Source organism: Battus philenor, unplaced genomic scaffold (genome assembly GCF_028537555.1).
Source record: "Battus philenor isolate CCGP_79_NKW_IND1 unplaced genomic scaffold, ilBatPhil1.0.hap1 SCAF_29, whole genome shotgun sequence".
Classification (NCBI taxonomy): domain Eukaryota; kingdom Metazoa; phylum Arthropoda; class Insecta; order Lepidoptera; family Papilionidae; genus Battus; species Battus philenor.
In genome coordinates, this window is record NW_027181692.1 from 1,381,983 (window position 1) to 1,452,469 (window position 70,487).

Genomic DNA, 70,487 nt, shown 5'->3' on the forward strand with positions numbered 1-70,487 from the left:
CCTAAGCAGAAGTACATAAAAACCGTATCTACAAAACCGTAATACGACCAATATTGATGTATGGCTGTGAAGCTTGGACGCTAACTTTGAAAGAAGAATAAAAACTGCTAGTGACGGAACGCAAAATCATGCGGAAGATCTTGGGACCAGCGAGAAATCAAGACGGATCTTGGAGGCTCCGAAAGAATTCCGAAATTGAGACTTTAGTAGCACAGCCAAATATCATTGGCGAATATAAAGCTCAACGAATCCGCTGGCTTGGTCACTTGGAGCGAACGGGATCGGATCGGAGCGTGAAGGTAGCGTACCTGGAAAAACCGAGGAGTCGAAGACCAGTGGGTAGACCCAGGTATCGCTGGATCGATCGCGTTGAGGCAGACTTGCGCGAATTTAATGTCAACCAATGGCAGACGATGGCGCAAGATAGAGGAAAGTGGAAGTCTCTCGCTTCGGAGGCCAAGATCCACTTTGGGTCACTGAGCCAGCGGAGTAAGTAAGTAAGTAAGTATCTACTACTTATATAATAAACAGTATTATTACGATATATTAAAAAAAATTATTAATTATCTGTACACGAACGAAACATAAAATAAACACCATATAAAAAGAAAAGAAAGCGTGTCATTTAAAAATAAACAAGGCTGTTGTAGTAAAAGCAAAAATAATATACACACATATCCTTTGTGAGATTAAACGCACTCGAGCGAAAGACTGATCAAAGTGAACTCAAGTTTGTCTATGCTCGATTGGCGGTGTAACCCTATTAGTCTATGGTCACATCCCTGACCAATGATCACACGCGCCCGCCGCGTTCCTTATTTAAAATTATAACGTTAAAACGGTCAGTTGAACGGTGCCCTTCGCCCGTGTAGCACGCCTTTTGATCATACACGTGGAATATTTCGCTCTAAAAAATATACAGAGGGATGTTTATGTAAAAATATACACCTTGTTGAGTAATGAGGGTTGAATTCCGATCTATTTGTCATCGGGACAGCTGTATCATGATAAATATGAAACGGCCTATTTAAATTTATACAGACGAATAAACTTCAAGTTTTTTATATACAAGATGATTTGTTATAGATTTATAAAAGATGCTGTGAAATGATATAGAAATGTAATTGTTTCATATGTTTGCCTATCTATATAAACCTGCTATTGCCTTTAAATTTCCTTGTGACTTAAAATAAATTCAAATTCATCAGTTTATATAGGGCGATTTAAAACACGTATAAAATATTTCAAGATTATTGCTCATAAATCAGTATTATTCCTTCAAGCCATTACACATAAGCAATCACCCTGTATGCTTAGCATATCTACTAATATTATGAGGAAAAATATTTTTTACATTTAATATGTAATTTTTATTACTGTATATGTTAGCTTATTTATTTGTTTAAACACTTCTTATACAATATATGTATAAGGGCGAATTTAGTAGGCTTCCCCCAAAGATATCTAGGGGATATAGCATAATCGCCACGCCACGGACTGGCGATTGTGTGGTATTATGGTACGCAGAGGATGCTGCTGCCCATCACCTGGTAAATTGTTTGTGAACAAAGGCAATTCTGTATAATGAATGCACAAAGTGTTAATTATAAAAAATATATCCCAGGACAACGATCCAACAACATCGAACTAGTGATCTATTTAAATATACATCAATAGAATCCCAACACTATATATATATATATATATATATAGATATATATATATATATATACGTTTAAACCTAAAATTATAATAAAAACATTTAAAAACTTTAAGGTTAAACGGTTTTTTGACACCCATATTGAGGAGGTTAAGGAAAAATATGTAATCCGCCATTTTGTATCGGCGGCCATCTTAGATTTATAATGTTATTGATTTTATTACATTGTATTTTCATCTAAATTAAATGTGTGTACCAAATTTCAGATTAATCTGACAACGGGAAGGTGCTTAAATTTCAATTTCTAATTTTGATCCAAATAAATTCCGTACGGGTCGAACTAAATAAAACCGTTTAAAAAATAATTTGATTATAACATTCAAGAAATTTTACTATATCGTAATGTGTTAAAATTGGTTTGTTGAGACATTTGCTTCATTGATATTATAATGTACACATATGTATAGAAAATGTTAAACTTTATTTCAACACTTTTGCTGACGTCAACGTTTTCAAAGAAAGGTTTTGTTGTTCCAAGAAGAATTCCTGATAAATGAATTTTTCTGTACTGCGTATGATACTTAAAAAGTCCCTTATATTACTTTATTATCATCATCCACCATCAAACACATTTCGATATCATACACAAGAAAATTTAAACATGGCTTCTGTTCTAGTGTGAAATGATTTTGTTCGTCGCATTAAACAAAAATCGAGAGGTCTTTCAGACCTCCTAACGCAATGAACGTGTTAAAGGATCTATTGTTGAGTTTCTAGCCGGAACTTCTCAACAGATCACGCTACCTAATCGGTGCAAAAAAACTTCTGTTGTGATATTAGATGATTTCAATGCGCATATCTATTTGAATAAATATATTTCGAATTTTAATTTTAATCTGATTAAACTTTCCATATTAATTTAATTTAATACCACTAACGGTCTTCTGGTATTGCATAAAATTTGGTGTTTTTATTATTTGTATATACAATGCCCGCCGATAAATATTACACATTGATCTTTAGAAAGAGACAATCGGCTAATTTCGGCTTCGTAGAGCATTATCTCTATCGCACGAAATACGACTGACAAAACGTCACATTTATCATCGGAAGTTGCGTTCAACGCAATCCGCTGTGCTGGCTTCAATCTCCTTGACCACCCACCATATTCTCCGGACTTAGCCCCAAGTGATTTTCACTTATTTCCAAAATTAAAAGAGGAAATTCGTGGAACAAAATTTCACGATAATGACGCGGTTATAGCTGCCGTAGAGGACTTTTTCGAGAGTCAAGAAAATAATTTTTTTTCACAAGGAATAAGGAGAGAAGAGAGGAATAAGAAACGCGTTATTCTAAATGCATTGCATTGGAGAGATATTATGTAGAAAAATAAAATATTATTATTTAAATCTTTGCATTTTTTAATATTGATTCCAAGAATTTTTTGGTTCACCCTCGTATGTGATAATAAAACATAATAAAGTCTTGTTAATATTTATTTTAAGCTGTTTTAAGAAATTTATTTTGAAGTTCGAATAAATATGTTTTTAAAAATTAATCCGGAGTTCCGCAAAAAAAGTGACAAATAAAAAGAATTCCACTTATTGCTCTCAGTCTCGTGGAACTTTATTATGTATGCTTACACTCAGACTAATAAAGAATTTGTTGACTTTTTAAGACAAAATTTAAACGTTTCGTGTTTTTAATATTTTTATTAAACGGTTTTATGTAGTTCGACACATACGGAATTTATTTGGGTCAAAATAAGAAATTGAAATTTAAGCACCTTCCCGTTGTCAGATTGATCTGTAATTTGGTACAGACATTTAATTAAATGACAATACAATATAATAAAATCAATAACATTATAAATCTAAGATGGCCGCCGATACAAAATGGCGGATAACATATTTTTTCTTAACCCCCTCAATATCGGTATCAAATGAAAGGGCTACACTAGTAAATCACGATAATTATGTCAAAATTCAAAATTCAAGATGAACGCCGTTTCAATATGGCGGACTAGGTACATATTTTTCCACAACCACCACAATATGGGTATCAAAAAACCGTTTAGCTTAAAAGTTTTTTAAATGTATTTTATTATTACCTTGTATATAAATTATCTATAATGCATTAAGTTCCTACACTTTACGTTCTAAAATCAAATAACGTAATTTTTTTTTGAACAAATAATTTTTTTTCTGTAACAATTAATGTTTTTTTTTTTTCAATATAACTGTAATTGTTTATTATTCAATAATTAATAATGTCTCTTCTCGTCCAAAATAATGCGTTGTTTGAAGACAACGCTGTTTGACTAATGTGTGTTATCGGTGATGACATACGGATCCGAGACGTAATCACTCACGACTCAAAAGAAGGATCACGGTCACTCAGAGAGCAATGGAGAACGAATAAGATTCTTAGAAGAACCAAGATCACGTTGCTAGAAGAAAAGAAAGCTTGAAGTAGCAGTTGGCGGGTCCCATCACTAGTGCAACTGATGGCAGTTGAAGGTTCTTGATCACGATTCGGTAGATTCAGAGTGGTTGGCCACTAAAACCAACAACATAGTTGAGATCGCGTGAAATCACAAAGCGGGCAGCACAGAACTGGTCATAGTGGCGATATTTGGAAAAGGCCTACACCTTGCATAGAACGTCAATCAATTGAAAACAGGAAGAGGATTGTACTATTATATGCATTGATTATCATGATTATATAAATATATCGCTTAATATTCAAGAAGTTTATAAAGAAATGAGGAGATATACAGAAGAATCAAGATCACGTAGCTAGAAGTAATGAAAGTCTAAAGTGGCAGTTGGTGTGGCATATCGCTGGTGCAATTGATGGCTGTTGAGGCTGAAAGGTTCTTGACTTCGAGCTGGTGGAGTCATCGTGGGTATGCTCCTTCAAGATGGACCCATGACATAATGAAGGTTGCGGAAGTCACCGGAAGCCTGCAGCACAGGACCGTTCATCATAGCAGTTCTTTGGAGTAGGTTTATACCTTGCAATGAGCGTTCACCATTTATATAAACTATATCTATATAACTATACACAAACGACAAATGCCGCGTAAGACGTCGGAAAACAAGGTGAACAGATCTAGTTCAGAGTTCCCCAAAATTTTCTGTGTCGTAGACCCCTTGCCATGTTTTTCCGTGTTGGGTAGATCCCCTACTTACCTGATATTGATTTCCTGTAAATTTACGAACGAAAGGAATAAACGTATTTGTCCCACATTCGTATTTATAGAGTGACGAATTGAACAAGTCAGTGCAAGGTAGCGAAGCTCTGAGACTGCGACTCTCAGGTTTTTAAAAGTTCAAAATGTATTGCGAACACAAAGCGAATACCAACATGCTACAACTTACACAATTTTATAAACATATATAATACATTTTTTACTTCATAGGTACTTTTATAAAAAACGTAAATGTTTTGATATTATAAGATAGTATGATGTAAGTAAATAGGTACTATCAGTGTATGTGTTGAGATCCACTATCGCGGACCCCCATTTTCATTTCACGGACCACCAAATTTTTTTTCGCTGACGTAGACCCCTTGCGGGTTGTCATAGACCCCAAGGGGTCGATATAGACCACTTTGGGAATCACTGATCTAGTTAAAGTATCATGTTTATCGACTTGTCTTAACAGATCAGGTTTTGGAGCTGGTGGTAGCTTACTACTTATAATGTTATAATCGAAGATTCAAAAGTGCTTATAAAAGTCTACTTAAATAAAGATATTTTGAATTTGAATTCAGAATTTGATCCTCGGAATACGCTGAATGCTGTACACTTCCAATAGGTCTTAACGACATTTTCTTTTATTCATATATCATGTTTTTACCTATATAATTGTATATAGTAATTATAATCAAGTTATATTGAAGGATAGAAATAAGTAGTGTAATTTGAAATACATCGAACGTAATGTTAATAAGGATATGCCTTCGTGATTTGAAAATTTTATTTTTTATTTCGTAATCTAGAAGATAAGCCGTTGGGGTAGAAAAATTCTCGAGTGGTGACCTTCAGCTGGTAGACGCGTTGTGGTACGTCCCCCCCCCCCCCAGATTGACTGAAGATATTTAAAGGTAGCGGAAAATAGCGATCTTTGGAGACGCCCTTATCTTACAGTGAGTATCTTTCACCTGATATTATGAGGTTTCTTAAACTTTAAATAACTCAGAAAACTCTACAAACACCTCCCGTGCTACGGTAACCATCAGTAGTCTCAACTACAGACCCATAAAGCCTTTGAAGTTGCCCCAGATGACGGCAATTAATGTTCCATCTAAGCCTCATGAGATGGCTCAATGTCACCCAGAGAGTGATGGGCTATGGCCGGAGTTTCACTGCGAGATCGAATCAGATATGAGGAGATCAGAAAAAGAACCAAGATTGCCGAGATAGCTTGAAGAATTTCTCGTCTTAAGTGGCAGTATGATGATGACAGTTGAAGGTTCTTCACCACGATCCGGTAAACTCAGAGTGGTTGGCCTACCTCTGGAACCGACAACATAGTTTAGATCGCGATTTGCGGTGAAAGAAGGTATAGCGTAATTGACAAGACGCACATGACATGTTAGAGAACAGACGGCTTGACGTTTGACTAACCTCTATATTGCTTGAGGTATCTGAGCGGTGAGATGAAGCGGTTGACTAGACGCACACGAGATATTTGAGACAAAAAACGACACCGTCGCATCGATGTCATACCTCGGGAGATGATCAAATCATTAATCGCACGGTTTAGTAACTGCCATAAACGAATAACAAGACGCACACGAGATATTTTAAGACAGACGGCTTGACGTTTATCTTTCTTTCACATTCCGTCGTTCACATACCTCTGTAGATCACTGACAATTTAGCGCATATAGTCACTGCTTGAGGTATGTGTGTGCTGACACTAAGGGGAGCGCTAATGACTAGACGCACATGAGATATTTAAGAAAAAACGACACCGTAGCGTCAATAGCATAACACGGGAGATGATCAAATCATTAATGGCACGGCTTAGTCAATGCCATTAACGATAACAAGACGCACACGAGATATTTGATAACAGACGGCCTCTCGTACCCCTATCTTTGAGGACAGGGTCGTTTATTTCCTTTATTGATTTTTCATGCTATTTTTTATTCTCTTTTTTCATTCATCAAATAATCTATCTGTCTACTTCTTTCATTCCACAATTTTCTCATTCTTTCTCTTTCGTTCTATTCGCCATGCATACATTCAACCACTACATTCTAGGTATCTTTATTAATAATCTTATTTCATCTCAGTTTTATGCAGCTTCACATTCTATTATTTACATAATTATTACTAGGTTTCAATCTGTAAGCTTCAGTTTTATATCACGGTCTTGCTAAATTCATAAATGATTCTTGCTAAAATTACACTAAATAATAAATTTAAAATGTCATATCTATACTATGATTTCAAAGCGTCATTACGATCACAAATATCACTGATCATAAAATTATGACATTACCTTTTTGTGAATTGAACATAAAACAGATATAATTATATTAATTCGACTCACATCAAAACAACCTGAATAATTTCAAGTCAATCATTTCAAACATTTTTCCTATATCATATTGTATACAACGACATCAATTTCTAATTATAATCTGTGGTCTTTCTACAACAATATAGCCCTGATAAATATGAAATGTTAAGGAGATAATACACCTTTCTTACGTCAATGTGACATCTTCCATTAGCCGTGTAATTTGAACCATAACCTCAAAAGCACAAGATTTTACTTTTTTATTACGCCATAATAGACCTAGGTATGTATCTATGACGTCTAAACATGGATACATATATATATATCTATATATATATATATATATATATATATATATATATATATATATATATATATATATATGTTATATAGTATGCAAAGGAAACTGCTGCCAATCCTCTTGAAATTTATTTGTGAGCAGTAGCATTCCTGTATAATCAATACACAAAGTATGAATTATATAAGATTGTATGTATGTATATACATACAATCTTATATATTTACATACATATACGTATATATATATATATTTATATATATATATATATACTTGTACTGTTTCAATACTATGACGGTGTTGAGTAATTGCCTCGTGTAATAAGACCGCCCATTGTACTTTTTCTACTTATACACATATTTGTACTTTTTACTATTATGCAACAATTCGTTTGTATATATATATATGTTAATATATATATATATATATAAAATAATTTACCTCCTAATGCGACATGTATAATAAATAAATGAATATCAATGTTTCTTTTCAATATAGCATCGTTTAGACGGAGGTCAAACTACAATCGATAATAAAATATTAAGGGTGGGGGTAAAATGAACAAAGCCTTGAATATTCTTACTGTCAATGATAGACAAGATGTCAATACACTTTATTATACTACACAATAGTACTTTCTAATAACATATCAATACGTAACATTATATATACAACATAATGTTATATGTCAGACATAAAAAATTTTAACTATGTATTACATATTTCATAAACATTGTAAATTACAATGAAGTCTTGGCGTAAATCAATTTAAAAAACGAAACATATATCACGAAATATTTTCAACAGAAATAAGTGAAACATTGATGAATTTTGGTGTGAAAATGTCACGTTATATTAAGTGATATGTATGCAAATCAATTCGTATAGAATAACATATATATACGCATTATTATTATGTGAATAATCTTCAACATATATATTATGATAATTCACATTTATTATATTTTTAATGGACCATATATTGTGACTAAACATATATAGTTTAAGACAACCGTTTCATATGAAAGTACGCGTTCAACTGGTCACTGTTACACGGTTTTACAATTTCGAATGTTTTGATTGGTCACAGAGATAGTTCAGTACATTCAAAACTCTTGCAGTAACACGATTATTCATAAAAATATTTTTATATATCGTTATTCGTACCGCTAAAAAAATAACCTTCGTATTGTGACAATATGCGTACTTTGTTATGATTGGTTCAAATAGCTTCGTCATTTTAAAATTCGAACGTATTTGAAATTCTTTTTTTTTCAGCTATCATAGACTGTAATAAAATTGTGAAATCTGTCGATAACTTCGTCAATAGCATTCGATTAAACTTAAAAAAAAGAATTAGCACAAATAAAATTTAAAAATAAAAATTCGCACAATATATAACTACTAAAACATCGTTTAATTCTTAACGCAAATGAACTACGCATAGTTCAAGTAATTTCTATCTCTGCCTACACACTCTCCGCATAGGGCGTCCATATATGAATGTGGTACCAGGATAAGGGTCTCCGTATACCGTACGTAGACAGTCACACCCGTCACTAAAGACGACACTTTCAATCCTCCACCTATCGTCCTTACTCTGAAACATAACATGTTCTATTTAATTCACAGGATACCAAAGGATATTTAAAATTCAAAAATTTTTGATCTTTCCTTAAATTAGTTCTACAAACTTTTCATTCCATGGATCAAATTTAAATTCAAATGCTAAATTAAAATGCTAATTTATATTCAAATACCAATTCAATTTCGAATGCTGATTCAAATGCTAATTCGTATTCAAATTCAAATATTAATTCAAAATCAAATGTTAATTCAAATTCAAATGCTTATTCATATTCGAATGCTTATTCAAATTTAAATGCTAACTCTAATTCTAATTCTATTCAAATGGAATCAGACGTTACCTTGCGGAAGTCCATCCTAAGTAAGAAAAGGACCAATATTCAGCCACTTCCGCACATGCAGTGGTAGTCGTGCAACAAAGTGCACCGCCCGTCAGCTCGCTGATAAATGCGTATGCAGTAAACAATGCGATTGTGCACCGAGTTAAGACTCTGTGTTTGGCACTAATCGGTGTAACATAACTCCTAAAGATGCCCAGTGAAGGAGTGAAACACATGTTGAGTGATTTAACGGTGGCAGTTGTGTAATTCGCATTTATCAGCAGGCCGGCGGGCGGTGCACTTTGTTGCCACTGCATGTGCGAAAGTGGAAATATTGGTACATTTCTTACTTATTTTACAATTCTTTTAAATCTTTTACACATGTAACTAATCATCCTGAATAAAATATAATTACAATAATAAATTTAAAATAACCCCACACTAAATAGACAGGCGACATAGTTCATCTACTGAAAAGAAGAAAAATAAATTTTAATTACCTGAAATAAGGCTCGATGGATGTGACGTTTTCCCCACGCCCAACGTCGATGCTTTTGTCACCAGCATAGAACCTGATGCCTCCATTTTGACGACGTAGAACGGCGAAGCTAAAATAAAAGAAAAATGTGGGTATGTCTAAAATTTATACAGCGCTTTATTTAACTTCGAACAAAATAGCTTACTGTTAGAGTACTTTAATATAAGTAGAAAACAAATAACACACCAAGCCTTTTAAAGTCTTCTACATACAGGATGATTTGTTATAGTTGTAAAAACTTTGAAGTAGTCAATGTATAGAAATGGTATACCCTATATAAAATAATACTGGTTTTAAAATAATAAACGACATAATGTATGATTTTCACGCATACAAATTGAGAAATGTTTTCATGTGTTGTGAAAAACTAGTTTTTTACTGAAAAATTACCTGTACTTTCACCTCTTTAAAGTGTTTATGCTAAAATTAATCACCCTGTATCTGTATCCTTATTAGTAGACATTATAATTACCATAATTTTAACCCGACGACGTTGGCTTCCCCCAAAAGATTTCACGAAAGAATCAAGAATCAATATTCAAGAATCGCGACTATTGTAGTAGCATTGAACAAACCTTACGTACGTACGTATAATATAAGATGATAATTACAAAGAAAATAAGTGTTAAATATTTGAACAATAAATATAATGTTGCAAAATAAAATAGTAAGGAAACCTAGAATGTAGTGGTTGAGGATGGATGTATGGCTAATGGAATGAAAGGGAAAGACTGGGAAAATTGTAGAATGAAAGAAACGGTACGACAGATAAGATGATATATGAAAGAGAAGAATGATCATAATAAAAAATATGAATAAATTAATAGAATTAAAAAATCCCTGTCCCACACGAGATAGGGGAACGAGAGGTCCCCAACAGCGGGGACCATTAAAAAAAAAACAAACCTTACGGAGATAAAATCTTACCTGGATAATTCAGAGCAGTCAGCTAAGGCTATTGCGTCAGAATGCTGAAGAGGCATCAGAGGTTCTGTGGTGCCAAATAGTGTCTCCACAGTCGCCTCCTGGAGACGACATTCTCCTGAAATGATTCATTAATATTAAAAACCAGGATTTTAACCAGGACATATGAATATTTTTACTTCTAGAAATATAAAATATGGTCAATAACAAAGGACCTCATAAAAAGGCTCTAAGTCACCCAGAAAGCAATAGACAAGGCTGTGGTCGGACTTTCCCAGAAGAATCAAGATCACCGACATAGCTCGAGGACTTGCTCATCTGCAGCTTCCTAGAAGCCATCGCTGATCGCTGAAGACGGTCAGCACAGGACCCGTTATCATGGGTATCTTTATTTGGAAGCTTATATCTTGCAGTGGGCATCCATGGACTGAAAAGAAGAATAAGAAGAAGATTGACTCACTGTAAAGTCCATATTTGGTCATAACTTGCATAGTTGTAAAGCTATCCATGATCCAGCCGTAATTGTCTGACTTGAACTTCACTTCACTGCCATTCTTCGTCTTCACATGTATCATACCATTCTTCTCCTGAAATAGAGAGTTTTATTTAACAAGAGAAACAAGAGATAGATCATCTTCCGTTTTAAAACTGATCTATTTAAGCACAGAGTAATTATGCAAATGAAATATTTGGTTATTCTGCTTTCGTATTCAAATCTGAGCAGCATAGATGTCTGTAGTGGAGTTCTATATGCTATACCATAATTGAAAGGCTTTCATATTTCTCCAGAAGATGAGGTTGTAAACTATAGCAGATATACTTCTAGTACGCTATTACGGTTCAACTTTTAACAAGTAAGATCTAACCCCTTCATAAACAGACGCTTTTAAATTGATCTTCGTGTACTTGCATATTGTGAAGTGCCGTGTCGATTCGGCCTTGTAAATAAACGTGTTTCTAACTCGACTCAGTCACTTGTGAAAAAAGCAAATTTAAAATTTATAGATTTCTCTAAGAGATCTGACTAGGAATACAATATAGTCCGATAGACTGAAAAGTTAAAGTTCCAGTGGGCAGACTAAATTGCCGCTGAGATCTTAATGTTCTGGTGCAGACCACAGACGGACCAGCATGTCAGAAGAAGCTGAGTACTCCTGGTGGAAAGATAGAAGACCTATGTCCAGGAGTTATATTAATAATGAAACTAGCAGAGATTATTACCAGATCTAAAAGACCTGGTGGCAGCAGATACTGATGGTCATTTTACATTAAATAAAATTAAAAAATGAGTATTATTACATAGGCCAGTGATATACCAGGCTAATCATTTACCTTCATTTCGGCGGAAGCAGTGACGGAATGATTGCTGTATCTTCCACTGAACAAATCCTTTGCAGTTTCCAATAGTCGCTTCGGTAACACGTGACGTACTAAATCTATGCCTTGTTTCTGGAAAAAAAAATGTATATTTTACAATTACTTTTATTATTTATTTTATTTTATTGAGCTATAACAGGGCTTCTTAAACTTTTGTCATTCACGACCCCATTTATGATTGCGAGTTTCTTAACGATCCCATACAAATATAAAAAAAAAATATTTTTTGATGATTTATTTACTAGATAACAATATGCATGTACATATGAAAATATATTGTTTTAGAATTCGTTTTGAAACATAAAAAATTCTAAAATTTAAAATTGCACAAAAAATTATAAAATTGTATTTATATTATGTTTTGCAAACGGTAACTGTTTAGTATCTAAGTTAAAAAATTAGGAAATTCGAGGAAGAACCAATGTCACCGAAGTAGATCTAGGAATTGCTCATCTGAAGTGACTCGTGCAACTGGTGGACGGTCGAAAGGTTCTCTAGTGGCCACCACGGGCCGGTAGACGGCATGAATAGGCTCCTAGTAGATGTATTGACGACATACTAGCTCGCTAAAAGTCGCTGTATACAGGCATGAAATGATTAGGGGAACATAAACTCGAGAAGCCTGGAAATTTGGTATCATAAATACACACTTCTATTATCTATCTAATATATAAAATTCTCGTGTCACGGTGTTCGAACTTGAACTCCTCCTAAAGGGCTTGACCGACTTTTACCAAATTTTATATGCGTATTCAGTAGGTCTGAGAATCGGCTACTATCTATTTTCCATACCCCTAAGTGATAAGGGTTGTTCACCTTAAAATTTATTTTTTATTTTTTTGACGAAATATTTTGTTTTTATTTTTTCATGATACAACATATAAAAATACATACAAACCTAAATTTTCACCCCTCTACGATCAACCCTTATCTTACATTTGTTAATTAAAAACTTTAATTTTTTTGGCAAAACAACGTTTGCGGGATCAGCTAGTTATATAACATATAAGAGTCTTTTGAGGGTTTTAAAACGAACAGGACCACGAGGTACCAGAGCGAGAGGCAGACCTAATGCCAGATGGGCAGACGAGATCGTGGCTACAGCAGATCACGGGTAGTTCCAAGTTGCCAAAGACAGAGTAAAATAGAAAGTTATGGAGGAGGCTTTTACCGTGAGGTGCTCCATACAAAATTTGTATGGAATAAAATAAATCTTATTGTTTATTATTATTGTTATTTATATATAATAATCCCTCCATACTTAACCGATCGTCAAATAATTTAAAATTGAATCATACACAGGGTTCTGTTAAATCTTCGTCTCGTTGTTTTATTTATTTAATTGAAACGTGAGAAACAACATTTTAAATATATTTATATACCCGGGTTGCAATTCTGCAAATTTGTAGTTTTGGAAACTGTACTTTTTAAACTATATATCAGGGGTGACCAAACTCATTGATAGTGACAGTCATATTTCGAATTTTTTAATCTTTTTATGAACCGCAATTTTTATGCGTTTAAAACGCACAAAACTATGTTTAACAAAAGTTATATTTATAGAAATTATTAAAAAAAAGTACAAGATATGTATATTGAAGTTAAATATATGCACACGTATATGACAGCACTCCTAACAATACTTAAGACGCCGGTTAGTTAATTACGATCGGTGTTTGTATTCGCTAATGCTGTGATGCAATAATAATAATTGTTCACGCCAGTAATTTGTTTCAATTTCCCAGCAGCTGACGTGGGATATATGAATTTAAATATTGAAATAATTCGACAATCGTGCCGTAGTTTGGCTACCCCTGCTTTATCAGATATATCGCATTATTATGTAAAATATTTCAGGAGTTTGAAATCCACGAACCTTTTACTGGATTATAAAGATAACTACATCATTATACAAACACAAGAAGTGTTTTTTTATCTTATTACTTTAGAATAATTGCTATTTCTACCCATTAAAAAGACAGGTTAGAACGCAATAGGCATACTTGGAACACAACAATGAGAGAATAGCATAGGTGAAACCAAACAATGAGAGAACAGCATAGGTGAAACAAAACAATAAGAGAATAGCATAGATGAAACACAACAATGCGAGAATAGCATAGGTGAAACAAAACAATGAGAGAATAGCATAAGTGAAACACAACAATGAGGGAATAGCATAGGTGGAACACAACAATGTGAGAATAGCATAGGTGAAACAAAACAATAAAAGAATAGCATAGGTAAAGCAAAACAATGAGAAAATAGCACAGGTGAAACACAACAATGAGAGAATAGCATAAGTGAAACAAAGAAAAAAATGATACAACAAATAATAATCGTTTACGTAACGGGTAAGTCAAAAAAGTCAATGCCTATTTCAACTTTTTGATAAAGCTTCCTTCATTTTGTGTGCGTTTTGAGTATCTAAGCATGCTCCTTTGGTGTCTTTGTGAATGTACGTTAAGGGGGGACCTTATTAATCAACTTACCCCTTCTATTTGAAACTCTACATATCTGTCAACGACATTCTTCGGTGTTCCTTTGTATTGAATCTTCAGCGTGTTATCAGCTCTGTCGTAACAGGTGCGGTATTCTTTAGAGAAATCGAGAAGGAGGATAATTTGACCCTGGTAGGATGTTGGGTATGTGTAAAGGTCGTGGTCCTCGGTCGTCCGTGTCGTCACTTCCTGAAGATAGCAGAGCTGGAACATATACAAAATTATGTCAACTATTATATGAAGAGGAACGCACAATGAAATGGCCATTGGACCCTTGAGTGACGACCACGAGCCAGTAGACGCGGCGTGGGTAGCTCCCCCCTCCCCTAAGTGACCCGGCAACATGGTCAGGTCACGGGAAATCGTTGGACACAGGCATCATGGCTTGCAGTAGACGTATATCGTCAGAAATGGTGAATGAGCCAAACACGTGTCTTGTTTCACTTACAAATAACGGACCTTATAATAATCTAATTCGCAGTGGCCAGCAGGAAAGAGAAGAGAAAGAACGGAGTCCTGGTTAAACCAGAAAAAGAGACACGTGAAGGAAGTTGGAAAAAGCCTTCACTCAAAGAAGTAAGGTATTATTATATTACTAACATTTAAATTATCAAATAAGGTCATGGAAAGAGAGAAAGTGATTTAAATAGGAGAGTGTTTGATTTTTGAAAAACAAATATGAAAATGTTTATTTTATTCTTCTTTCTTGCACTGTTGTCACTTTCTGGAAATTTCCCTCTATGTTACGAAGTTTAAAATGTGGTGCTGAAGGAAAATGCTAGAAATTTTGTACACTACTCGCAGAACCAACGCTTCAATGCTGATGTTACTTAGATAATTTACTTGCCTGTCATATAGGCAGAGAAAGTGACAACAACTACGAAGTCCCATGTTTAGATCCAAATCCTACTCGATGCCACAGTTGTTTAAATAATACTCATTGCCAAAGAGCGGCACAAATGATGTTTCATTATATTATATATTTCTATCAGGTATAAGGATTCGTAGGTGGGCGAAAGTAAAAGGTTCTAAAGAGAAGACCACGGACGTAGAGACCAACACCTGTCTTTAGGGAGCAGCCACCCACTCCCTAACCGGGATCAGCGTGGGCGAATCGAAGTTGGATCCGGATCCCTACTTGGCTCGCCTGTGGTCCACGCTGCCGTCGCAAGCCACACAACAAAAAGAGTACAAAACTCTACTCATAGAACTGGTAAACGCTCGTCCAGCTTTGTTCTTTTTTAAGTTCACCAACCCTTCCTCTCCGTGAACTCAGCTCTGATGAAGCTGTAACAGCCCTGTAGCTGACAGCATCTACTTCAATTGAGACTAAGTAAGGACGTAAAGAAGAATGAAAAGATAGAAAGACTTGCTATCAAAGTTAGAGTAAATTCCTCAACATCTAGAGGGAGAGAAAGATAAGACCTTTAAGAAATCAAACTTGAATCTGCATGCGAAGTGGACCTATGATGGGGAAATAGTCTGTGAGCGAGGTCCAACCATCCTACTCTTTTGAAACAGACAAAGAAAGAAGTTTATCTGTATAAAAACATGTACTTACTCTAACATATCTATTGCTTATGTTGTGGAAGGTGTCTGGCAGTTTGCCCCTCACCGCCAGTTCTGCGGTCAGATTACCATCATGGCTGTTCACGCTCGCCTCTGAATAGATCTTGATCACGGGATCCTCGCGGTTTCGATTCAATCTGGAAATTTATTTTATTTCTTTAGTAAAGTAAAGTTCTGACTCAAGGGTGCCTGAGACAACCGAACCTTAACTTAGCAAGTTATTGCCTGGCTAAGTTTACTACCACTTAATTGAAAGAGAGTCGTGAAAAAAGTTTCCGAAGAGTCTGGTTTTATTATTACTTCGAATCGATTTGCACAAAGCTTGCCCTGATGTCCTTGTATAGACTGACTATTCCTACATACGGTTCGGAATGAATGATATTGAATGAAAGAGAAAGGCAGAAGAAGTGAATGAAAGATGAAGTACGTAAGATTATAAGACGAAAATAACTATTAAATGATTTAGAAAGATCCTGTTCTTCCCAAAAACAGGGATACAAGAGGCGCCCAATAGTGGAAGCCATTAAAAAAAACATACAGCTCGGATTAATAATGGCACGGTGTTTGAAAGTACCAGTTGCATTTGTTTTGTAGATAGATATAACGGCACCAACAGTTTAAAAATTTGTACTAAATTATTTGTTTTTTGACTTCACAGCCCAAGTGTCATTTGCTGATAGAGCAATATTATAGCATACAATGGCGGAGTACCATACAACTAGCGCCATCTAGTATGAAATACGGGAACTATATATACTGCGGTACCATGTTTTGTAAGAAAAGGACCAATATTTAGCCACTTCCGCACATGCAGTGGTAGTCGTGCAACATAGTGCACCGCCCGCCAGCCCGCTGATAAATGCGCATGCGGCAAACATATGGTATAACACAACTGCCACCGTTAAATCACTTTCACTTTTAATTCACAAGCAGCGTATGATAAATACATAGTTCAGTTATATCACTTGCTACACCAACAACAACATAGGTTAAAATTAGCTCAACAGGGTGGTGGATATGGCGGTAGAACCGGTGGCAGAAATGGTGGTGTAAATGGAAAAGTAGGGCGGGGATGTAACGGTGGTAGCGCCGGTGATGGTGACGGGCAGTTTGATCATGTTTTCTACCAACGGGTAAAAAATGGTTCGATGCACTTTGTTGCACGACTACCACTGCATGTGCGAAAGTGGCTAAATATTGATCCTTTTCTTACTTAGGATGGACTTTCGCAAAGTAACGCCTGATACCATTAAATATTAAAATTTTTTGTTACATCTAATATGTAGTATATATGAATCTTACATGTAAAAACTGATGGCAAATGTAAAATCCACGTCAATCTTATCTTCTTCTTTCAAGAAGTTCCACCTGTTCACTTCGAGCTCTAACTTGACTTTTCCTTCTCCATAGTTCTTGAGGCTGGAGACGAAGATCGTTGCGCCGCAAGTACCAGACGGTGGGAAATTGAGCAGAAGAATGCTGTCCAGAGCTATCTGGGAAGACTTCAGTGGAGAGAGCAATCTGTAAACACAATATTACATAAAGGTAAGAATGCGTTCACATGGATCTGGCTAGTAGGGACATTCGCTCTGATTTTTTTAACATTATTCCGATACAATATGATGCATATCTACTTAAACTGTTACATGAAATAAGAAAAGGACCAATATATAGCTAATAATAATAAGTAGCTATATATTAGTCCTGTTCTTACTTAGGATGGACTTCCGCAAAATAACGCCTGAATCCATTAGATGTTATATGAAATGTTTTTGTATTGTTTACAGTTTGATCTGTGTCTTAGTGACATGGACAGCGATTGCAAATACAGGGTGATTATTTATAAGTGTAAAATTATAAAGGGTTGTATGTATAGGTCATATAAAGTAATCGCTCTGACATATGTTACTATTACCATAACTTCTGGCAGTACAACTTCTGTAGGGACAATTGGCGATAATTAATTTTGATATACAGTATTCTGAATTTTGCAGATGATTTTTCGTATTATAATATAAGGGTGTATATATAATTATAAGGGTGTACCTTAAATTATTTATTTACGCTTTTTATACACCATAGATAATAAATAGAGGAAAAAAAGAAACAATTCATATGGTACAAGAGGCGGTCTTATCGCTCGAAGCGATGTCTACCAGACAACCTTTGGATGGAGATGAGAGACATGAAGGAGAGGGCAGTTTAGGATGTACATGCATATAAATACATACATTACTATGCACACATATCCAAAAATAATTATTTATTTAAATATATATATATATATATATATATATATATATATATATATATATATATATATATATATATATATATATATACATAATCGCTTTGTATAATCGCAAGTGTTTTACAATATATTTTTTTCGCTTTTACTAAACGCAGACAGTTGGGAGAGGGTTGCCGCTATTTGATACGGATTTTTCTTCTCCCAGCTACGACTCACGATAGCGTTTTATCATTACTTACAATTATTTATCATTATGGGAAAATACAGGTAAAATGTATACATACAAACAATACAATTAAGAAGTTTTACTCATTTATACATTAGGCGGTACATTATTTTATTTCAAGTCGCTGCCCAAGCGCTACAGACCGTTAAATGCCTTGAGGTTTAGGACAACGTGCCGGGCCAACTCATCAAAACATTCTGCTGTAGATTTTTTCTTAAGAAGGTTCGGTAAGTTGAACGGAGGTATATTAAGGTTTTCGCATAAGGTCACGTGGTTACGTCTTTTGGATTCGAATCGGGAGCAGTTTCCGAGTAATTAGTGAAAAGTCTGTACTGTGGAGATATCACTAAGTCTAAATACTTACTCGAATACGTGGTTCATTAATTTATCGGTGGTTTCAGCTCCTGATAGCGGACTTTCGTCGCTAAGAGTTACCGCTTCGTCGCTCTGGAATAAAATATATTTATTCACAATTATATATGTACACTAGCTGATCCCGCAAACGTTATTTTGCAAAAAAAAATTGATATTTTAATTTACAAATAAAAAATAAGGGTTGATCGTAGAGGGGTGAAAATTTATGGCTGTATGTATTCTTGTATGCTGTATCATAAAAAAATAAAAACAAAAAATTTCGTTAAAAAAATTAAAAATTTTTTTTTAAGTGCCTAACCTTTATCACTTAGGGGTATAGAAAATAGATAGTAGCTGATTCTCAGACCTACTGAATACGCATATTAAATTTGTTAAAAATCAGTCAAGCCGTTTCAGAGGAGTTCAAGTTCGAACACCGTGACACGAGAATTTTATATGTTAGATATTGTACCGATCATATCTTCTAGCTTAAGGTGTGGAAAGTAAAAAGAAAACAGCAAACTCGACAACAGAAGAAAAATATATTTCTATATAAAGGTTATTGGGTAGAAGGCCTGGTCTGATTTTACACCGCATGTCGGTACTCCCTTGATGGTGATGGTAAACAGCTGCACGATCTACCAGAACTGGTCAAGCGGCAGCAGGTCGAAACAAGGAGCGCCGGTGGTAGAAAGGATGTGTTCGTGCCGGTGCGAGGTGCGAATAGATCAACCTCAATGACCGAAGGTTATTTTAATCATAAAATTCCCACCCCGTTAGAATGCAAGGCGATATATTGTGGCGTGAATTCAAAGATTCTCAGAGAATAAATTTGAAGAACCAAGACGAGAACTTATGGCGTAAATTCGAATTAGCTCTGGCACGTGATACGTCACGTAGTTGAACGCGACTGAGGCCAGGGCAATGGGTGTAAACTGCTGTGGCTGGTGCGCGGGCGCATTGGGATATTTGTTATAAAAACAAAGGTCCTATTATCTGTTGCAGTGATTCCCAAAGTGGTCTATATCGACGCCTAGGAGTCTATGACAACCTGCAAGGGGTCTACATCAGCGAAAAAAAAATTGGGGGGTCCATGAAATGAAAATGGGGGTCCACGATAGTAGATCTCAACACATACACTGATAGTACCTATTCACTTACATCATACTATCTTATAATATCAAAACATTTACATTATTTATAAAAGTACCTATGAAGTAAAAAAATATTAATATGTTACGTATATTTTACATAACAGATACAAAATTTTATTGTGAGTAGTTTTAATTTAAATTCAATAAATAAATGTATAAATTAACATGTGTTTTTACTTTAATTTTTTAACACTAAACTTCACTACAGTTAGAAATTTACAGGAAATCAATATCAGGTAAGTGGGGGTCTACCCGACACGGAAAAACATGGCACGGGGTTTACGACATAAAAAAGTTTGGGGAACTCTAGTCTATTGTCTCATGTGAAGTTTTTGCTGTTAGCCTTGCGGCTTTTACAGCTTCATCGGAAACGTGTTCACGGAACGGATGGGTTCGTGAACTATATAAAAACAAAGGTCCGCTGAACCTATAGCTTCCACGTTTCCATGCCACTTGAGATGTAACGTGCACCGCCAAGTGTTCAACAATTTTATAATGTATTGCAATTTATGTGACATTTCTCGTGTTTATATTTTTTAGTTAAAATTTTAAATAAACGCATGCAAAGTTACAATATATAGTGACCACGTCTCATAGCGTTTACAATACTTCTGTCCTAAATCTTCCTTTCGCGTTTCAATTCAAATTCGAACACCATCAGTGATATTTACGTTGCCATTTCGGTTGTATTGCTGTACATCACGTTTGGATATCATCTTAAGAAACGAATTCGTGCTCAGGTTGTTCCGCTAGCTAAACGCGTAAATCTCTGTCATCACCTATATCGCTTTTTTCATGGCCCCCGTTTTCTAGGACCTCTCGCAGTAAATAATATTTCATTCTTCTTCCTTCACTCATCTTTGCTTTTATATCACAGTATTCGCTCATTTTTGTTTACTTATTTACATTAATTTCTATTTGTACAATATTTACTGCTTTGATAATTTTTATTTTCATAAGGATCTTGCCCAACCCTTGTACCTATCTGCAAAAACCTTAGAACGATGGGCGCAGTGGTCGACGCCCATTTATTTTATTAATTCTAATTTATATCGCTAGTTTCTTTAGAACATTTTTTTCGCTTTTACTAAACGCAGACAATTGGGAGAGGGTTGCTGTTATTTGATACGAATCTTTCTTCTCCCAGCTGCGAGGCACGATAGCGTTTTATAATTATTTACAATTATCTCTTATTGGTAAATACAGCTAAAATTTATACATATTAACAATACAATTTGGAAGTTTTACTCAATTATATATTAGTTAGTACATTATTTTATTTGAAGTCGCTGCCCAAGCGCTGTAGACCGTTAAATGCCTTAAGGTTAAGGGCAATGTGCCGGGAAAACTCATCAAAAGATTCAGCCGTAGATATTTTCTTGAGGAGGTCCGTATGGAAAGCGATGTTATCTTTTACTAATTTTTCTCCCATCTCTGAGTAATAGAGCATAGCCTTCCAAACACAGAACAAACGGATATAAGATGCAAATAAATACAGATCAAAAATAACTAACCCAATATCATGTTTTGGCTCTCACAGCTGGAGCGAACCAAGGAGTATTTATGCAAACCAATGACCTTAAAATGGCGTCTATTAACATTCTTATATAAATTGATATAAAAAGCCTTTATACCTCGCATGTGTCTTTCCCCGTGATCACAATATTCTCGAAACTACCTTCGATGGTGACCATGTTCACCAGCACACGAGAATGTAGCGCCAAACCGGCGCGTTTTGTAAACGGAAACAGAAGGGTTAATCTGAAAAAAATATCTAAATATATCTTGATACTTGTAATTACAATTCTCTATTAATCTTAAGAAAGCAAATAGTGAAGTCAGATGGCTTCCAGATATCTATGGGAGGAATATACTATATAATCAATGTAAACAGTGTGAATTATATAAGATTGTATCCCGGAAATCTATTCCACTATCTACGGTGGCAAATCTCAGTTCGTCATTCCTCTTGGCTAGCAATGTTCAAGATGTAACGGCGGTGGTATATTCTGATTGAGTTCGTACATGAGTACGTGTGTCATTGGGTGTGTGAATACGTTAATGTGTGAGTAAGTATATTATTGTGGGCGTGAGTGCATGAATGTGTGGGTACGTGTGTGATTATGGGGATGAATTCGTAAATATGTGGGTACATGTGTGATTGTGGATGTGAATGTGTGAATGTGTGAGTACGTGTGCGATTATGGTCGTGAATGCGTGAATGTGTGAATGTGTGAGTACGTGTGTGATTGTGGGCTTGAATGTATGAATGTGTGAGTACGTTTGTGATTGTGAGTGTGAATACGTTAATGTGTGAGTACTAGTATGAGTGAGTGCTTGAATATTTGAATGAATGAACAACTGGAGAATGCGTATGACTACTTATTCTTTACACTTGTTGACCGTCTTTAAAGATATATTGCTATTACGATAGTAAAGTGTTCGAAGTTTAAATTAAATTTTTTATCAAGAAAAAAAAAGAACTTCGCCAACGAAATATGAACTTACTCGATCTTTTTCTCTGAGAATGGGTAGGAGACGTTGAACTTCATAGGAAGGAGAGCCACGATGGATTGCTGTATCCTCGTCGTGTGCTCCGACAGCAGGATGGGGCCGTCTGTGCACAGTGACGTCACAGCTGTTCCTTGATACCTGTAAGGTTTATTTCTCATCAGGTCCCTGAACATTAGTATTGCGTGAAGCTTCGTCAACCTTCTCACTGTAAGATGGACTTCCTAAATGCCACTTCAACCAGCCAATCCGCTGACCTATGTCGATAAATTTAGTTCTCCTATGGATCTCTAAATTCTGGGCTTGTTATTTAGTCGCCATACATCTCTACCTTAAAATGGTAGACATCTTTTACTGAACTCATTTACAGTTTTTTGTTCTCCATTAATTTCCTATTTACCATATCAAATTACTTTAATTCTCTCTCTTGTGTTTGTTTAATGTGTATTACATTACCCGGAGATAAATATTACACATCGACTTTTAGAAAGTGACAATCGGGTATTTTTCGGCTTCGTAGAGCGTTATCTCTGTCGCACGAAATACAACGACTGACAAAACGTCAAATAGGTAGTATGAGACAGATATAGTGCTCTACGAACCCGAAATTAGCCGATTGTCTCTTTCCAAAGGTCGATGTGCAATATTTATCGCCGTGTACACTGTAAATGTCTATTCGAATAAAGATATTCTGAATTTGAAATCTTTACTTCTATTTACAATACATTTTCGTGTGATATGTATGTTATATTGATTTTTTTTTCATTGCAATATTACATAAATATGTAAATAAAAAAATAATTACATTTAGTTCGACGACATACAACAAAATACATACGACACATTACACGATTACATAACCCGGAGATATATAGCACATCGAACTTTAGAAAGAGATAATCGGCTAACCTCGGCTTCGTAGAGCGTTATCTCTGTCGCACGAAATACAACGACTGACAAAAAGTCACATAGATAGTGTGGGACAGAGATAGTAGATGCGACTATGACTATAATAATAATAAATAAAAATATATTTACGTCATTTGCAAATCATTCTCCAAGGTCAAACGTTCGGACTCTGGGTGTGCAGTAAGATTTCCCCTGACCGATGAGAAACCAACTATCGTTCTTTGGAGACGAACCGGAGTACCTGTAAACAAATTTTAATATATTATTACTTTATTATTATTTAATAAATTCTACATACATAACTGATGATGAAGGTCTTTTACTAATATGTGTTGCCGGTGATGACAATCGGATCCGAGACGTGATCACTTAGGATAATAAGCATCAAGGTCCAAGGTCACTGAGAGAGCTCAGCTCAGGGTTTTTTTTTTCGGTTATTGGGGGCCCCTCGTAACCTTAACTTTTTAGGATTAGGGACTTCATTGTTCAATAATTTTTTTTTCAGTCTTTTCTTTATTTATCACTCCCTTTCACGCATCACAATATCTTTCATTCTTCGCTTTTGTCCTTCACAACATTTTGCTTTTTTATACCTACTTTCTTTCCTCGCGTTTCTTCCATCATCTTCTTACTCTAAGGTGGCTAGGAACATTTTATTTATTTTTATTCTTTAATTTTATCTTACATTTTTTTTACTTTCTTAATTCTTTATTACACTTTTTTTTTCTATTTCTTATTATTAGTTAACAATTTATTTTGTGCAGAGTTTATTAAGTACCTTATTCGATTAGCTCAGGGTTTAAAAATGAGGTGATACGCAGAAAAAACAAAATCATCATCATAGTTTGAAGAATTGCTCGTGTGAAATGCCAATGGGTTGTATATCGCTAATGTAACATATGGTCGTTTGCTGACAAGTTGATCATAGTGATCGCCCACTGCAAGGCATAGTCTTCCCCCAAAGGTTGCTACAATGACCAGTTCTACACTGCCCGTATCCAACGACTTCTTGTGACCTAAGTCCACCGTGTGGGGATGACTTCCCACGCCTCGTCTACCGGCTCTTGATGGTCAAAACCTTTCGGCCCCATATTGTTTACACTGGCCAGTTCAGACGAACTTGGAGCTACGTCGGTGATCCTAGTTCTTCTGCGGATTTACAGCAGTTACAATAATATTAACTTATATATATATATATATACTCAACGTACGAAAAGGACCAATATTTAGCCACTTCCGCACATGCAGTAGTAGTCATGCACAGAGTCCTGTGTTTGGCACTGATCGGTGTAACATAACTCCTGAAGATGCCCCGTAGAGGGGTGAAACACGTGTTGAGTAATTTTGAGGTGGCGGTTGTGTGATTCGCATCGTTTGCCGCATACGCATTTATCAGCGGGCTGGCGGGCGATGCACTTTGTTGCACGACTACCACTGCATGTGCGGAAGTGGCTAAATATTGGTCCTTTTCTTACGTCGGGTATATTGTCGCAATAATTGCGGGCTATGAGTTTAGCACCTCTGATGTAGATCTATCGCTCTCTTACAACAAGAAAGATTAAAAAATGAATGTATACAATAATAATAAATTATGATATAATATAAATAAACATTGTCAACTTCGAAGACTTTCTACTTGGTTTTCAATATTATTAATTTTTTTTTATTCGAATAAAAAAAATCTTACCCAATTCACTAGCGATGTTCCAGTCCATTTGGAATGGATAATAGACCAACTGCTGATTGATATGACTTCCGAATTTCAAGAAGTCATCTATCAATTTGAAAACTGAAAACAGAAATATAATATTTATTTTTTTGGTTACCGAAAATTTTCCTGTTAAGCTGAAAAAATTAATTTATTTTCCTGAAAAAATTTACTATCATCTTTTCCTTATTGGAAATTTCTAGTAAAGGCCTACATTCAGTAGTATACATGACCTAAATGTTAATTATGGTACACCAATACCTCACTGCGTCGTGGTTACGTTCCAAAAAAACACGACACAAATTGAAACGCCACAAAGTGAATTAAGATTTTCTATAGCAAACCATGTAAAGATCGAAGATAGGTTCCAGGGTTACGAAAATACAACTTTTTAAAAAGAAAATTGAACAAAGTAAACAGTTAAAAAACAAAAATAATATAACTTTGCCAATAAATAAATTGGAATAATATTTACTCTGTATTATATTAAAAATTAATGTAACTTTGTTATTCTCTTTAAAAAAAAGCACAACACACTACATTACAACACACTACGTAATTGAAACTGAACTCTAAAATTAGCAAAACAAAGTGAGAATAAAACTGTATTCAAATTGCGTTGATTTTTAGTTAGAAAAGGAATCCCCGAGTTTTGATGGCATGGCGCAATTAGAAACAAAAGTGTTGCCATCCTTTAGAAAAAAAAGATAATTTCAAAAAAAACAAGAGAGAAGTCATGTCCCACCAATTCTTTTGGAAATCTTTTTGGAAGCTCTATATCAAGAATGAAAGCCCTGTAAAACAATTTATGTTTTAAAAGTTATACATACATTCAACATAGTTCTCCGTCAGCTCCGACTGGTTTATATGAACAGCGAACACGGTCTTGTCTCCTATCTTCATCACTATATCTATATGGAGCTGTGGAAATAAAGATATATACAATTAAGATATAGTTAAAAGTTTATTCGTTGGAACTTTTAAAAGAACTCTGTTGATCATACACATTATTTTTAAAAAAAAGTTTTTGACTCTACTTCTTTATTTGTTATAGTTGTGGAGAAGAAGCAGGAAGAAACTCCACAACACATCTTTTAATAAAGTTTAACACAGATGTATACATGTACACTTTATCAGATATGACTGACTTGAAACCAAAACAACCAAGCGACATCGCTGTCAAGAATTCTAGCCATTTAAATATTCGTTTATTGAATAATAAGCCCTTTTCCTCAATTTATTTTATGTGCGTCTTGAATTTTATTAATAGTAGTCTAATAATGTTTTGCGGATTTTTATTAAAAAATGTTATTGTTAAAAAAAAGTTTAAAATCTAATTTGGATACTTTTTCAGTCCATACTTTGGTAAAGCAAGTTTTTCCCGGTGCCTTGTACTACACTATAGTATATATATATATATATATATATATATATATATATACATATATATATAAATATAAATATATATTTATACATAAGTACATAAATATATGTATATATACGTGTGTGTATATATATAAATAAAAGTATATTAGTGGGACCAGAAAATAATGTCTTTTCTGTCGACATATTTTACAAAAAAAATCTATTGATTTTTCACCGCTCCGGCATTAATTTTGTATACTAGACCGCAAAAGGCTGTTGATAACGAAGGTGAATATATTGTTGATTAGAAATAAAAACTTGTTAAAAATGCAGTCCTGTGAATTAAACTTAAGTAAGCGACATTACTTTCCGGTCTCCCTAATATATTCTTTGGAACAGGATTTGGTAATTACTTCCTTCTAGTCAATACATTGGTACAATGTAAATATAAATATATATTGATACATAGATTTATTTGTTCAAATTCTCTTCAAGTGTAACACGGTTCGAAATGTTGTTTTTTCATTTGACATTTTTAACAAAACACACGCATGTTTTTCTATATTATATACAATACTATAATAACTTACTTTACTTGATATAAACCTTAAATATAAAATAGCTTAAAGTGTTTAAATGTTAAAACTTAATATCTTGTCCCACAAAAAAATAAAATTTCAAATAAATATTTACACAAGCAATATTGTTATAAACAGATATATAAATATAATTATCCACCTATCAAACCGTAAATAAAGCAAAACATACATTTTCAATATATACAAAGTCAACATATAAATATTTCATGGTCCCTTGATACGAGAAAATAAAACAGTCTGCGTAAAAATATTCGATTGGGTTGATATAAAGGATGACTAAAATATAACCACATGTTTTTTTTAATGACATATAATGGGACATATATTGGGGGCCTCTCGTACCCCTATTTATGGTGGGACAGGGACTTTATTTGCAATTTATTTTTTCACATAGTTTTTTATTTTCTTTCTCTTCTTTCGTACTTTATTGTCTCTTTCGGTCTATTATCTATCTTTCATGCTACAGTTCTTCTTTCTCTTTTGCTCTGTTCAATCTTTCATTCTTTCCTCTTTTGTTATTACATTTTTTTTATTGTACATTTTTATTTTACATTATTATTACTTATCCTATAATTATTCACTATCACAGTTTTATGTATCACTTTGGTTATCTTATCTTGTTATGTTATCTTTTTTTTATCTATTTTCTATTTATTTATTGTGTTTGCGTTTTGTTCCTTTCAATGGCACATTTTGCAATTGTTATGCAGAGGGCTATGAATGAGTTTTTATCTATTCCGCTTATCAGGGAGGCTATTGACTCCTCCCTGATTTTTACGCCAGACCGGCACTCGAATTCGAGCCGGAGTCCTAACCACATGTTTAATATCATGTAGGTTCTGTTGATATTGATAAAACATTGATATATTGAAGGAGAATGTAAGGAACTGTAAGTCCACTGTTGGACATAAGGCTTTTTTCTTCTTTTCAGCTGATTGACGCCTTCTGCAAGGTCACGTGCTGCCAGAATCCATTGACCTCCAGCTACCTTAAGTATGACCTTTGTCCACAGCGGAGGGGCCTATGAGAACCATTTGGCGCCAACAGCCTTCCGTTCCACTAGCGATAATCTCCGCCTACTGCCACTTGACACGAGAAATTCTCTGAACGATCTCCTCGTTTCTCGTTCGACCTCGCAGCGAAATGAGTACAGCCCTCTCCATTCCTCTCTGAGTGACCTTGATTTCTTATGAGGCCCACTGTCTGTCCACGTTTCAGATCCATCTTTTCAGATCATCTCTTAGATATCCTATATAACTGGCTGAAATCTATCTCCATCTAGCGTTTTTGGATGGATAATCTATGCTAATATATTATATCTATTTACTCAAGCCGATATTTACTACTTTATTCATCATCAAAGTCAAAGTAAAAGTTAAAATCAACGTTACTTTTTTATAAAAGATCATTACGATAATCTTTAATCGTCAGCTTAAAATTAAGCAACGCTGTTTGAAAGAAGCTTTCATTCAAAGGCTTTTAAATGACCTTAACAAGATTGGTTTGTCGGTCCGTTGATACGTTTTTTACAATGGAACAATATTGCTAGTGGTATATATGCGGCAATGGTGAAGTAGGAGTAGTAGTGGTGATGAATACTGATGGTAATGATAGTTCAAGATGTAGTGGTGGTAATGTAAGGAGACGCAGTGAAGATAGTGATAGTAATTACGTTGAAGAACTGCCTTTCGAGGTGATTGCAGCTTCCTTTAGGACAATATTGATGTTTTAAGTTGACTGACGATACGAAAGTGTTTGTAACGACCTATTTGAATAAAGAATGTTTTGATTTTTGATTTTGTATTTCGAATTGTAATTGTAAGTGTCAGTGGACGCATTGGTGGTAAAAGTCGCCTGATAAACGGTGGTGGTTGTGACTAAATTGGTAATTATATTGATCATCGCCTCTGTGTTTCCGGTGGAGGGTATGGTTATGTTTGTGATTGTGCTGATGTTAACGGCGGTGGTGATGATTATACGTATTGAGTTTCTATACACATTTTTCTCGAATGATTCAACAGTCCGAACCTGCTAGTAGTATCCTCTGTGTTTGGCACTAATCGATGTAACACAACTCCTGAAGATGACCCGTGGAGGGGTGAAACACGTTTTGAGTAATTTGGCTGTGGCGGTTGTGTGATTCGCATTGTTTGCCGCATGCGCATTTATCAGCGGGCTGGCGGGCGTTGCATTTTATTGCACGACTACCACTGCATGTGCGAAAGTGGCTAAATATTGGTCCTTTTCTTACTTAGTAGTATCCTATTTGAAATAATACATATTTCGAGTCTTTATGTGTTACAATTTATGGTGGGTACTTTTAAAAAATCTCAGGTTAAAATCCGATCATCAGTAACACTTCACGTATTAGTGAACGTAAATCATCAGATTAAACTTACCGCTTCAGGAGTTCTCAGTTTCCAGGCTGTTAGCTTCTCCAGCATTGCGGTGAGGACGCCTTCACTGACATTCCTGGACTGCAGCAGCTTCTTCAGCATAACCCACGACAGCCCTTCACCGACGAAATATACCTGAAAATGAGGCAATCATTATAATCCTTTTAGTCCTTCTACAAATGTAGAGTGAAACTCCACGAGAATTCTTGGTGCACCTGTAACCCTGCAGAAGACCAGGCCGTGGTGAACCTAACCACTGGCCGTCCAGTATTTGTTGCGTAAAAAACAGAATAACAGTTTCGGTTGAATGAAAGAATAGAAGAAAACATCGTTACATTAAAGAACCAGAGTAAAGCCTTCAAACCTTCCTAACGTACTGCCAGAATGTCATAGAAAAATTTATAAAAAGTAACTAAATAAAATAGTCGAGTAATAAATCAAGGAAGAATCAATCCGTGACAAAATAGATAGAAATGGAAGAAAATGTGATAGATATAATAATAGATATAGATTTAATTATAAAAGTTTAAAACAACGATAATACAAAATTCGTTTATTCAACATTGTAACTTTTAACAGAACTCTTATTGATCATCAACTATTATTTATTTATTTTATTAATCTATTTTATTTATGAATCTACTCTGCTTCGAAAGGTTTTATAGTTGTGGAGAAGAAGCAGGACAACAACACATGTTTTATTAAGTTTAACACAGATGTATACATATACACTTTATACATAGCTTAAATGAAATCAAAACAACCAGGCGATATCGCTGCCAAGGAGTCTTGTCATTTAAATATTTGTACATTGAATAATAAGGTTTATCCTTCATTTTTTATATGGGTTCAATAAAGTTATGTGGTATTTTATTAAAAAAAATCTGATTCCGTTTAGTACAAATGAATGACTTTTTGCAGTCGAATCTTTACTACAGACATTCTTTCAGTGCCTTTCAATACACTATGGTCGTCTATTATTTTTTTGAATTTATTGTAATTTATGTAAATGTACAAAATATTATCACAAACATATATTTTTTTCTTTTTATGACTATATTTAGGGGACCTTTCATTCCCCTATCTTATTTATGGGTCAGTGAAGTTTTTACTTTTCAATAATTTTTCCACTTTTTCTTTTTTCATTTTCATACTCATCAGAAATTCGATACATTTCGCTTCTATTTCGCTGTCCATAAAACTTAAAACACAAGACGAAACTTGAACTATCGCGGTTCGCCGCTTAGTTTCGCAACAGAGATGTGCTACACGCATAGAAACAATGAGTGTTATTCTGCCGTCATAAGAAGAAAGGCCGTAACTAATACCATACTGTAAGCTATACCTACTTATAAAATAGCTTGTTGGAATATGAAAAAACTTTTTTTTACGACGGCAAAGTTAATAGATATAGCCGGGGGGGAGGGGTCAGGTCTAGGGGGCGCCAGGGTTTCATTGCACACGGGCGCTACACGAGCTGGAGCCGCCCCTGCTCTTCTATCATTCTTCACATTATCTTTCTTCTACTTATATTCTAGAATTTATATCTTTCTTTTCCTATTATAAATATATTGTAAGGCCGCTGTAAGAATTTTCTCCTTTTTAAAGCGATTTCTCAAAGAGATTCGCGGCCCTAAGCCGTAGATAGGTGGAATGTCTCTCTTTTGCAAAACAAATATATCTTTAATATCCGCTACTCTATTTAAGTAACAATCAACAGGATATAATTCTGTGAAAATAACTACCAGACTAAGAAAAACCATATAGTCTACATAGTTCAAAACTTGACCATTCATTTTTAAATTATTCGGTGTTTGATTTAACATTCAGCAAGATATATATGAAGAAAATATTACTGTTAACAAATCAAAAAAAAGTGTCTCTAAAAATATTGGGACATTAAAAAATTAAGCTAAAATTATTATGTGAATAAATTATTTGAAAAATATTGTCTCAGGAACATAATAATTAATGAAATATATAATACCATATTTATTATAATTACATATGCTATCTACATATATGTATGGTAATACACACTTTTACTGTTTATACTATGGTGGTCTGGGAGTAATTGCCTCCTGTAATAAGACCTTTCTTTACTTTACTACATATATATATATAAGTAAACACATAAATGGGGCAAAAAAAAACCTTTTCGCGTATCTTAAAAGATGAAATTTTATTCAGTTTCTACGCATCTAAAAAAATAGTAACAATAAATTCTTGGATGCCTATATATATATAAATATATATATATATATCACTCACCGAAGGTTGGTAAGGACGCCTGCCTCCCGTGGACAGCTTGATGCCTCCCATCACAGGCATCGGACCATAAGGCTCTCCCACACTGAAGAACTGAACTGATGCAGTGTCTTCATCATCTCCGACGGTGAACACCAGGTTATTGGTCGCCCAGTAGTTCGTTCCAGGGTTTGTCACCTGACTCGTTATGAACGGAACATAAAGTGACCTGGAATTGGAACATATATTTTACTTACATTAAAAAATATTGCAAATAGACGTTGGTTGTCGGTCTACCTCGAGGAGAGCATGTCTACCACCGCATCTACTATCTCGTGGTCATAAACTAATTTACTATGATAATAATATATTACCCGCTTAACAAAATACGTTCAGGATTTCTTCACATTATTAATGTCTCATGGTATTCTTCTTTAGATTCTTCTCTTCTTCTTTCTTCCCTTTTCCCTTTATTTGGGGTCGGGTCTCCTTATCAATTTGCGCCAGGCCACTCTATCCTGGGTTGTCTCTGCATCAAGTTGAAGGGTTTCCAGTTCCTTTTGCGATATTAGACCACTACGTAACTTTTGAACGCCCTCCCCCTCTTAGGAATTCTGGTAGGCTTAAGGCAGTTTTTACCACGTGGTCATCTGGTTTTCGATGAATGTGGCCATACTATCGCAATTTATTTTCCTGTAATTTGCTGGGGATCGGAGCTACCTTAAACAAACCTCTGATATATTCGTTCCGTATTCTGTCCATTCTAGTGACGCCACCCGACCATATAAGCATCTTCATCTCATTGACATGAAGTGTTTGCTCGTGTCTCTGACTTACAGTCCAGCATTCCGAGCCGTAGAGCATATCTGGTCTGACAACGGCTTTGTAGACTTTACCCTTGATCTTAATGGGTAAACGGTTATTACATAAAACGCCTGACACCTCCACTTCATGAATGCAGTTTGTACCCTGTTCTTGACATCAGCGGTTGAGTCTGCATCGATACTTAAGGTCGACCCTAGGTACCTGAACTCAGTGACGGATGGTATTGAAATGCCACTGATGTTCAGATTGCTATGGCCTTGGTATTCTTCTTTAGATAAGTTGAAATGATTCATAGTAAGTGAAAACATTATTGAATAGAGATAAATTATAAATTTTATTAATAAGAGAGGAAGAGGTGCTGGTAGGTTCAGCTGAAAGTGACTGGAAATAGAAAACATGGATACGAAGCCTATGTCCGGAGAGTATTACACCTGGAATGATGAATATAAAGACTAAAGTACTTACGCAGCTTTATATCCATGGAAGAACTTATTCTTCTCCAAGGTCTTGACGGTGGAGTACCAGAACCTCTTCAGTTGGTCACTGCTGCATTCCTGGATGTAATTGTGGATGAACATGAAGTCGCTGGCACTGAGATCGGAGCTGAGTAGAGAGTGGAGTGCGGCAACCCGAAGCTGAATGTGCTCCTTCTCATTCGTGAGGATCGGAAGGGCAGTTTCTAGAACCTGGAATAATATACAGTCTTAATATTACTTCTGTATCCAGTTTTAAAAGCAAGAATCACAAGAATTTGTATATAAAGTCAAAAAATTTTCATATTTTTTTAAATAAAAGAATAAAATCGTCATAGTGTTAGCTTTATTATTTATGCGGATTTAATAATTTTAATGTTATACTGTATAAAAATAATTTACATTGGTCATGCAAGCGTATTTAAAAACTAATGATTCGTCAACAATCACGCGTGGACAGTTTTTTCCTAAGTACAATATTCGACGGTTACGTGATTATTCAAACGTAAATTTGATACGTTCGTCTATCGTATCGCTGGCAACCAAGAGAAGAGATCCTTGAGTTGAGTAAGAAAAGGACCAATATTTAGCCACTTTCGCACATGCAGTGGTAGTCGTGCAACAAAGTGCACTGCCCGCCAGCCCGCTGATAAATGCGTATGCGGCAAACACTGCGAATCACACAACCGCCATCGCCAAATTACTCAACACGTGTTTCACCCCTCCACAGTGCATCTTCAGGAGTTATGTTACACCGATTAGAGCCAAACACAGAGTGTGACTCTATGTTACTACTACTATACTACCACTGCATGAGCAGAAGTGACTAAATATTGGTCCTTTTCTTACTTAGGATGGACTTTCGCAAGGTAACGCCTGATACCATTAAATCTTTGAGTTGGTCAGTAGCTATTGCCTGTTAGATAGCGGTAGTCAGCTTTCAGAAGTATAGCACTGGAGGTTTCAGAAGTTAAGTTCAAAAATGTATAAAAAAGGACAGATAACTAACCATATACCCTTTTCCGGATTCCGGACCGCAAGCCATGGCGGCCCAGAGCCTTTCGTGTCTGTTCCTGGTGACATCAGCGTGGATTGTCCTTATGTAAGAGTCAGCGGTGTATCCAAGAGTGCATAACCCCTGGAGCCATACCATACGATCCCAATACTGGGGACAATCTGGAGAATATCTCAATATTTATTGTATATATCTATAGCAGTGATTCCCAAAGTAGTCTATATCGACCCCTAGGGGTCTGTCTATGACAACTTGCAAGGGGTCTACGTCAGCGAACAAAAATTTGGGGATCCATGAAATGAAAATGGAGGTCCATGACAGTGGATCTCAACACAAACACTAATAGTACCTATTTACCTTCATCATACTCTCTTATAATATCAAAACATTTACATTATTTATAATAGTACCTATGAAGTAAAAAAATTGTTTATTTAATGTTACGTATATTTTACATAACAGATACAAAATTTTATTTTGAGTAGTTTTAATTTATATTCAATTAATAAATGTATAAATTAACATGTGTTTTTACTTTAAGTTTTTAACACTAAACTTAACTACAGTTAGAAATTTACAGGAAATCAATATCAGGTAAGTAGGGGGTCTACCCAACACGGAAAAACATGGCAAGGGGTCTACGATGCAAAAAAAGTTTGGGGAACTCTGATCTATAGCGTAGAATGAAAGAAAAATAATGTACACAACGCAACGTAAACATATACAAGATATTAAAATATATATTTATATTACTATGTAAAAGACGTTCCAGAAAAGTCCAGTTTGATAGAAACTAGAATCAAATAGATCTCCGCAATGATGGCATTTTTTTTAAATATACTAGAGTTCGACGCGCTGTGATCTAAGAAGAGTCATACATACTCAGACGGGTTTTTTTTAAGATATTTGTCTACTTTTTGAGCTGATGGACGATCACTTCAAGGTATAGGCTTCCTCATAAGATCACCACAATTCTTGGTCCTGTGCTGCCCGTAACCAGCGATTTCTCGCGATCTTACTCAAGTCCTCGGTTCATCTAATGGGAGCCTGCCCATGTCGCCACAACCGGCTCCTGGTGGCCACTTGAGAATTTTTCGACCCAACAGCTATCAGCTACACGAGCAATATATCCACTGCCACTTCAGACGGAAATTTTTTATGGTCACTTTTACAATATTCTTAATAAACAATATGGAAATTAAACTGTAATAATTCGTTGCCAGCTGATTGAAGTTTTAAATTAGCATAACTAAGCATAGATCCGTAAATCATTTCGTCATTTTATAATAATCGCCTGCTACAAAGGATAATAACAATAAGTTAATCTATTCCACACTAGATGGCGCTATTTATATTTTAAATCGCGATCGTAAGTGGCTCGTTACAGAGCGACTTTAAAAATATCGATTTACCTCTCGAGGATCTCTTAAAACTAATCACTCCATGGAGCGTCAACCGAAACGATTTAATAATGCCTTCCAATTTTGTAAAATATTTGTAATATGATAGCAATTGATCTATTCATTCACCACTTTAAAGATTTTACCACTTATTTCTAATCATCCTGTATTATTTGACGCTTTTATTTGTTCATTGTTTAGTCAAATATTTATTAACTGTATGAAGCTTCCTCGGACATGTCGAGACGTACTATGTATATTGCGATCAGCGCCATCTCTTGGTGCCAACATATCAACTGATCGTTCAGCACTTCGGTTTATCTAAGCGCCATCTTGTATCAAGTATAAGAAACTATGCGATTTTTATACTTTTACTGCTACACGCGGTCATATTGACCTACGCATACCTTGCTTCGTGTGCGTAAAAAAAAATTAACGTTCTCTTCCTCACTGCGGCAACAATATCCGATTGATTACTTTGAACTAGAAAGAGATGACTAGTCCATTTATTTATGTTTATGTATTAAACATAATGATATTTCTATGAGTTATTGGCAAAAATGACCTCACATCGCGGTGAAAAAACTTTAAATGGATAAATGTTTATCGATACACTTGCTGTCAAAAAATGCATGGTATACTCTATATACTTCTTCAAGACACACACACAACAATCCACATTCAGTACACGAACTGCAATACTGACTCGACCAGGAAAGCCTCGCCTCTACTGCCTTATTCTCCATCCGAGGTTTTAATTTAGGTTCGGAAACTCGAATGCTTTAGTTTAGTATAGTTCCCTTCCGCTCCGTGAACCAATTTCTGAGTAAGCCATAAAAGCTTCAGTGCTAACAGCAAAAACTTTACAGATGCAATACAAAATACTTTCGGTACAAGGTATACGCTTCGATGATAAAATCCCTGAAGTTTAAAAAACATTATATAGGAGACAAATACTCCTGGGGTCACTTTATTTATGATTTCACTTGACAAATATACTATTTATAACATGGAGAATAAAATTTGCGAAAATAAAGTGTAACTATCCGAGTTTATTTTCAGGCTCTGTTCGGTAGAATCAACATAGCGAACTTGACCGTATACGAAGAAAATCGTTACCTGTAATACCATTACTTTAAATGATATATATATATATATATATATATATATATATATATATATATATATATATATATATATATATATATATATATATATATATATATATATATATATAATTACTCGAATTAGTTACTCATAAATTAAAATTGATTTTAACATTAATGCCCATTGAATGGCATATGCCTCCTCCAAGATATTCACGATGCCCCGACATGCAGTGCACACATCCAGCGACTCACCATATGTCCTCATAGAGGGGAGCTACCCAAAAGTGACCCCATAAAACACATCTGGGTTTATAGGCTCATGTCAAATAGAAGATGCTAAGTAAGAAACGGACTAATATATAGCTACTTCCGCTATGTTAGATAGTAGTAATCGTAATCGTAAGGACTAACTAAGAAGGTAAGTTCAGTCATATAAGTTACGTAGGTTAACATTAGCTCAACAATGTGGTAGTGGTGGTGGTAGTGCTGGAACCGGTGGCAGAAATGGTGGTGTACATGGAGAAGTAGGGCGGGGATGTAACGGTGGTAGCGCCGGTGATGGTGACGGGCAGTCTGATCATGTTTTCTACCCACGGGTAAAAAACATGACTAGTATACAATTAACTTGCATGCGCTGAAGTGGCTAAATATTGGTCCTTTTCTTACTTAGGATGGAATTCCGCAAACTAACGCCTGAATCTATTAGATAAAATAGAAGATGGTTTTATTACAGAGGAATTAAATCTAGATTTTCCTTCTTCTTTTCAACGGAAGACGCCCACTGCAATGTATATTCCTTCCACAACGATAGCTCCGATTACTGGTAATGCACTGCCATTCGATCCACCTACTAGAGGACCTGCCCATGCCTTGTATACCAGCATGTGGTCACCACACGAGCAAACTTTGATCTCAATAGCCATCAGTTGCACTAGAGATGTGCCCACTGCCACTTTAGACTGGCAATCTTTCGAAGTGACACTAATGCTACCTGGTCCGTAAAAGTTCGTAAAAGACCAGGTCTCGAGTCCGTAAGTCTTTACCTGATGATGCTCATCACAGCCTTTTCGATATAATATATATTCGTTTCATTTTGCCATTGTTAAGGAATGTCTTAAAGTGTATTTTAGCCAATAAATCACTGATCGAATAGTTACTCATTTTTAAAAACTTAACTAAACTAAAGTTAAAAACATTAGTTTAATATAACTTACCACTATACATGCGGAAATATTTAACAACAATATTGTCGAAGTAGTCGTGTTTCACCAAAGATGCATCCATGGTCTTCGAAGCCAGGGTCGCGAAGGCTAGGATGCCAGCGTGTCTGATCGAAGGTGGAAAATCAGGTCCGAGTCTGGTAAACACCTCCAGCTCTTCCAAAAGATTCTGGCTGTAGTCGGCTACGTTGTAAGGAAGTTTCCTTAGGAGTGATAGTATTGAGGTATCTTCGATCTTATCCTGAAAATCAACATGCGTCCATGATTTTCATGATTTTCATCATTTTATAAGAAGGAAGTTCACAGCTGGACATAAACCTCACCCACACTCCAATAGAACCGATTTTAACAAGACCGTATTTCCACCTTGCTTGTGGATTTCCTGCGCGAGGTCTTCGAGAAAAGGTTACAAGGTCTTTCTGATCCGTGAAAAACCCACAAAATACTCTTTGGTTTTTTTTAATTTTGTAATCACTTCCACAAATTTCTTCGCGACAGACATTAAAGAACCTATCGTACAACAGTTATTTCTAAGTTGTTTATTTTTTTTTACAGGGCCACTTTGACCTGGTACTATTAGAAGTATCTGAGGTAAGCGTATGTCTATCAAGAAAACATGGAAATAGTTTGTTATGGACTTTTTCCATCTGTACCACTATTAGATTTAAGTTTCAAACTGTGATGAGTGATCGCAAATTTATTCTTTTTTTTTGTCAAATCGGGTTCCTGTTACCTCTGTGTTGTCATGTAATAAAATATAAAAAAAATATTTTTGTAGTTTTTCTTCACAGGACTCACACCGCAGCCTTGAAGGTTTTTTTATATTCCTCGAGTTAGAGGGAGCAGGACACTGGGAGGGACTATTTTAATCCCTCTTTAAGTAATAACTCCCTGATGTAAAATGAGCGCAGTTCCACTTATCTGCGAATACCAGACCGCAGAGATAAAATCTCTTTTAACACGTTCACTGAGGGCCCAATTTTGAAAAACTTTCAGCTGATGCGGCTGAGGTCGAATCAGCCTCAAGCTGAACTTCCTAGTAGTGCGGATGAGGCCTTTTCTGCCTCATGTTCATCAATATTTTTTTACAATATTGAGTCAATGCTTCGCAGACATAAAGAAAGCTATATTTGTCTTTGTCATACCTAATACGGTTGAGTGTAAACAGCCGCCGCACTAGAGAGAAAACACGGGTTTTACGCGCCGCACCAGTGCAAAGTCTACCATGAGGCTGAATCGACCTCAAGCCGCAGTGAACGTGTTAAGGTAGCAAACCTCGAGGAGTCGGAAACCATGACTGGGGTTGCTGCAAACTAATAGTTTAACAAATTGGGGGAGCCCCGAGCTATTAGATTGTTACAGGGCACGTTCCATTTTCAAATAAGAAGAAATTAACATACAGAGTGTCCGGTGGCAGAATTATGTTTTTAAATGCAATTATTTTGAAAAGTAATAAAGAATTTGAAAAAAAAGGTGATATCGTTGAAATTATTGATGGTGCGGATTATCAATTAATAATAATGAAGCTATCGCCATTTTAGAAATTCTTTTATATGGTCCTTTATATTTGCTAGATTCTCTTACCTTCTCTTCTATGACCAAATATTTGATGAAAGACGCACAGGCGTCGCTTCTGGCGTGCGGCAGAACTTCCAAGAAGATATTCCTGGCGGTTTCCCGATCATAACTGGTACCGAGGACCAGCTCGTCGAACACCATCTTGAAAGAGTCGTAACTCAATCTTGACATTGTGCTGGAAAGAAAAAAAATTCAAATTCAAAATTAAATTGTAAATTATTCTTGTCTTTGTAGTCAGTCCGTGTGAAGCTACCATCGTTTCTACTCAAATTCGATTGCCGGTTAGACATATACTGTTGTAATTAAAAATCAACAAAACAATATTTTTGAATTTGGAATCTGTCATTATTTTGGCGCCATATTGTTAAATTCTCTGCGACATTAAAATGTAGTTTGGTGATAAAGAGAACCGAATCGCTGTGATTGCATTACATAAAGCAGGTATGGCGCCAAATATGATTTTTAAATTCCTACATACACTTGATATTAGTCAAAAAATATTATATATATTTATATTATTAATTCTAAATTTATGTTATAAAACAAAGCTGTTAAGACCATTTATAAAATAAAAGATTCCGTGAAAGATTTGTTTAAAGAAATTTACATTCTAACGGTTGCTTTTCAATACCTTTTAATAATATATTACAGTACCCTGCGATAAATATTGCACATCGACCTTTGGAAAGAGACAATCCGCTAATTTCGGCTTCGTAGAGCATTATCTCTATCGCACGTAATACAAACAGTCCGGTATCTATTAGGTGCTGTAAAACAAGTATCATTTGCTTCTTTCGATAATTATTTTGTAGTTGTAAGATATACACCAATACCTCGCTTTACGTCGTTTCGTTTGCGTTTTCTTCGATGTTGCATCGAATTTTCACTGTGCGTCGTTAGATTTTCGAGGTTGCGATGTTTTGGGTTCGAGTCTTAAATTTTTTTTAAATTTTCTTTTTTTTCTAAAAGATGGCAACACTTTTGTTTCTAATTGCGCCATGCCAACAAAACTCGGGGATTCCCTTTCTAACTAAAAATCAACACAATTTGAATACAGTTTTATTTTCACTTTGTTTGGCTAATTTTAGAGTACAGTTTCAATTACGTTGTGTGTTGTAATGTAGTTTGTTGTGCTTTTTTTTAAAAGAGAATTACAAAATTTATATAATTTTTACGTGTTGTTTCTGGTTACAAAAAAGGTAAATATTATTCCAATTTATTTATTGGCAGAGTTATATTATTTTTGTTTACTTTGTTAAATTTTCTTTTTAAAAAGTAGTATTTTCGTGACCCTGGAACCTATCTTCGATCTTTACATGGTTTGCTATAGAAAATCTTAATTCACTTTGCGGCGTTTCAATTTGCGTCGTGTTTTTTTTGGAACGTAACCACGACGCAAAGTGAGATATTGGTGTACATCATAATTATAGTAATTCAAGCTATACGAGAGATAAATGACCTTGTATTTATTCCACGATATATTACTTACTTGAGTAGATCAACAAAATCCATTGTATGTATTAGACCTTCATTCTTCACTATATTATCAGCGTCTATTCCTTTCTTTGCTATTTTAAGAAGTATCTGAAATATAAAAACTTAAATAAATATCGATTTGATCGCATGACGTACACCTCTGGGTATATGCTACCTCACATATTTATTACGTCTAATTTATGTGGCTCTCACATCGCACAGAACTATCATCATTCTTATACATATGGCTCTTAGGCCGCGCCCGCCCAGCCTGCGTTAAAGCTAGGGCGGCCTGGAGAGGCGTGTGTCGCTCCCGACAGCCGAGTAGTCCTCGCTTCGCACAACTTACATTACACCTCATTCACTACACTATACACCTACACGAGTATTGTCTCTCTTCTTGCGTCTTCGATGTAACTGGGATACGAACAACCACAGTAAATTTTTAGTCCGCGGAATCAAATTCTATGAAACACAAAGCCTAAATCGGCTAGCAGTACAAATTCAAACACATCAAATGCTTATGTGATGAACCTACTTTTTATTTATATGTAGTCGCCATACATCACTATCATAAAACACCAGATATCTTACTACATTTAAGGTTTTTTTTTCATTTTTAATTTATTTTACTATATAGAAATTACTAAATAAGAAAAGGACCAATATTTAACCACTTCCGCACATGCAGTGGTAGTCGTGCAACAAAGTGCAACGCCCGCTAGTCCGCTGATGAAATCAACACAGACTCTGTGTTTAGCACTAATCGGTGTAACATAACTCCTGAAGATGCCCCGTGGTAAAACACGTGTTGAGTGATTTGACTGTGGCAGTTGTGTAATTCGCATTGTTTGTCGCATACGCATTTATCAGCGGGCTGGCGGGCGGTGCACTTTGTTGCACGACTACCACTGCATGTGCGGAAGTGGCTAAATATTGGTCCTTTTCTTACTTAGGATGGACTTCCGCAAGGTAACGCCTGATTCCATTAAATAGAATTTTTTATTTTTTTTTATTTGGATTTTATATTTAGTGTTATAATTACATATGCTTGTATGTTTTACTTTTTACTTCTTTATACCCTATTTATTATCTTTTACTTTATTCAACCCTTTCAATCTTATATGCTAATTTCTTATCTATTTATGTTACACTATTTATATTTTCAAATATAATCTGTAGCCATAATTCTAGGAAACCTTGTGCTACCATTCCTGGCCAGTTCTTTATCTGGTCTATATAAACGAAAGAGGCGATCTGAGGATTTCATAGATATGATCTCCGACATCCTGCCAAGGGGTGGACATACTATGTTGTGAGGTTGCTAGTTCGTGACCTCCAAAATTAAAAATCCTATTTGATAATAAATATAACCTAATTATTAGTAGAGATATGAGAGTAGTGGACTGAGAATTGCGATCACAGGCCCCAAGTTCGATTCCGTGGATAAAATGTTAAATAATCCACACTTATTGATTATATAGGATTGCCACAGCTCACAAGTTTCAAGATACTAGGCAGCATATCTCACCACGCGTGGCATGGTATATTGTATTTAAATAAACAAAAACTTTTAATTACTGTACTTGATTGTATTGTTCTGTATATATATGTATTAAGGATATTGTTAAATTGACCACAAAAAATCATCCGACTTTGTTGCAAAAACATGGTCACTGTAAACGATTCTATGTGGATAATAAAATAAATAAAAAATATACTTTGTCTCATTTACCTCGTAAGTATTATTCTTGAGCTCTGCTTGAGTGACTGTTTTAATGAAGTTTGACGGATTTCTGTAGTCACCTGCGTCGTAGTGGATGTCCCTTCTAGAAAGATCTAGCTTCTCAATGCTCTCTACCGTTTCCACAGTGTCGTAATACAAGGAGAGTCTGCCAATAGCATAATACGAAATTAAATACATTATTAATTATTATTACTTAACATTTTAGTTCTTCACTATACAAAACTGTTATATATATATATATATATATATATATATATATATATATATATATATATATATATATATATATATATATATATCTAATATATAAAATTCTCGTGTCACCTTGTTCGAACTTGAACTCCTCTGAAACGGCTTGACTGATTTTTACCAAATTTAATACGCGTATTCAGTAGGTCTGAGAATCGGCTACTATCTATTTTCTATACCCCTAAGTGATAAAGGTTGTTCACATTTTAAAAAAAATATATTTTTTTAACGAAATTTTTTGTTTTTATTTCTTTATGTGACAACATACAAGAATACATACAACCATAAATTTTCACCCCTCTACGATCAACCCTTATTTTTTATTTGTAAATTAAAATATCAATTTTTTTTGCAAAACAACGTTTGCGGGATCAGCTAGTATATATATATATAGAAAGGATGAGTCCACGAACGAGCCTGTCGGGGCTGACGGCGAAACATCAAAAACAATTTAGGTTCCATTGTGCATCACTCGTTCTATTGCATATTTTACCCTAGCTGGCAAGCGGTTAAATGAAAAAAAATATGGCCTAAAATAGAGGCTAGTTATTAAGGTGGCTTTATTGTCCACGAACGAGCCAGTCGGGGCTGATGGCGAAACATCAAAAACAATTTAGGATTTATTGTGCATCACTCGTTCTATTGCATATTTTATTGCAGCTAACAGGCGGTTAGATGAAAAAAATATAGCCTAAAATAGAGGCTAGTTATTCAGATGGCTTTATTGTCTACGAACGAGCCAGTCGGGGCTGACGGCGAAACATCAAAAACAATTTAAGAACTATTGTGCATCACTCGTTCTATTGCATATTTTACTGCAGCTGGCAGGCGGTTGAATGAAAAAAATATGGCCTAAAATAGAGGCTAGTTATTAAGGTGGTTTTATTGTCCACGAACGAGCCAATCGGTGCTGACGGCGAAACATTAAAAACAATTTAGGATTTATTGTGCATCACTCGTTTTATTCAATATTTTACTGCAGATGGGAGGCGGTTAGATGAAATAGCTTAGCTTAGCTAGCTTAGCTAGCTTAGCTAGCGATTCATCAAAAATAATGTAGGATTTATTGTGCATCACTCGTTCTATTGCATATTTTACTGCAGCTGGCAGGCGGTTAGATGAAATAAAATATAGCCTAAAATAGAGGCTAGTTATTAAGGTGGCTTTATTGTCCATGAATGAGCCAGTCAGGGCTGACGGCGATTCTTCAAAAATAATGTAGGATCTTTTTGTGCCTAACTAGCTACATTAAATGCAGCTTGCAAGCGGTTAGATGAAATAACATATGGCCTAAAATAGAAGGTAGTTTTTTCAGGTGGTTTTTAATCTTTATTATTTCTTTTTAACAGTCAGTACGAACATTCGTGCAGTCAGTCTACCGCCTTTGTAAATGTTATCCAGTTAAAGTAATAAAAAATCGAATTATTTTGGTGCTACTGTGTGAATGTGCTCATATATGTACTGTATTAAATATAACAGAAGGCTATAATAAGATACTTCTTGGTTTGTCGAGCGATTGTGATGTTAAAAATGAAACTTTTTATTGTTTATTATCAAAATAAGTTACCGATGCCGGATATATCAGCGAATCAGCAAATTAAAAGTGAATCAGCAAATTGAAAGTGAATCAGCAAATTGAAAGTGAATCAGCAAATTGAAAGTGAATCAGTAAATTGAAAGTGAATCAGCAAATTGAAAGTGAATCAGCAAATTGAAAGTGAATCAGCAAATTGAAAGTGAATCAGCAAATTGAAAGTGAATCAGCAAATTGAAAGTGAATCAGCAAATTGAAAGTGAATCAGCAAATTGAAAGTGAATCAGTAAATTCAAAGTAAATCAGCAAATTGAAGTGGCAGTGGATGGGCCAAGGTGGCCATGGACTGCAAGTGACCAGGGAATCCAGTATAAATATTTTAACTCACTCAGACGCAACGTAGAGTATGTGGTTGTGAATCTTGTATTGGAAGTTGCCTTTCATCTCCATGCTGGTGAGACCGCGTGTCTCGTGAAGCTGGTAGAGTCGTTCCGAAGTGGTCACCATTTCCGGCTGTGAATAGAGTAACATTTATTGTTTACAATTTTGATACAAAATTAAGCGTAAAGGTTAAAATATATACATATATATATATATGTAGTGTTACTCGTAACTAAATGCATTATTGACGGTAGATGATAATAGAATCAAAATGATAGTACGTGCTATCACTTTTTAATTCGTAGTCGATGTATTTATATATTTTTATAATATTTTACATGGTGGCGAAGAACCTTGATATCCCAAACAATTTTATAACCTACAAATAAATGCGTATTTAAAATATTTCTTTAACAGTACAAGATACATATGAAAGTTAAATGTAGAGTAATTTATAAGAAGTTTTGAAACACATACATACAAGGGCGGCTATAGCACGTGTGCAATGAAAACCTGGCGCCCCCTAGGCCTGAACCCCCCCCCCCCCCCCGCGGCTATAACTATTAACTTTGCCGTCGTAACAAGAATTTTTTCATATTCCAACAAGCTATATTATAAGTAGATATAGCTTACAGTATGGTATTAGTTACGGCCTTTCTTCTTATGACGGCAGAATAACACTCATTGTTTTTATGCCTGTAGCACATCTCTGTTGCGAAACTAAGCGGCGAACCGAAAGCGATACGTGAAATAAGGTTTATTTCGTGTTAATAACAGAATGTTAGAAAAGAAGCCGAAGGACGAACACTGCTGCGCTGAGGTCTCCAATAAAAAACCTTAACGTGACCTCAGGGTCACAGTCACAGCATGTTTCTAGATCTTTTTTACCTACGGATATATTTCCACATGCAGTATTTAAAAAAATCTTTACAAGGCCGTTTATGACTTGTACCAATGAAATTTTTAGTTAAAGTATATTTACTCACCACATTGCGTTCGACATAGTCTTGCGTACCAGGCACCGAACTCCAGCTGTGTTCGGTGTTAGGGGAGGACACTTTGAGACTGCAATACTTCTTTACGGTGTCACCGACAGCCGTGTACACCATCAGACAGTTTTCATGCAGACACGGCTGGTAGACAAAAGTAATTTTTTAAGTAAGAAAAGGACCAATATTTAGCCACTTCCGCACATGCAATAGTAGTCGTGCAACAAAGTTCACCGCCCGACAGCCCGCTGATAAATGCGTATGCGGCAAACAATGCGAATTACACAACTGCCACCGTTCCATCACTCAACACGAGTTTCACCCCTTCACGGGACATCTTCAGGAGTTATGTTACACCGATTAGTGCCAAACACAGAGTCTTAAATATAATAATTTTTTTTTAAATTTTGGTAAACATATAATTATACCAAATACAATTTATTTTTTAATCAGTCAACCGTTAAATGGCGACAATGAGACGGTAAACCTTAACTATATCGTGGTCCACTTGTGGGCCTAATCATCCCACGCCCATTACCACTTCATACGAGCAATTCCTATGTCCAAAACCTACGTGAGTGAATTAGTCTTTTTTTATTTATTTATATTAATTTATTCAGAGTTCATCTAGTTTTGTTTCGATAAATATACAAAAGGAAATTATTGTATACATTTTTTAAATTACTTTATTTATTAGGGGATAGCAAGTAATGTCGCTTTCTTAAGTTAAATTCACACGACTGCATTTCTAACAAGTTTTTATTTCTAATCAACAATATATTCACCTTCGTCAACAACAACCTTTTGCAGTCTAGTATACAAAATCAATGCCGGAGCGGTAAGAAATCTATCGGATTTTCTGTAAAATATGTCGACTGAAACGACATTACTTTCCGGTCCCCCTAAAATATCTGTATGAACTCCTTTTTAGTTACCTTTTTATGATTATGGCAGATAAATGTAGTACTACCGTAAATGGATATAAATGATTGTAAATTTGGAGAATCATAAAAATGAACAATCTCAAATCCAATTCCCCCTAATATATCATATCAATTTATTTATCACATTTGTACAATTAAATTATTTTTGGTAACATTGCATTTTTAGGGTCGAAAGGTTCTCCGGTACGAGCCAGTAGACGGCGTTAGTGAGACCTCTGCTAGATGGACCTACTTCATAGTTGAGGTCACGGTAAGTAGGCTTTCAATGGCCCTATATCAGCTGACAGGTATGATACTAACTTCATAGTTTCCATAAGTTCCAGCTTCCTTCTTCAGCTGGAAGTTGATGGTGAGAGCCCTCTTCATATTCGTCGCCCACACTGGTTCCTCTCCCACATTAATGCAGCTTATAAATCCATTCTGCTGGAATCAATAGAGCTGATACAATCGAAGAACATAAATATTTTTATTTTTAAATAACATTATGTGCGTAATTAAGAAAATGCCGGAACAACTCATATCAACCTAACCTAACTTTCAAAACTAACCTAACCTTCAAAGCTAACTTGATTTCTTTTTGGTATCACTATCACAAATAAATATAGTACAATACCTAGAACAAATTATTTGTAATTTTTATATTATCATTAAAAACTCTACACTTTAGTAAATCTTTTCAATTTATTAATTTCTTAGAAAATGGCTGCCGATTGAAATTATGACATTACTTTTGCGCCAACTATTATAGAAAATATATTTATATGTAATACAAAAAATATTTAAACTTCATATAAGTATTTTCTAGATTATTTGAATTTACCTCAATATTTAACAATTTTTTTTGTATTTTCAGGTTTATTGCAAGAAAAATTAAAAAAAACACACCTGGTAATCTGCCTCCCAGATCATCTTAAGATACTTCGCGGCATCTTCAGACTGGTATGTGGTCTGAAACATCGTTTATTCACATATTTCAGTGGTTGCATTTCTAGATGACTGAGACATGTGATCATAGTTCTCTGGTTCGATTTATGGAATACAATATTATGTAATTAACACTTTTCCACTGCCCACAATGGGATGGGCAGCAGTGTGCTCTGAGTATATACAAGACTTCGCTGAACTTTAATTAGGTCCTTGGTCCACTTAGTGGGGGCCCTACTCAGTCCACATCTACCTGGTGACCACTAATATCAGACTTCGCTCGACTTTAATTAAGTCCTTGGTCCACCTAGTGGCGAGGTCTACTCAACCCACGTCTACTGACTCACTCACTCACCACTCGACAACCTTTCAAACCCAACGGCCATTGGTTGCGAGCGATGTACCTCACCAACTGCCTGAGACCTGGGTCGATGACTTGGATTCTTCTGCGAATCCTCATGTACAATTACCAGTGCAGCTCATTCAAACATCAATCGATTGAATTTCTTTCGTTTTTATTACCCCTCTCTGAGTTTGGCACTAATCGGTGTAACATAACTCCTGAACATGCCCCGTGGAGGAGTGAAACACGTGTTGAGTGGTTTAACAGTTGCAGTTGTGTAATTCGCATTGTTTGCCGCATACGCATTTATCAGCGTGCTGGCGAGCAGTGCACTTTGTTGCACGACTACCACTGCATGTGCGGAAGTGGCTAAATATTAGTTTTTTTCTTACTTTATTACCCCGATACGATGTACAACTATTTAAATATTATACACTTATCTTACCTTAAGGTCTTCTAGCTTGAATCTGGCTTTGGTGTAATTATCATACACGGTCACCAGGAGACGACTTTCAAGAGTCCAGAAGGAGTTCCCCTCCCTCGGCGCCAGGATACCAGAGGAGGAGTTAGTCTTCACGACGAAGCTGTACTGGCGGTTCAGCTTCGGGAATAGAACTTGGAGGCCGTTGGGTGCTGCAGACGCGGCCACCAGACCTGGATACATGATATGCATTAATTGGGAACTTTGGAACAATATATATGCCATTTTTTATTACGAACTATATTCAATAGACATAAGCGTCCGTGGATTTGTTTTTTTTTTTACATTTACATTTAATAGTTCACAGTTTTTTTAGTGTTTAGTAAGCCCTGACAATGTTCAATTTTTAGGATTACGTTTCGCGCGACCACTTCCTCATCCCTACCCCATATTGCCATCCTCAGGATATGTGCCAATATCAATATGGCAGTTGCCTTATTCGTTTTATATGGACGAATTAACCTCAGACTTATTGTATAAATTAGTTTCAGTATCTCTCTCGCTCTGTGTTTGGCACTAATCGGTGTAACATAACTCCTGAAGATGCCCCGTGGAGGGGTGAAACACGTGTTGAGTGATTTGACGGTGGCAGTTGTGTAATTCGCATTGTTTGCCGCATACGCATTTATCAGCGGGCTGGCGGGCGGTGCACTTTGTTGCACGACTACCACTGCATGTTGCGGAAGTGGTTAAATATTGGTCCTTTTCTTAGTTTATTTATTTATCTCTCTATATTTTTCTACAAAATATCTCAAATTCCTCTGGCTTACTCATCTTCTATACACTGTCTTTCTTGCTTATTCGCTTCTAGAATATCAAAGAAGGTTTCCTTTTATATTTCAAACTAGTTTTATTGCTGTATTGTTCCGTGGGATTCTTTTAAAAGCCTGCGCTTCTCTTGAATAAGGCAGTAGTCGCAACCAAAACATGACAAATATTGTGTGCAATATTTGATTCTATCTTCTATCATATTTTTCTTCATAACATTGTTCTCACGACGTAAATAAAATACGGCGTCAATATAGATATTTATAAGTGGATAAATAATGATATGTACAAATAAATGTCTAATGAGATTTGGTACGAAGAAAAAAAATATCCCAACTAAGTTATTATTTTATAAAGTGCAAAGTAAATTCAAACTTAATTAACTTACCAATAACAACCAACAAATACGTGATCACCATGACGCTATCTGTAATAGAAATTATTTATTAATACTAGCTGATCGCGCAAACGTTGTATTGCAAAAAAAAATTAAAGTTTTTTATTAACAAATAAAAAATAAGGGTTGATCGTAGAGGGGTGAAAATTTAGGGTTATAAGTATTTTTGTATGCTGTATCATAATAAAATAAAGTCGAAAAATGTTGTATAAAAAATATATTAAAAAATTTAGGGGTAGACCACCCTTATCACTTAGGGGTATGGAAAATAGACAGTAGCCGATTCTCAGACATACTGAATACGCATGTAAAATTTGGTAAAAATCGGTCAAGCCGCTTCGGAGGAATTCAAGTTCGAACACCGTGACTCGAGAATTTTATATATTAGATAACATTTTTAAAAAATATGACCTCCTGTTTACCCGTTTATTTAACAGGGACATTATATATTCTTTTTTACAATTCTCTTTCTACTTTCTATCTCATACATTATTCATTTCCGTCTCTTTCTTACATTTCGTCATTCGCCTCCTTAGACAAATGCCGCATGGTTTTATTGCAGTTACATTTTATACTTATTCTATTTCAACTTTGGTTTTGTTATGTATATTTATTACATATTTCGTTTCACTATTTTCTCGCATATATATATATATATATATATATATATATATATATATATATACACCTTTGCAAGAAATTCTAAGCCTTGCTGCAATTTGACGTTCACTGTATCATTCCTCTCGAAGCATATAAATAGCACTTCGCTGTTCAAACATGATCTGCTTCTGTTTTGCCATTTTCAGAAAAAAAATGCGGGGAAAAGCCGTAGTTAATAATATCCGAATACAGATAATGTTAATGTCACGGCTTGCGCGTGCCAATATTCAAGTGCGACTAAACAGGACCCAAAAAAGTTAAATATAAAAAATAACACCGACAGCAACACCACCACAAAAGAATGCTATGGCAGTTCTAAGTCATAAAACACCTGTTTCTAAAATTGGTAGAACATGTTCAATGAGAGCCGGCGATCTCTTGGTTGATATGTAAACAATAGTAAAAATCTGCAAGGATAACATTCATTACAAATTTTTAACGCCTATAGCAGGTGTTGTTTCGTTTTGGTTATTGACCTCAGATGTGCTTCCAAACATTTGTGTGTACATATATATGTATATATAATGTTTGTCTGTGTGTCCTTTATAGAATAGTAAACTACGCATTTAATCATGTGATGATATTCAGCAAAGTTGTTGTGCATGAACCCACGAAGGTTTTCAGGTTAATAAGAAGAATTTTAGACAAATGGCGGCACTGTCATTTTCAATGAATTTCATATATTGTCGTGACAGTTCGTGCTTATTTGAATTGAAACGAAAACCGCGTACGTATGATGACATTTCGAGTTGTGGGTAACGTAAGGATTTATGTGAATTTTTAAAATTCATATCCGGCTCGAATAAATCAAATGAAAACGAAAAAAAAAACTAATTAAATACACCAATACCTCGCTTTGCGTTGTTCCGTTTTGCGTTTTTTTCGAAGTTGCGTCGCTGCTTAATTAGTACTAATTTTCACAGTGCGTCGTTAGATTTTCGAGGTTGCGTTGTTTTAGATTTCTTTTTTTTTTCTAAAAGATGGCAACACTTTTGTTTCCAATTGCGCCAAGCCATTAAAACTCAGGGATTCCCTTTCTAACTAAAAATCAACGCAATTTGAACACAGTTTTATTTTCACTTTGTTTAGCTAATTTTAGAGTTCAGTTTCAATTACTAGTGTGTTGTAATGTAGTGTGTTGTGCTTTTTTTTAAAGGAAATAATAAATTTATATAAATTTTTACATGTTATTTCTGGTTACAAAAAAGGTAAATATTTTTCCAATTTATTCATTGGAAGAGTTATATTATTTTTGTTTTTTAAATGTTAACTTTGTTCAATTTTCTTTTTAAAAAGTAGTATTTTCGTAACCCTGCAACCTATCTTCGATCTTTACATGGTTTGCTATAGAAAATCTTAAATCACTTTGCGGCGTTTCAATTTGCGTCGTGTTTTTTTGGAACGTAACCACGACGCAAAGTGAGGTATTGGTGTGTATATTTTTTCACTCCTCGAGCATGTATCCTCTTCGTTACTTCATCTTGTAGGCATCAATTTACTTATATACAATGATCACATAGCTTTTATACAATATCTACTGCAGGGGTAAACAACACGCGGGCCGTTAAACATGTTTATGCGTCCCGCGAAACATTTCTAAAATTAAATTAATCGATTTTCTCTTATTAATATATCTTTATAAAATTAATTATAATTAAATGGTGGTACATACTAAACAGAAATAATTAATTGTAATAACCACAGATCAAAACTGAAAAACGATTACAAAGCTGAGCACGTGATATATATATATATATATATACATATATATATATATATACATATATATATATGTATATCTATATATATATACATATATATATATATATATATATATATATATATATATATATATGTATATCACGTGCAGGAAAAAGGAATGTTTTCAAAAAATTATTGTGAAATTTGGCGTTGTTTTTTCGCGTGTTTATACGCTTATATCGAAAAATAATGCCAAAATTCACTATAAATTTTATAAAACATTTCTTTTTTCTATCTTACCTTGTTTATTTTTTATTTTTCATCTAATTATTTTTTTATTCTAATGTTTATTAGATATAAACTTTTGCGGGGTGCGCCAAAAAATATTAAAATTTAAATTGGTTCATCGGTTGAAAAAAGTTGCTCACCCCTGGTCTACTGTCGTTATTAGAAAGCGCGTGACTTTTTTAAAACATTTATTCGCATTATAAAAGCACTAAAATCCCTTGTTTTAGAACAGAGTTCCCCAAATTTTTTTGTGTCGTAGACCCCTTGCCATGTTTTTCCGTGTTGGGTAGACCCCTTATTAACCTGATATTGATTTCCTGTAAATTTATTTGTTTGTCCCACATTCGTATTTATAGAGTGACAAATTGAACAAGTGCAAGGTAGCGAAGCTCTGAGACTGCGACTCTCAGGTTTTTACAAGTTCAAAATTTATTGCAACCACAAAGCGAATGAATACCAACATACTACAACTTACACAATTTTATAAACATATATAATAAATTTTATACTTCATAGGTACTTTTATAAATAATGTAAATGTTTTGATATTATAAGATAGTATGATGTTAGTAAATAGGTACTATAAGTGTATGTGTTGAGATCCACTATCGTGGACCCCCATTTTCATTTCATGGACCCCCAAATTTTTTTTCGCTGACGTAGACCCCTTGCAGGTTGTCATAGACCCCTAGGGGTCTATATAGACCACTTTGGGAATCACTGTTTAAGAATATAATATTGTAAAAACATATTTAAAATTGTTTATAAATGTTCTCATGTACGTTTTTTTGATATAGAGTTGTGATTTACTTAAAATTCAAATTAAGAATACCTATGTTATGTACACTTATCTCATATCTATAATGCTTACGTCATTCAGTATGTTATGTTTCATACGATGTTTCATTTACATTAAAACACATATTTTTAAATCATTTATCTTTTTTAATTTATTATACTAACATACTTTAAAATTTTCTAAAAAAAATATTTCGTTATTAATATTAAGCTATATATGTTATATATAGCCTATTTATAGCAAACTTTATAGCATTTACGTATTAAAAAATAATAGAAACGTTATTTTTTTTTGTATTTAGAATGCGAAATGTCAATAACTTATGTCAAACGTTTTGGAGGACAGATAATAAACAAAAATGTTTATCATTGTTTTAATTAAAAAATTTTAAACGCATTTTCTAAAACAAATTTACAATTTAAACATTCTACACTAATTTTGTTAGTAATAATTCGACAATGGCATAATATATACCTTATCTACTATGAAAATAAAAGTTTTTAAAAAAAATTCAGTTTTAGGATGAAATTGGTGTTCGATTTTTAAAACTATATAGCGTAAATAGGTAAGCGAAATGTATGGGGTTTGAGACAGTGTGTTTGGTGAAGTCACCGTCAGGATGATGAGGTTATGTGAACTCACCAGTGCACCCGTGGTGATGGAGCGCCGGTCCCTGCTGCGGACGCGCGTGGACGATAGCGGCCGGTGTCAACGAATGAATGCTGGAGTTATTATTATAATTGTGCATATCCAATGCGTTGTAACTCCAAAATATATTACTATGGTTATTAAAATATTGTCTTTTGCTTCTCAAAAATGTATGTAATAAACATAACAGCACAATTAAAATTAAAATTTTATATACCTAACATTGTATTTCAACAACCGTCCAACTTATATTTATTTATAAAAATCAAAATTATCTCTGTTTTATTTTTTATATGTGTATTACAATGAATTATTTGTCCATAAAAAAATATTCCCGGAAAGTTTGTAGTGTGAAATTAATACACAATGTAATACTTGATTTCATTGATATATAAGTACAATATCGGCGATAAATATTGCACATCAAACTTTGGAAAGAGACAATCGGATAATTTCGGCTTCGTAGAGCGTTATCTCTTTCACACGAAATACAACGACTGACAAAACGTCAAACAGGTACACCTTCAGGTGTGCGCTGTGGATCACTTGGAACGTGGTCGCTGATCGTGGGCTCTTTAAGATGAGCTCGACTTCTCCCAGTACGCAATGGGAAAGGGTCATGCTTGTAGCTTTGCTACGAAATCGCGGAATCTATAAATGCCTACATTAAGGCAGTGACAGTCCCGACTAAAAAAATCTCTGGTAACAACATGGTTGCAAATGCCGCTCACGTATTTACTATTTATAAGGTTCTATATTTCTATGAAATTTAGTATATTAATATCATAACTTAAATATGTTTTTAATTAATCTGATTTTTAATATCATTTATTTGTTAGCGTCATAATGGTAAATAAAGACAATTTACCATGAATAATAAAAAATACATTAAACGTGATTATTAACATTATGTATTTAAGCCAAAATAACAAAGTTTAAGTATTAGAAATCTGTAAATATATGAAAGTAATGTATAGCTGAATAATTATAAATATTTAACTTCTTTTCAGTTCAAAGACGCCCACTTTAAGGTATAAGCTTCCGCCAAAAGATATCTATGGGAGGATATACGCTGGTGCCTATAATCTGGAACCTTTTTCCTGAGGAATGAAATTATAAATAATTAATGCACAAAATGTGTATTGTGTATGAATGTATTCCGGGATCGAACATGCGACCTACGAACTAAAGTTTCAGAGCTACTATAGTATACAACATTCGCTTTTATTAAAATCACAGTACTGTTATTAAATGTAAGCAATTTTATTATTTACTTGAAACGTAATGAAGCTACAACGTTGTTCCAGACTGCCACCTTATCGAAGCGGACTGATATCACACTTGGCCTATGACCTCTTGAATTAAAGATTCATTATACCTGACCAGTTTGTAATGAACTACGGTGAACTAAACAATATCCCCCCTTGTGTACTAATTTTAAATAGCTTGGGGGGGCAGGAGGTGTCAGGATTCATTGGACAATTTGCTTCCACTGAGCCATTGGGTTTGCAAAAGGTATTTTAGCAGAAACGTGATGAGAGTTTCGAGCGACTAATTAAGATTGTTTATTGTTAAAGACGCAAGGGTCTGCGCTTATTATGAGGGTCCACTTTGAATATTTTCATACTTTTTGGGTGATCGGAATGTAGTGTCGCTTCTGACATGTTTAACAGAAAAATCGATTGATTTGTAACCGCTCCGGCATTTTGTATACTAGACGGCGAAAGGTTGTTGATAACGAAGGTGAATATATCGTTGATTAGAAATAAAAACTTGTTCAAAATGTAGTCGTGTGCATTTAACTTAAGAAAGCGACATTACTTTCCGGTCACCCAAATACTTGAAGAGCCTTAAAAATTATGATGACTTTTTAAAAAAGATAAACATTAAATATATATTATAGGGTACTGTTATAATAAATATTTTACGGAATGTCTCTTAAGAAAATTTATATTTACTAATATTACTGCGTAAAAGAAATGTTTTCGAAAGGGAAAATTTACAAAAAGACCTATTTATATAATATACGTGCTAAATATTATATTTCTTATATATGTATATATAGCGTTGATAAAACTTTTATAAAGTGTCTCAAAAGAAAATTTATATTTACTGACATTACAGCATAAAAGAAATATTTCCTAAAGGAAAAATTTACAAATATACCTATCTATATAAAATACGTGCTATATATTATATTTCTTATATATGTATATATAGCTTGGTTAACCTTTTATAAAGTGTCTCAAAAGAAAGTTTATATTTACTGACTTTACAACGTAAAAAGAATATTTCCGAGGGTGTATATATACAAAGATAAAACAATATCATTTCTATAAGTTACATTATATATTTATTAGAATTACTCTAATATAAATGATTATTAAATATGTAATACATCATTAAAAAAAATTTCCACTGACTTTCTTTCGCAATCTTCTCAGGTCTGAAACATTTATTATCCGAACAGAGTGAATTAAATAGATAGATAAAATCAAACGTAAGTTGAATAATGTTTTTTATTCCAATTTATAACATAGGCTTAATTAAAGTATTGATTATAAATATAAATCTAATCAAATGCGTATTTTTATAATCTCAACATAGATGACACATTCATGATATATACCGAAAAAATCTTAGTTTTAATACGGGCTTATATGTATGATAAAATTTGACACATTTTATGCATTTATTTATTTAGATCAGTGATTCCCAAAGTGGTCTAGGTCTAGGTTCGACAGCTGTTGCTTGACAAGCTGACGGAACAATCACGATAATTTAATTTTATTATTTATTATATTTATATTAATTGTATATATAGATATATAAATAGATATATGTACATATATAATGATATAACGATGTAGTTATTAGTATATTTATATAAGGTGTTTAATGTGATTATATTACTTCTCAATTTGATTTCACTTTTTTATTTTATTTTTATTAATTTATCTCTGCACCGCTTAAAAGTTAACATATCTTTACACATATAATATATAAAAAATGTTGAAATAAATATCGCTATATATGTGTTTCAAAACTTCTTTTATATTACTGTTCTATTTAAATTTCAGATATATATACTTTTGTAAAAAAAATATTTATCTTTTTAATACGTATTTATTTGTGGGTTATAAAAAGTTTCGTAATATCAAAGTGCCTAGTCAACATATACAATATTATAAAAAGATATATATACATCAAATACGAGTAAAAGGTTGATGATATATAAAAGGAAACATTCGGTAACATCATTTTTATTTCATCGCCTACCGTCAAAAATGTATCAAGTTACTTGTAATACTAAATACATAGTCACAAAGTATTCACCAATCTTATACATTTACTTATTTAATATTATATATTTTTCACGTCATAACATAAATAAATAGATGAACAATAAATAAAAAAATAAATAGACGGTTTTGATATAAGGTAATATCTCACGACAACCACAGAACAGTCAACGTGTACATATAAACATACATATATTTACATATATATATATATATATGAACAATAGCCTAGGGGTAAGGATTTAGCGATTGCAAATTTCGATAGGATACAATCTTATATAATTCACCCTTTGATTATTATTTATATATGATTGTCATTGAAGCAAGTTTCTAGATGGTAGGTAGTAATATCCTCTGAGTATTATAATACCACACTGCAATCGCCAACCCGCCTGCCAGTTGTGGCGATTATAGTATATCCTTCATAAATATACATTAAATTAGACTTTATAAAAACATAAATATTAAAATGTACTTTCTACTTACTTTTTTATATGGTATTACATTTTGAAAAATATTCATTGTAAGATGCTAGATGGAGTATTCCAAATTGTATTTTTAATATTTATATATATATATATATATATATATATATATATATATATAAAAATAAAAAATTCTCGTGTCACGGTGTTCGAACTTTAACTCCTCTGAAACGGCTTGACCGATTATTACCAAATTTTATATGCGTATTTATTAGCTCTGAGAATCGGCTACTATCTATTTTTCATACCCCTAAGTGATAAGGGTTGTTCACCCTTAAAAATATATATGATACAACATACAAAAATACATATAACCCTAAATTTTCACCCCTCTACGATCAACCCTTATTTTTAAATTGAGAATTAAAAATAATTTTTTTTTGCAAAACAACGTTTGCGGGATCAGCTAGTATATATATAAATTTTAGCTGTATTTACCCACAAGAGAAAATTGTGTAAGAAAAATTGTAAAAAATTATAAAACGCTGTCGTGCCTCGCAGCTGGGAGAAAAAAGATCCGTATCAAATAGCGGCAACCCTCTCCCAACTGTCTGCGTTTAGTTTAGGCGAAAAATAAATATTGTAAATAAAACACTAGCGATACAAATTAGAATTAATAAAAAAAAGATGCTAGATAAAGGTTGCACATAACTGTTCTAATTGAAAATCACCTAGGAATACCTATATATATCAATGATAGATCTAATGCGGAAATTATAATAAATAGTTAAATGAAATTAAATATTTCTATATTACTCACAGAGACAGCTTGCTCCTGCGCCGGCCATTTTGCGACTACATTATGTCAGCGGACGAAATAATTCAACCTACCCAAAATTAACTGTTGATTTAACTCTGAAAGGGTGTTAACAAAATTCATCTACCCTTTTTACATTTATTTGTAGCACTGTAGTTAACAGAGTATAAAACCACGGAACCGGACAGATTTCTTCACGGGCCATAAAGGATTCTCTGAGTACATATATTAGATATTTAATGGAATCAGGCGTTACCTTGCGGAAGTCCATCTTAAGTAAGAAAAGGACCAATATTTAGCCACTTCCGCACATGCAGTGGTAAATGCGCATGCGGCAAACAATGCGAATCACACAATCGCACACAACACAGAGTTCTTGTGTTTGGCACTAATCGGTGTAACATAGCTCCTGAGGATGCCCCGTGGAGGGGTGAAACACGTGTTGAGTAATTTGGCGGTGGCGGTTGTGTGATTCGCATTGTTTGCCGCATGCGCATTTATCAGCGGGCTGGCGGGCGGTGCACTTTGTTGCACGACTACCACTGCATGTACGGAAGTGGCTAAATATTGGTCCTTTTCTTACTTATATTAGTCTAGACCTGAGGAGAGTCCCACTTGCATCTGTTACCCGGAAGTGAACAACAACGTGGTTTACATCATATCCGGCTTTCGTGTGTTTGGAGAACTCCGCCCTGATCCCAAAGTCGAGATGGGAAAGTGTATCGAAGAAGGCAGCATCTCACCTTCACGGGTGACATATGTCGCCACCTATTCCTAGAGTTCTTCCTAAAAGTAGTACAATATACAATACACAAGAAAAATACACAGAAGTAAGTTAAAAAGTGTCGAATAAGATCTCAAGCTAGTCATAAAGCAATATAAGTTTAATAAATAAGAAAATATAATAAAATAGATATAATTATACACAAATAAAATCGAATATGTCAAAACTGTGATAATGTATCAAACTGCAGTCTAGTAACGAATATGAGAGAAGAAAGGTGATGAACAGGAGACGATTCGAATGTGAAGAAAGATAGAGATTGTGAAAGATAAAAAGAGAAAGTGAAATAAAAGAAAGAAATGAAAGATTTCTTTATCCGAGTTGTAATGTCCTTGTCCCACACATGATACGTGAACGAGAGACCCCAAAAAGAAACAAGAAAAAAAAATATGATCTAACTATATAACACTGTCTCTCTATCTCTCTCTCTCTTTCTCTCACTCTCTCTCCATATATATACCTTTATTATGGTTTATTACCCATAGATATAATTGGGTCAGACCTATGCCGACCAGTGGGCATCTTTGGGCTGAAACGTCGATACAAACTCACTTATAAATTCACGTTTAAAAAATAAATTTTAAAAATTATATATGGCATCAAATTAAAAGAAACTGAGCAGTTGCTCTTTTTAAATTAAATCTAACAATGTTTAATATATACATTATATTATCAACCATGTAAATGTGTCAACAAATCTAGTTTCACGCATTTAAATGAATTAAAAACTCTTAAATGCTATTACAATATTTATTTAACAATATGCGTTTATATTCACAATTTGTGTATTAATTATATAGGATCGTCACTGCTCACGTGTTTCCAGAGGATATATATATAGATATATCCTCCCATAGATATCTTTGGGAGAGGTATGTACCTTTCAGAAGGCATCTATGGTCTGAAACGAAACAACTACTACTACTCCGCTAGCTCAGTGAACCAAAGTGGGTCTTGGCCTCCGAAGCGAGAGACTTCCACTTTCCTCTATCTTGCGCCATCGTCTGCCATTGGCTGACATTCAATTCGCGCAAGTCTGTCTCAACGCGACCGATCCAGCGATACCTGGGTCTACCCACTGGTCTTCGACCCCTCGGTTTTTCCGGGTACGCTACCTTCACGCTCCGATCCGATCCCATTCGCTCTAAGTGACCAAGCCAGCGGATTCGTTGAGCTTTATATTCGCCAATGATATTTGGCTGTGCTACTAAAGTCTCGATTTCGGCATTCTTTCGGAGCCTCCAAGATCTGTCTTGATTTCTCGCTGGTCCCAAGATCTTCCGCATGATTTTGCGTTCCGTCACTAGCAGTTTTTGTTCTTCTTTCAAAGTTAGCGTCCAAGCTTCACAGCGAGACAACGAACAATTTTATATATATAAATAGATATATCACTAAAAACAATCATTTCACCCATATCAATTATGCCCGCATTGGATAACTGACAACCATTCATTTTGTAAGCTTGTCAAATACAAGTTTTACGCGCGGTTATACTCGTGTTATTAGCAACATATTTATTTAGTGACATTGTGGGGAAAAATAGAAGGATATGACTGAGATTGCGACGGTAGAAGGAAAAAGGAAAGTAAAAAATGTTAGATAGTATTAAAATAAATAGAAAATCCTAACGTATATTTATCATGAATCCTAAATAAAATTTACAATGTTACATACATATATAAATCATATAAAAATACAGTATATTTGCAAATACAGGTACAGGCAACTAAAATATATTGAATACAAAATGACAAAAAAAAAGAATTTTCGAAAAAATAATCGCATCGATTATTAAAGAATTTTGTAGATAAACACTTTTCCATAATCAACAATTTATCAATAGATGTTGAAGAATTATAGAATTTTTTAGCAAAACTAAACGCCAAAATACTAAGTATATCCTGGAGAAATAATGTCAAAACTTAAACAATAGAAAACTCTTATACATAATATTGTAACCTTCTGTGGGATAGATCTAGGAAGTTCCATCACGAACCTTTGGACTCCAGACAGAGACGAGGCAAAAGGCTAACAGCTTCAGAACCTGAAGCATCGAGAAGTCACCAGTTCTATAGCCTGCAATTGTAATGCTGAATAATAGAAAACATGAAGGATGAAAGAAAGAGGTTGAAAATATGAACGTATATATCCCAGTCCCGAAAACAAGGCGAGGAAGAAGTATTTTTAAAAGATTAAAAAGATCCTCGCAATGACCGATCTTACGCTGCCAACATCCAGCGACTTCCCGCGACTTCCAGCTACTTCCCGCGACTTCCCGCAACTTCCTGCAACTTCTCATGACTTCCCATGGCTTCCCACGACCTATATCGTCGGTCCATCTAAAGGGGGACTTCCCACACCGCGTCCACCAGCTTATAGTCACCAATGTGTGTTTCCTATTAAAAACAAATCACAAAAAACACAACCCTGAAATTGATGAAACTGAATTCTACTATTTACACACATTCAGAATACTCCAACTTTATCTCTTTCATATATTAGGGGGACCGGAAAGTAATGTCGTTTTTGACGACATATTTTACAAAAAACCGATTGATTTATCTTCGCTCCGGCATTGATTTTGTATACTAGACGGCAAAAGGTTGTTGATAACGAAGGTGAAGATATTGTTGATTAGAAATAAAACTCGTTAAAAATTTATTCGTGTGAATTTAACTTAAGAAAGCGACATTACTTTCCGGTTATCTTAATGAGAATAGGAGATCAGGTTTGACTGCCGATAGTCATCACCGATAACACACATTTGTCGTAAACTATGGATATTGGACCAGAAGATTTTTTTAATTTTTTTTTTATACAAACAGACAAACAGTTTATGTTATATATATATTTAAATCGGTGCTTACGATAACATAGATATTATATAAAAAAAAATTTCCGACGACTGTACACCAGTAAAATTATTTTGTATAATATGTTCGGTATAATGTTTGTGACTTTGCTGATTGGGAACTGTATGTATTATTGCGTGTTGTATTATTAATATTTACATCGTGTATTATACATATTACAGGTTACGCGTGAAATTATATTTAATAAACTTTTAAATATTGACATTCAAAAAAATTATTGTAATATATTTAATATGCATTTCGTTTATTTTATTTTCAGATATCTTAGACGCTGAAGGAATTTCAAGACAAAAACGGTGAGATACGTAATAATATAATGTTCCTTGACACTACCCACCACAATACAACAACCGTTTTCAGGGGCCGCCCGTTTTCTAACCGCGAACAGCGTGGGCGAACCGAGGTTGGATCCAGAGCCATCCTTGGCTCGCCTGTGGTCCACGCTGCCGTCCCAAGTCACACACAACATCAACACTGCACAGCTCTACTCGGGTAGAGCGGTTTACTACGAACGTTATACAACTGGAACGCGTCTGTACAGCTTCTGTTTTATTTTTAAGTTCACATACCCTTCCACTCTGTAAACTCTGTTGTGATGAAGCTGTAAAAGCCTTCGGACTAACAGCATCAACTTCAACCGAAACCAAGTGGCAATCAATACAGGATAGGCTTTTATTACACTTCTATCAACACCTACACGTATACGTGTAATATAGCCTTCATTATTCAGTTATACAATCATTATTATTAAGCCTCTACCTTGATCTCAAGGTGGATATAGAAGAATAGAAGAGAATAGCGTTTTATTCCTCATGGAATGTCAATATCGACCTGCGTTTCTTGAGTTGATGTGAGTTTGGTGTGATTGAAGATATGCCGCTAGCTGATTTAGGCCTTTTGCAGCTTCAACAAAATTGAGTCTCCGAAAACAGGAGGTCCGAGGACTAAAAATTAACACTGGGTGATCGTACCCCAGTTACATTGAAGACGAAGGAAGAGGGACAATAGATAATTTGATGTGTTTGAATTTGTACTGCTAGCCGATTTAGGCTTTGTGTTTCAAAGAAATTGATTTCGTGGACCAAAAATTTAGTCAGGTTGTTCATACTCCTGTTACATAGAAGACGCAAGAAGAGAGACAATACACGTGTAAATGTATAGTGTAGTGAATGAGGTGTAGTGTAAGTTGTGCGAAGCGAGAACTACTCGGCGGTCGGGAGAGACATGGGCCTTTCCGAACCGCCCTAGCTTGAACGCGGGCTGGGCGGGCGCGGTTGCCGAGTCATGTGTATAAGAGTGATGACAGTTCTGTGTGATGTGAGAGCCATATAAATTAGACGTAATAAAAATATGAGGTAGCATATATCCAGAGGTGTACATCATGCGACTTTGGTGTACATCACACGGTTGCCGTATCATGAGTATAAGTGTGATGAATGTTCAATGCATCGTTCCCGACAGGGATATACAGACCTCGTCGAGGTCTATATTGGAGAAGTACTACGAGGGCTTTAAGTTCCTCGGCAGGCGATGAAGACCCGGTATGGCGCTTGGTGGCTTTCATTTGCTCCGAGTGAGCCGCCAGAAACTGGAACAAGGGTTACGGGCTTGCTTCTTGGAAAAAGCGACTTTGCTCAGGCTGATGTAACTAGAGGGTGAAGTGAGAGAGAGGTTTCGAGTTGGTCTTCGAAACCTTCTCCGCTGGAGCGGAAGAGGCTTAACGGGCGGCGTCGTTAAGAGTGCGGGAGGTGAAGGTTGTAGTGGTAGTGGCAGTAGGGTCAGGTAAACCCGACTAAACGTAACCAAATGTTTGTGTAATAAAAGAGTAAATTTGTCTCTAAATGATTATAGAACAAAAATAGATACATAGTATCAAATGCAATCAGAAATATAGATGATGGAAGGAAAGACGATGTGAAAGAAGATCAGAACGTGAAGAATAAAAGTATTTATGAAGAATATGAGAAAAGTGAGAAAGAATTTGCGAGGAAGACGGGAGCAAATAAAATCTTTATTACACATTACAAAAATATACACTCATTTGATTTATTTTTATGCATCCTTAAATTAAGGTTTGAAAGGTAGTTCATAATTAAAAAAACAACAGTGTAATATATAAAAATGTTCTTATATTAGACGTTTTTATTATAAAGGTTGATTTATTATAGGTGTAATGACATAAACGGAGTGGATTTATACGCCCGTTTCTAAACAGCCTGTATAAAATGATCACATTGAAATATGTTGCGCGACTGTCTAATTGACAAAATACAAAATTTGTTACAGTACAAAATCTTCGAAGTCAGATATTAAACAACATATATATGTATATATTTATGTATATGTCACCCATAAACACGTTTGAATATGCCAATTCTCATATTACAGTTTTTATATTGTGTACCGATACCACTATACCGCGCCATAGGAAAGCGCGGTGAGGTGGGGGCGGAGGAAAAAAAAGCATATACATTGCCGGCGCACTGTCGTATCGGAACAATCTCTACTGCGAAAACTGTCGTATCTGTATATGCTGAAAAATAAAGATCTTGTTAAAAAAAAAACCTTTTTATACTTGTTTTGTCTGCAATCACAGCGCAGCACATCCTCAAAGTGAACAGTAGACCTTATATAGTCATCGGAAGGGGAGAGGGCAGGTATAGCAGTAGAACCTCCGATGATGAAATGTTTCCTTCCAGATGCATCGTGGTACAGAAGCAATCAGGCACTCACGGCGACAGCACCGAGGGTACTGATGATGGTGACGATGAAGACAGATCCGTAGACCCCAGGATCACAAAGCCCGACAGGACAAGGGTATTGGACTCTTTGGATCACAAACATCGCGATGTTGAGGTGATCATTTATTACTTTTTTTCCTTTAGGATTAAAAAAGTTGTTTTATATTAAATATGATGATGACAATGGAAGCCAAGAGAACAATGAGGAGATTCGTCAAAGAGCCAAGGTCGACGAAGGACCTTACAGAATTGCCGAGGTCCGATGAAAAATAAAGATTTTCGAATGGCGAGCAGGTGTCAGTAGACCCAGCGTAATTTGCCCCCCATTAGGTGGACCAATGACTTAGTCCAGACATTGATGATGATAATGCCGTAAGGTGATGAAGTCGATTTCGAGTTAATCAATGTATATACATATCACCTATATGTCATGGAATTGCAGTAGGAAAACTGACTACTATCTACGTAAATAAGATTTCAGTGTTGTACAGTGCCAATCTAGTGGTACAATTAAAATATTTACTGAAAAAAATATTTACAGCATTGTAATGACAAAGAAAATTTTACTTTTAAATGAACTAACGTGGACGGATAGTTTTTAATATTTACATTTTTATAAGATAACCATGTAATGTTAAAATTTGAAATACATTTAATATCTTAACCCTTTCGCTGCCCAAAAAAATGAATTACTCCCTCAGCAGCCGGCGCCCTAGTAAATTGTCTGTATGAACGCATTTGGTTATGTGACAAATATCTGCACAGGGAGCGTATGCAGCTGTCGCGTAGTTAACAAACAAATTAACGACAATTATCATGCAATTACTGACACGACAATGTAAAACATATATTCTGCGCCAGAAAGCGCTGTTCTTTATAGAATAAGTGTCTATAGTCGAGCGCCAAAAGGCGCTGTTCGCAGCGAAAGGGTTAATCATAGATTATATTTTTATTTTGTAAAAATATAAATAAACATATAATACATTTGTTGAAAATCATACAAGTGTTCAACGCCCGTTTTTAATTATACGAGTAAGTATTAATATTTATTACACAGTGTCTAATAATAAATTACATAAAGCTATTTTTGTGTCTGATGGGTACTGTCTTCCTATTGACATATACAGATTCCTTTAGTTTGACGGGACAGGACACAGATGGCGCTTATTTCAAAAACCGTTTTAGGTTAAAGTTGTGTTGTTTAAAGCATGTGCCTCCACACAGATGGCGCTTATTTTAAACCGTGTTTTAGTTTAAAGTGATCTGGAGCATGTGTCTTATTAATAAGATCTCGGCTTGAGCTGTCACTTAGTTCTGTTTTATGGACCAAACCTCACTTTGGTCCATTTCTATTTCCTGGCTTTATTATTTCGTAAAGCGTTAGAGCAAATAAAAAAAACCTTTTGATTATTTTTTATAATTATGTTACAGACTATGCCGTCAAATTTACTAAAATATCGGATATTACCAACGAAGAGGTATACCGGCGAATTACGGCGTTACAAGAGTAGGTATCATCGGAAACCATAATAAATCTTCAACTAGCTAGTACCAAACTAAACGTACAGATGGCGCTGTTACAAATTCAATTATATTGAGTCAGTTTTTAAATATACATATATTCAATAATAGTAATGAAATCTTTTCAATAATAAAGTGCTATTTATATCTAATATTTCGTGTTTTAATTAAGTGTTAAACTATTGACTATTTTTTGAAGATTCCCACATTTTGTAGGAATTGCTTTCCATTCGCTGTACTGTGTTGCCAAATGTCATTGCCTGAAGCGTTTATATAAAAAATATATTTATTGATTTATTCACCCTTTTTACAATCTTTGTAACAGAGGACTTACTGCCATGAGACATTTACTACCATTCAATCTAAGATGGCGTAGATTTTATCTGTGTTTGTGCTATTTGACCATATGAAAAACTAATTCAAAATATTTTTATTCAAGTCGGCATTTACACACACTTTAAAATTGTCAATTATTTTAACATTATAAGTAATGAGCTACCACCGGTTCAAAACGCTGATGTTCTAACAGCCGACCAGAAAATCAACAGTTGCTATTTATAAATTAAATGTAACAATGTTTCATGTGTACATTATAATATCAATCCTGCTAATGACCAAGAAACCAATTTCCACACATTTCGACGAGTCTGTTTAATATTTATTAATAATTTACTTATTTTTTATTTACACTTTACTGTGCACCATAGATAATAACTAACAAAAAAGAAACTATTTCTATAGAGATACAAGAGGAGGTGTTATCGCTCGAGGCGATCTCTACCAAAACAACCTTTGGATGGGGATGAGAGACATGAAGGAGAGGGCAGTTTAGGGTCTATGTACTTGCAAATACATACATACACACTTAGGCATATATATATGGCGAAGGCATTAAATATATACGAATTAATAACAAATACTATATATTTTTAATTATTAATTTAAAAAGTGTCACCACAGAGACAAGAATAAATGTCAAATCATTAAGAAATACATGGTGATGGTTGTCTGGTGTGTTTTAATATCTGTAGCTTTAAAATAAATATAAATAACAAACATCCATCCATTACAAGCGCACATTTTATCATAAATGTACTTTTATTAAATAAATCTTTTTATATAAAAAGATATAGATATCTATATCTATGAAAAAAAGGTCTGAGATATCTCGTAGCACTTTATATGCACATTCCGACTCATAAAGGAATTGTGAACTTTAACAAGAAATTTAGCCATTACGAGTTTATTTTTATGTTTTTATGTTTGACATGTGTCTGTCACAATTTTCTGCTTATAAGTAATATGTTATGAAATATGTGTTGAAAAGGAAACACTCTCTAGTTTTTTAGTTATAAATTGTCGGCACAGTTTTTTTTTTTTTGTAAAATAAATCAGGGGCGGCTTAACCTACAGTGCAGGATGTGCAATGCACACAGGCGTCGTGCCGCTCCCTGAGACAGCTAAGAGCATCGTCTTGGACCATCACGGTACAACAATGATATGACAGAAGCGGCCAGCCAGCGCGGTGGCGGCAGTTATCAAACGCGAGCGCCCTATGGGCGGCTTCTTTTTCGAACATTTTCTTTCAACTCGAAATAAACCTTATTTCACCTATTTAAAGTTTAAATGTGACGGCAAAGTTGATAGTTGTAGCCGCGGGGGAGGGGAGTAGTCAGGTCTAGGGGGCGCCAGGGTTTCATTGCACACGGGCGCTACACGAGCTAGAGCCGCCCCTGAAATAAAGATAACTCTATGAAAATAATTAAAATATACGAGCCGAGCCTTATTAACGTCCATGACATTGGTTTTCAAAAGCTACTTATTTATCGACATTTAAATCAGGCAACGGAAGTTTTAAGTTATTTTGCAAGACCTATGCTCACAAATCTTAATTTTCTACCGCTGGGCTAATATTGCTCATATTTAGATCTGTGAAATGAATCATAAATAAAACTAAATTCATTTAAAATTATTTTTATTACAAAAAAAATCTCGTCTTTCACACCCTAACATTGAACACGCAAACGAAGTATATATTACAACAAATGTACACAAACAGGGTGTTAGAAAATCGCGAAAGTTCAATATACAGTATAATAAAGTAACAATTCATACACAGTAACGCCTTCTACAACACGGTAGTTTGGAACCATTTGAACAGCAGGTCGTTGCTTGCTGGTCATAAGCCGCTCTTATAATTTCCAATAGCTGGTCTTCCTTTCGCCTATCAGTTCGTGATCTCCAGGACCTATCCCCAGCAGCCATCCAATCAGAGCTGTGACTACTGCCACTTAAACCTGCAAATCTGCTTAACTAAATCCGTTACTGTCATCTCAAGTTTAACGCCCGCTACATATATATAATATACAGATATAATTTCCACAGAAATTAGCGTCAGTGCCTTTGTTTTTACAATAGCATATAACATTTCAGAATTTTATTTTTCTCGCGTTTCTACTTGTCACAGTGTTCACTAAGTCTTTTAATATATTTTAACGACGTCCTAACAATGTCCAATTTTTAAAATTACATTTCGTGCGACCGCTTCCTGATCCCTACTCCATACATCCTCAGGTTGTGCGCCAGTTGATGGATTTGGCGGTGGCATCTTGGATCTATTGTAACGTGATATTGCTACCACCATATGGATACTGCTGTACAGCCGGAGGGTGTTTATTGTTGGATGCACAGCGATGATCACCTCGATCTTTAGCCCCTGAGCCTGGTGGATGGCTGATATATATATATATATATATATATATATATATATATATATATATATATATATATATATATATATATATGTGTGTGTTTAATTTTTTTATTGACATCTGGAGTCTACCACATGTTCACTAACACCAACTTCAATGACGTTGAGTTTGGAAGCACATGAACATACTGTGACATTTTTTTTTTAAATTAACACAACGCGTTATACGGGGTCTTAATATATAAATGTTTTTTCTATAACGCTGGACTTATTTATCGTGTTATATAGGGAGTTATTATATTTATATGTTATCCCAATTAAAATGATACAGGAGGTACATTGAACCATCGCCAGCGGCTCATTGAATAGGGGAATACCACAGAAATATTGTTAATTATATACACCGGGCAAAAGACGGCGCTGTACAGTATCCAGCGATAAATATCGACAAACAGAGATAGTGCTCTACGGAGCCGAAATTAGCCGATTGTGTCTTTCCAAATGTCGATGTGCAATATTTATCTCCGAGTACTGTAAAATACTTTTCAACCTGTGTTTGGCTGACGCTTTTTATTGGTTAAACACTGTTTTCACCGAGGAGGTTTTATTGGGTAGAAAAACCCACATTATTTTGTCCTTATCCGGAAAATTTCCAAAAAAATATTATGTTATAAATAAATATTAGTGAATTCTGAACAATTTGTACAGAAAGATTTTTTTTTTTGCAGATTTCACAATTAGTGATATATAGGCGCAGCTAACTGAAAATTATGGCGGGTATGGTGGGATAGCTGGTAGGTTTACCTAAAAATGCCTGAAAGCATTTTGTACCACTCGACCCAACGTATTTTCTAATTTTTTTGTGAAGGTAAGGCTGCCTCTATGAAAATTATAAATAAATATATCATCACCGTCTCATAGGCAGTTACTTCATTGTTTATAAGAGAATAAAGCTATATTTAAGACGCGTTAAAAACAATTCAACTTTAAAAAAACATCGAGTTTTTAAATTAAAATTTACAATGTCACAGTTAAAAAATGCAATTATATCTTAATATATATACTACACACACCTAACTCTGCATAAACCACGCAAAAATCTTATCTCCATCTTTAAATTCATACAAGAAACATAGTGTTTATATTACACAAAACACTTTATCCTTATAAACGATTATTTACAATTATCCTATTTTAGAACACAATAATTTGTATTATATACGAACTAACATCAAAAAGTGAAATGAAAATTGAACACACTGTATCTAGTAAATATATCTCTTTTACACATTGCAATTTTTAATCAATTAAATATATTAACACACAATTTG

General features: G+C 34.7%; 1 protein-coding gene across 1 annotated transcript; it reads right to left on the bottom strand.

The window, feature by feature from the left end:
• Window positions 1–8,482: 8,482 nt before the first annotated feature.
• On the bottom strand, window positions 8,483–54,047 carry cv-d (crossveinless d). Its single transcript, XM_068770019.1, has 29 exons — window positions 53,978–54,047; window positions 49,879–49,917; window positions 48,687–48,895; window positions 47,860–47,922; window positions 47,275–47,397; window positions 46,028–46,174; window positions 45,049–45,173; window positions 42,866–43,022; window positions 41,144–41,238; window positions 39,661–39,829; window positions 38,071–38,317; window positions 34,342–34,508; window positions 33,325–33,545; window positions 32,059–32,263; window positions 29,791–29,922; window positions 26,258–26,348; window positions 25,407–25,508; window positions 23,849–23,960; window positions 22,808–22,951; window positions 21,934–22,060; window positions 19,156–19,238; window positions 17,617–17,835; window positions 16,307–16,451; window positions 14,737–14,949; window positions 12,200–12,316; window positions 11,328–11,454; window positions 10,871–10,985; window positions 9,906–10,013; window positions 8,483–9,098 (listed from the first exon to the last, which is right to left on the bottom strand). The coding sequence occupies exons 2-29, from the start codon at window positions 49,907–49,909 to the stop codon at window positions 8,936–8,938; spliced, it is 3,957 nt and encodes a 1,318-aa protein (XP_068626120.1). The 5' UTR covers window positions 49,910–49,917; window positions 53,978–54,047; the 3' UTR covers window positions 8,483–8,935.
• Between the last annotated feature and the right edge of the window lie 16,440 nt (window positions 54,048–70,487).

Bases quoted from the DNA above. Each gene is read 5' to 3' on its own strand.
- cv-d (XM_068770019.1), bottom strand. From the start codon at position 49,909: ATGGTGATCACGTATTTGTTGGTTGTTATTG. The intron at 47,923-48,686 runs GTAAGATAAGTG...ACGATGTTTCAG, and splicing joins TCAAGCTAGAAGACCTTAAG to ACCACATACCAGTCTGAAGA. The intron at 46,175-47,274 runs GTTAGTATCATA...TTTGTCTACCAG, and splicing joins GAACTTATGGAAACTATGAA to CCGTGTCTGCATGAAAACTG.